This window comes from Peromyscus leucopus, chromosome 2 (assembly GCF_004664715.2).
Source record: "Peromyscus leucopus breed LL Stock chromosome 2, UCI_PerLeu_2.1, whole genome shotgun sequence".
Classification (NCBI taxonomy): Eukaryota; Metazoa; Chordata; class Mammalia; order Rodentia; family Cricetidae; genus Peromyscus; species Peromyscus leucopus.
This window is the reverse complement of record NC_051064.1, coordinates 120,160,334-120,232,422: the sequence shown is the minus strand read 5'-3', so window position 1 is coordinate 120,232,422 and position 72,089 is coordinate 120,160,334. Positions and strand designations below refer to the sequence as shown.

At 42.4% G+C, this 72,089-nt stretch overlaps 4 protein-coding genes across 4 annotated transcripts; 2 read left to right on the top strand and 2 right to left on the bottom strand.

Annotated features, from left to right (window-relative positions):
• Positions 1-25,271: 25,271 nt before the first annotated feature.
• LOC114709391 (olfactory receptor 2A12-like) lies at positions 25,272-26,228 on the top strand. The gene has a single exon (XM_028893230.2). The coding sequence runs from the start codon at positions 25,281-25,283 to the stop codon at positions 26,226-26,228; it is 948 nt and encodes a 315-aa protein (XP_028749063.1). The 5' UTR covers positions 25,272-25,280.
• A 16,331-nt stretch (positions 26,229-42,559) lies between these two features.
• LOC114709397 (olfactory receptor 2A12-like) lies at positions 42,560-43,553 on the top strand. Its single transcript, XM_028893237.1, is given in 2 exon segments — positions 42,560-42,580; positions 42,582-43,553. Coding segments are annotated over 2 exon segments (993 nt in total).
• Positions 43,554-51,231: 7,678 nt separating this feature from the next.
• LOC114709392 (putative olfactory receptor 2B3) lies at positions 51,232-52,179 on the bottom strand. The gene has a single exon (XM_028893231.1). The coding sequence runs from the start codon at positions 52,177-52,179 to the stop codon at positions 51,232-51,234; it is 948 nt and encodes a 315-aa protein (XP_028749064.1).
• A 10,350-nt stretch (positions 52,180-62,529) lies between these two features.
• LOC114709389 (olfactory receptor 2A5-like) lies at positions 62,530-63,535 on the bottom strand. The gene has a single exon (XM_028893228.2). It carries the CDS (start codon positions 63,533-63,535, stop codon positions 62,588-62,590), a length of 948 nt encoding a protein of 315 aa, XP_028749061.1. The 3' UTR covers positions 62,530-62,587.
• Between the last annotated feature and the right edge of the window lie 8,554 nt (positions 63,536-72,089).

Sequence of the window (72,089 nt, the reverse complement as noted above, 5' to 3'; positions counted from 1 at the left end):
TCCTTTCTACCCTTTCCTGGTGGTGGGTATGGATTGCCTCTCATTTTCAGAGTTGCTCTTACCTGACCAATAAGCAGATTCCTCTCTCATTTAGTACCTGAATTATTCTTTCCTAAGGGGACCTCAGGCCCTCCAGTTTTATTCTGGGGTCACATTTGTTTTGTAGTTTATCCTCATTACTATTGTTTATGTATATATGTATATATACATACACACATACATATATATATTTTTTTAGAATTCTCCCCTTTCCTAGGCTATCGAGGAACTTTTCATATTCCTGAAGACAGCCTTTAACTTTCAATCTTTCTTTATTCTCCTCTGCAGTGCTGTGATTACAGGATGGGACACCATACAGAAGAGAATTTTTGTTTCTTTAATGATGTCCTTTGTGTTATAAAAGTTTTTACTTTGATATAATACAATTCATATAATTTTTTAAAAAAAAATAAAGATGGATTTTACTTAGGTAGCCCAATCCCTTCTGGAACTTACTGCAGACCAGGCTGGCATCAAATGCAGCATCCTCCAATCTCTGACCTAGTAGTACTAGAATTAAACATATACTTCACACCACCTGACCAAGTACTTTTGTCTGTTGTCATTTTGAAGTAGAACTAAAAAATTATTTCTTGATCCAATATCATGAAAATTTACTACCATGGTGTTTTTTTAAGTTACTTGTAGATTTTGATCCTTTTTGAATGAATTATTTTGTATGATATATTGCAAGAGCCCATTTACATTAGTTTTTTATGTGGATACCTATGTATGTAGTCAGACTTCCTCTTCAGACTTTCTTGGACCGCCAGCCCTCAAACAATGACATGGAGCCTTATTATTGATTATGAAAGTTTGGCCTTTAGCTTAGGTTTGTTCCTAACTAGCTCTTATAGCTTAAATTAATTGATTCTATTATGTAAACTCTGCCATGTGAGTTTTTTACCTCTCTTGCATTTGGTATGTCAGACTTGCTCAGCATCTTGGTGGCATTAGCCTCATGAGCCTAGATTCATCCCAAGGTCCTCTCTTTCCCCATAAGTTCTGCCAATTCTCCCCTGACAAACTACTGGCCAATCAGCTCTTTATTAAGCCAATCAGAAGGCACCTTTTACAGGAGGCGATCAAATATCCCACATTTCCCCCTATTTGTCTAAATGAAAAGGAAAGGGTTAACTCTAACACAATAAAACTATACAATGGAACAATTGTTAAATGAAATTACATTTACAATGTCCAGTCCATTAGTATTTGGCAAATTCAGAGACATTATCTATCCTATCTTGACGAGTCCAAAGTCTTATACCTAAACTACTTTCTATCATAATGAATTACTTAAAAGTATCTTTTTAGAACTTAAACAATTTTCTTAGAAAAAAAACATGAGCTTTTTTAAGTCTCTCAACCTCATAAACTTTGTACCTCTTTGTAAGTTTCTGTTTGGAATATAGTAACAAAGAAAACATAGGTATAACTACCTAGTAATAAAAAGGTGTAACTATCTAGTCTTCAACCCTCATCAGAGATCCAAGGGAGATAAAAATTTTATCTGATAATCAGAAAATGAAGAGCAAACAATATCTAAAACTATAAAAATGACATGGACAACTGGCTGTCTGGACAGACACCCAAGGTTCCTCTGCAACCTTGGGGCATCCATTTTTGGCCTATAGGCCTAGACTATCTGACAAACTTTTCTGTGAAGCAGGAAGTTTTGAAGGACTGTCCTGCCTTGTCTTGGCAAAGTTTGGTAGTCACATTCTTTTGTGTCCTGTTTATCCAATTTGGACAGCATACTGTGAGCAGTTGAGGCAAGCAAAGTTTCTTGCTGAATGGCTAAATTTGCCACAATGAAAGCAAACTCCATATGGAGATTCTTCAATGCCCATTATCCTTTTTGAAGTAGATTGGTGCTGTCAGGAGCAGACATATCTCCTTGTTATAAAAAGCCTTATGCTATGAAAACATCTGACATGCCAAATTAAGTAGGTCTTTGAAGTGTTTGAAGACCACCTACCTATCTAAAATATATCTCTGTTTGACCCTGAAAACATACCTAACATGACTCCAAGTTTGATTGTTATAGATGACTAACCACTAACCTGTATTTAATTAGTATCTTAAATAGTTTGTAATAACTTTCAAGGACTAGAACTATACATTACATTTTTTAATGACCTGCATAGGTACAATACCTTCAACAATGGTAGAAACATACAGTATGTTAAAACATAATAACCTGAAATTTGTTTTAATATACAAAAATCTCTTAAACAAGAATAGAAACATATATGCAGTATGTTCTAACTTTAAAAATACAAAAATCCATACCAATGTAAAATATCTGTGATTAATCGTTGCTTTCTAGTTTAAAAGTAGATTCAGAAATCCACCGTTTTATTCTACCATTCCTATGTCCCCCTTTTTTATCTTTTTAGAAGGAGATCCCTGAATCTAATTGTGGTTTTTTAGTTTTTATCCTAACCATGACCAACAATAACTTGCAACCAACTCCCCTAAACAATGACTAACATCCACAACCCATCAAGTGACAAAAATTGTAGTTGGTTGTTTTTGCTCTTTTCTTTTGGATCTTTGTTTCTTGGTCTCTGAGGACCCTCTACCCAGCTTTCAAATAAATGCACAGAGTCTTGTTATTACTTATAAATGCCCAGTCTTAGCTTGGCTTATTTCTAGCCAACTTTTCTTAACTTAAATTATCTCATCTACCCTTTGGCTCTGGGCTTTTTCCTTTTCTTACTTCTGTATAACTTACTTTCACTCTTACTCCATAGCTGGCTGTGTGACTGGGTGGTTGGCCCCCAGGCTTCCTCTCTTCCTTTTCTCTCTCCTTCTTCTTATTCTCCCAGATTTCTCCTTCTATTTACCCTCTCTGTCTGCCAGCCCCATCTATTTCTCTCTCCTGCCTCACTATTGGCTATTCAGCTCCTTATTAGACCATCAGGTGTTTTAGACAGGCACAGTAACACAGTTTCACAGAGTTAAACAAATGCAACCTAAACAAAAGTAACAACCTTTCTTGCAGGCTGAAAGAATATATCATAGAGCTCCAGTTGTGTATCAAAGCAGAACTTTGACTGGCCAAGGGTCTGTCAAAAGGCAAAGCCATTTATTATGAATATTTGGTGTTACCCAGCCTTTAATATTTCAGCTGTCTTCTGCTATAAAATCCTTGTGTGCCCAGACCTATTGGTAAACAGTTCAGTTCCCCAGATCTGCTGAACCTACTAAGTTATTAACTGCCCTGCTGAGCTTAGAAGACAAGCTGGCAGGAGACAAACCCTGTGCTAATGAAGCTCAGATCATTCCCTCTCTTGAGGAGGCCTAGTGGTTCTCTAGAGCACTTTGACTGAAAATAAAAAAGGTTTTTATATATCAAGGTGAGAGGTCAAACAACATTCCTGAAGAGGCAGAGCAAGGTGCCCAGGGAAAGAAAAGGCAGGTATTTTCTGTAGACAGAGAGAGAAGAGCATGGGGAGAGAGAAGAGAGGATGACAGAGGTTCCACAGAGGGTAAGAAGATCATGAGTAGAGTTTTCTGAGTGCCAGGAGTAGAGAGTAGCAGAGATGGAGAAAGAAGATACAGAGGATGAAGATGAGGTTGAAAGCATAGGAGTTAGTAGATAGCTGGACTATGAGCTAGGGAACTAGAAAGAACTGTAGTTATGGAGATAAGATTTCATTCCAGAGAAATAAAGATATAGAACTTGTAATGTCTAGAGTTATTCCTGCCTCGAATGCCTGGTGGAACTATAGTTGAATTGATGTAATTTTGTCTTAGAGGAATAAAGTTAACAGACATAAGAATATAGTGTATGTAGATTGTTTTCCCTGATATCCCACGCTGGACATAGCAAAGCCCCCTTGGAACCTAGGTAATCAATAAACCTTAAAATAATATGTGTAGTGAATAGCCATTCCAGCTTTGATCTGGAAATTCCAACCCCCATTGAGGCTTCAGCAACTGTCACACCTACAAGGCAGGGCCAAGGGAGGTGCCAGGATACCCGAGATCTAGGTGGGCCAGTGCGATCTTTGTTCCTGGACCCTAGATGGTAGAGGCTGACTGAGCAAAGCTCCAGAGAACACCACTGGACTTCGATACACCTTCCCCAAACCCCACAACCTACCTTGTCCTTTTTTGTAAGTTACCCACTAAATAAATCTTCCTTTTAACTACGTGAGTGTCCATAGATATTTCACCCATATCAGCTCAGTTGGTAGAGCATGAGACTCTTAATCTCAGGGTCCTGTGTTCATCTCTAAAGATAAAAAAGTCATAAAACAAAGCATCCAGGAAATTTGAGACACCATGAAAAGACGAAACCTAAGAATAATAGGGATAGAAGGAGAAGAATACCAACTCAAAGGCACAGAAAATATATTCAACAAAATCATAGAAGAAAACTTTCCTAACCTAAAGAAAGAAATACCTATGAAGATACAAGAAGCTTACAGAACACCAAATAGGCTGGATCCAAAAAAAAAAAAAAAAAGTCCCCTCGCCACATAATAATCAAAACACTAAGCACACAGAACAAAGAAAAAATATTAAGAGCCACAAAGGAAAAAAAACCAAGTAACATATAAAGGCAGACCCATCAGAATAACACCAGACTTCTCAATAGAGACTATGAAAGCTAGAAGGTCCTGGACAAATCTTATGCAGACACTAAGAGACCACGGATGCCAACCCAGACTATTATACCCAGCAAAACTCTCAATCACCATAGGCAGAGTAAATAAAATATCCCAGGATAAAACCAGATTTAATCAATACCTGTCCACAAACCCAGGCCTACAGAAAGAAATAGAAGGGAAAATCCAAACAAAGAAGCTAAACACATTCATGAAAAATCAAGCAATAGATAATCCCACACCAACATACACCAAAAAAGGACAACACAACACAACCACAAAAAATAACAGGAATTAACAATCACTGGTCATTAATATCCGTCAATATCAATGGTCTCAACTCACCTATAAAAAGAGCTGTGAAAAGGCTTTCCAAGCAAATGGACCCAAGAAACAAGCTGGTGTATCTATCCTAATATCTAATGAAATAGACTTTAAACTAAAATCAATCAAAAGAGATCAGGATGGACATTACATATTTATCACAGGAAAAATCCACCAAGATGAAGTCTTGATTCTAAACATTTATGCTCCAAATACAAAAGATCTAGTGTTGGTGTGGCCCCAGAGTTTGGTTTATGTCTTTCCTCAGGACAATGAGGTTCCTCTTTGGATTCCTGAACACTGAATGCATCCTGTGGCTGCTGCTGAAGCCTCATATGACAGAGACCTAATGGGTCATCATGAAGAAATCTACCCTTCTGATGCCAATGGAGATTGAGAGCCCAATATGGCCAGCTTTGGCAAGCATTAAAAATGTAAGCCTAGGAACTGTAGCCATGAGATTGGATTCTCCAGAAGTGCTGTTAGCCAAAGTCATGCTCGGATCAAGAAAAATGGGCCTTGGCAGTTCATGTTCCAGGAGTTGTATCCATGCCAGTGGATGTCCACACAATCCAGAAGAGAATCTGACATAGCTGCTGCCACTGTTGCTGTTATAACAATGGTGCACACCGCTTCTACTGTTTCTGGGATTACCATTTCATAATTGCTCACTACAGCTAGCATAGTGGAGACCCTGGCAACAAAAGTAGCTACTGCAGTTAGTTAATCTTTCATTCTACTGGGCATGATAAATTTAATTCAGTAGTTATATACATCTTGATTGTCTTAGAGAATTATATATTTAGAAACTCAAGTTCCAGTTACTTTTGGGATACTATCCCTACTGGCTATGGGTGAGATAGGACCTCTGTTGGTCTTTTCTGTATCGAACACACTGATTGCAAGCCCATTGTCATGTTGAGATCTTTGGCAGCAATTAACCATGCGGTTCACACATGATTGAGCCGGTATGATAATGAGTATTCAGAGATGGGTAATGCCTGGGGTCACTCACCAACCTAAGACAGAGGACCTGTGTGGCCTGGGCAGGCATCTCCATGACGGGTAAGGTGACCTGCTGTCGTCCCACGCAACATAATTCAGAAGCTCATTTTTTAATAAAAGGGGGACCTGCAGGGTTCTGACCCCTGTTTTGGGTAACTGTTGCCTTGCTTACAGACCTTGACTTGATATCCTCCCAATGCTAATTCCCTGCCAGGATCCACCCTCCTGAATGCCTAAGGGAAGTTCCTTGTCTGTTTATCCTGAATAATGGTCGTTCACAGCTTAGATGCAAGATTGTAAAACATCAGTATCGAACTTCTACCCTCCGGGGTCCTCCCATTGTGCTGTAAGCTTGTAATTAAGACCTCCTATTCCTTCAAGAAATGACATTCAACATTTAAAATTATATATATATATATATTTGAATGAATACTGCGAATGTAATCTATGAATACCACAAATGTGATTAATATCATGAGTGTAATTTTAAAAATAAATTAAAAACAACAAGATATTTTAGTGGATGAAAATTCTTCTGTGTAAGTAGAGCTTTTCATTGGGACCAACGTTCAGCTCTGTCTACCAGCTGGCTCCCAAGTAACCACAGAGATTTATTATTAATTATAAATGATTGGCAAATAACTTAGGCTTGTTACTAAGTAGCTCTTACATATTATATTAACCCATGTTCTTATCTATGTTTTATCATGAGGCTCAGTAACTTATCCCAGCATGGATCTCCTGTTACCTCTTCATCTCCTTGAGACTCCTGAGACTCCTGGGACTCTTCTCTTTCTCTTCTTCGAATCCTCTCTCCCCCAAAATCCAGCCTAGGTTTTGGCCATCAGCTCTTTATTAGGCAATGAGATTAATAAATATTCATAGTATTAAAAAGATTGTTCCATAACTCCTCTGTTTCATTTTATCATTCTTTTTTCCCATCTGTACCCATACTTAACTGAGCACCCAATTACTGGGTCTCAAAGCTGACATAATCAAATGTCAGTGTGTACCCACAGATATCTCTAGTAGTCCACAAAGGCACAAGTAGCTTACACAAGCAAATGGCTCTTGTGGTTTACTGTGGCTACATCCTTTCCACAGCCTGAGTCTGTGGTCCCCAAGGGCAGTTCTCTAAGTTATATTGAGGAATAGGAACAAACTCATGCTCTGGTTGTGTGTACAGGGCTGTCAAACTTGAAAGTGGACAGCAGAGCACTGTCTGCTGTTTTTGGGATGTGCTGAAAACAGTGGTGAGGAGAAACCAATCCAGGGAAGAGAACACTGTGCAGGACATTTGGTTATCCTTTGGCTTAGAAGGAGAAATGTCTTCTAGTTAAGAGTCTATATTAGTGAGCCCATTGTTGCCCATGGGTTGGTTACCTGGTTGTGAACAGCCATGGAATAGAATTGTAAAATTGGAGAGAATAAGTGTGGAGAGATCTGTGAATAACCTTAGGAATTGGAAAAAATGTGAAGATGTTTTTGTCCCATATGAATTCTCATAAAAGCTGTTATCAAAAGGACAGGCTATTAAGAAGTCAGTGGATGGGATGGTCTCTGAAGACACCCTGTCAACCCTTTCCTGGCCATCCTCTCCCTGATTATCATGGTCATCTTTACTTCCTTCTCTGGATATAAAACCAGAAAACCATGTGAACTACTCATTTTACCAAATGATCCAGTTCTCACATGGTCCATTAATGAAGCACTGCCTATAGGGGGGCCAATTAAGGAGTCCCTGTATGTAAGAGCTGTGGATCTGCTTCTCCTTCCTCCAAACTTGCCATCTTCTCCTTTAGGCCTATGGGTTCATGTAGCTGGAGCTTTCCTGCCTGCCCACAGTCAGGACAAATCTTTGTTACCCACCAGTCCCACAGCCGCTCAGACCCAACCAAGTAAACACAGAGACTTATATTGCTTTCAAACTGTATGGCCGTGGCAGGCTTCTTGCTAACTGTGCTTATAGCTTAAATTAATCCATTTCCATAAATCTATACCTTGCCACGTGGCTGGTGGCATACCAGCATCTTCACATGCTGCTGGTCATGGTGGCGGCTGTAGTGTCTCTGGTCATGGCGGCGGCTGCTGTGTCTCTGGTCTTGGTGGCGGCTGCTGTGTCTCTGGTCATTGCGGTGGCTGCCGCGTCTCCTTCTGCCTTTCTGTCCTTTTATTTCTCCTCTCTGCTAGTCCCGCCTATCTTTCCTGCCTAGCCACGGCTGATCAGGTTTTATTTATTAACCAATCAGAGCAACTTGACATACAGACCATCCCCCAGCACAGCCAAGTGCAGACCATCTTAAACACCTGCACTCAGGCCCATGGTTCTAATCATCCTCTATACGGACCTGCTGGGTAACGCCACAAAGAACCCAAGAAGGGCTCCCATAGGACATACAAATCATCCCACAGCAGGTTCACCTGGTGTAGATGGAAACCTCTAAAGTTTGACTGTAGATGTAACCAACCGTCTTATTAAATAAGAAACACAGAACCAATGTAAAAGAGAAAGCCAAGAGGTCAGAGCTCAGAGCTAAAATCTCACCCTTCCTCCTGTGGTGGTCCTAGCTTCCCGAAAGAGGCCTATTTCCTGTATGTAAGTCTTTTCATAGTCTTTTGTTCTGCCTTCTCATTGGTTGTAAACCCAAACACGTGACTGCCTCGTCACTGTATGTATGTACAGCCCCCCAGGTCTTAAAGGCATATGTCTCCAACGCTGGCTGTATCCCTGAACACACAGAGATCTACCTAGCTCTTCTACCAAGTGCTGGGATTAAAGGCATGTGCCTCCACTGCCACACTCTTGATATCGCTCTAATAGCTCTGACCTCCGGGCAACTTTATTTATTAACGTACAATCAAAATCACATTTCAGTACAATTAGAATACCACCACATTTCCCCTTTTCTATTTTAATAAAAAGAAAAAAAGCAAAAGGTTATAACTAACATAAGAAAAACTATATATAAAAGTACAATAACTATATACAATATATACAAGTAATAAATACCTAAACAATGTCTAGTCAATTTGTATTGGACAAATCAGAGAAAATAATTCCATTATCTATCCTATTTTGGTAAATCCAAGATGTATCTAGTTCACTTTCTATCCTAATTAATTTTCAACTATAACTAACTAATCTTCAACTCCCTCAGAGATCCAAGAAGGAAATAATATTAGCTAACAAAAATAAAAACAGGAAGTGCATGCAAGCAACTTCCAAAAAATTTGTGAGTTGACAGAAACAGCCAACTGCCTGGACAGTCACCTGAGATTTCTCCGCAGTTTTGGTGCATCATCTTCAGCCTATAGGCTTATCGTATCTGACAGACTCATTTGTGAAGTAGGATGTACACAAGGTCAACAGTTCAACCTCACATTGGGTGAGAGCAGTCCACGTACCAGAAACACCTGAATTCCAATAGCGTCATGTCATGATTCAGGATTTTACATTGGTATAGATTTTAGTTTATGTTTAAAATGTTTTACATTGGTATAAATTTTAGTTTATTGATACAAACTTGAAGTTAATTTTGTTATACTATATATATATATATATATATATATTTATATTCTTGTTTGAGGTACTATGTTTATGTAACTCATTTAAAATTGCAATGGATAATTAAGAAATAGATTAATAATTAGTCATCTATGATAATCATATTTATTGCCATGTTAGTTAAGTCTTCTAGGTATACATAGATATATTTCAGATAGATAGGTAGTCTTTAAACACTTCAAAGACCTACAGAATATGGTATTTAAAATGTTTAAAAAATTTAAACATTCTGGACAGTGAGACATGTCTGCTCCTGACAGCACTGGATTTACTTCGGGGAGGAGGGTGGGCATCGAAGAAACTCCATATGGAGTTTATCTTCACCTTGGCAAAAATAGCCATTTGGGCAAGAAACAGTTCTTGCCTGAACTGCTTGATCAACTGGACATGCAGGACCCATAGGAAGGTAACCACTGAACTTTGCCTGATAAAATGGTCCTTCAGGTTCCTGCTTCACAGAGGAAACTGCCAGACATTCTACAGGACACAGAAAAAAGTAAATGAGAGACTCTAGGCCTGTGGGCTGAAGACAAATGCCCCAACTTTACAAGAGAACTTTGGATAACTGTCCAGGCTGTCAGCTGTCTCTTTCTACCCTGCAAGACTCCCGAAAGTTGCTTGCATCCTTCTCCCATTTCTCAGGTAGTAATATATCTTTCTGAGGTCTTTGATGTAGTTAAAGACAAGATACTTACAATTTTCCTTAGTTATGATAAAAGATAAGTTAGATATAAAACCTTAAACTCACAAATATAAGATAGATAGGATATCTTCTTTAATATTGTAACTGAAATTCTTGCTTGATAATTGTTTTGTTATATGTAATTTTACCATGTTAAAGTTAAAACCTTCCTTTAAAAAAAAAAGAAGAAGAAAGGGGAAGTGCTGTGGATATCGCTCTATATAAATAAAACACTGATGACCAGTGACCAGGCAGGAAGTATAGGCAGGACAAGGAGAGAGGAGAATTGGGGAAAAAGGAAGGGGAGGGAGACACTGCAGCCACCGCCAGGACAAGCAACATGTAAAGATGCCGGTAAGCCACAAGCAACGTGGCACGGTATAGATTTATAGAAATGGGTTAATTTAAGATGTAAGAACAGTTAGCAAGAAGCCTGCCACGGCCATACAGTTTATAAGTAATATAGGCGTCTGAGTGATTATTTTATACGTGGATTGTGGGACAGCGGGGCTTGGTGGAACCTGGAGAGAAGCCCTCCAGTAACATTTGACTTTCCCTTCATGTTGACCTCTGGGATGGTCCCATGACCACCATGGAGTAGGCCCAGCTCTGAAGAGCAGGAGTGGTTTTTTTTAGACCACAGGTACTCTCATTAGCTTGAACTCAAAAAATCAAGCATGTTACAGACATGGCAGATTCAGCCTCCCTCAAAAGGTTTGTGGCCAGGCCCTGGAGTTGGTTCTACCATTCACTAGATGAGTGGTCATTGCCAAATCACTAAGATTTTTTGGGTCATTGTACATTATCTAGGCAACGGACCCATAGGGCTATGTTTGAAAAACATCGTGGTACTGCAGTCTCTTAGGGCAGCAATGAGGCTCTGTTAAGTCTGTTTATCATTTTAGTCTTCACCTAAAAGGTGTAACATCCTCCCTGCCCCTAGGTTTTTTGTTTTTTGTTTTCACTTCTCTCTCTCTCTCTCTCTCTCTCTCTCTCTCTCTCTCTCTCTCTCTCTCTCTCTCTCTCCAGATATCAAATATGCTTTCTGTGGGACTTAGCCCTTTGGCCCCTGCCTTTTGCATGATGACACACTGGGCAGCTTGTGCCTTCTCATTTTCAGAACCAAGCATCCTTCAGGCCCCTGCTCTGTTTGGTGACTCACTTAGCAGCTTGTGCCTTCCCAGTCAGTCCTCCCTGAATTTCTGGGCTAGATTTCAGCCCTTGGATCTTACTTATCTACCTCACTCATGGAAAATGTGCCTAAACTTACCCACCTTTGCCCAATACCCCTTAGATATAAATGCAAATGGCTGCTTGCTGGCACACCTTACCCTAGTATTTCACAGAACTTTTGCAGCTCGTGTTAGTCATCTGTGTCCTGCTTACTCTCCTCTCCCAGCAGCCTGGGAGATCCATGGCTTGGGCTCTAGCCCACTGGATGCCTCCCTCATCTCATCTCCTGCTCCCTGCTTCTGTACCTGCTGGGATCTCATGCTTTCACTCAAAATGTCCTGTTCTTCTATTTGTTCTGTCTCTGTCTGCTGGTTCCCTCCTCCTGCTGCTGCTGCTGCTGCTGCTGCTACCTCCATGCTGCAGTCTGGGGTTCTCTCTTTCCTGCCTGGCTGCTCTGCTAAACTTCTCTACAGCACCTTCTCCACGCTCCCGTCATGAAGCATGAAAGGTTCCCAGGAAAAGTTTTGTCTGTCTTTCTGTTCAAAAGTCTATTTGATACGTGCACATGGACATGTCTGACTAATGTGGCTACATGATTGTGTTTCTGACTGATTTTTGAATGCTTGAGATTATGTGTTCCATATGTCTTGGGGAAAAATACCACATGACCATGTGGGCAAGCACCATCTTGACTACGGCCAAAGACATGTCATATGACTTCAACGCCATATTTGATGAGGGCAACCACATGAGCAGTTGCTTCTTGACCAATGTTTAGCAAAGTTAAAGACTTCTCTGTTCATTTTATCAGATAGATTCCTGTCTGACAATTCCTGTCCTGTCCTAAAAAAAAAAAAGTTATATAAGTGATGGGTTTTAAAACAATGCTGGTTTTGATAATTGATTTTTAGATGAACTAAATTGTTTACAATGTTAAAACTTGGTTTTGCCTCATTATATCTTAAGACCACAGCTAAACACCAGAGACTGATATATTCTATTTGATAATATCTATGCACTCTAATAAAGGGCCTCTCCTTATCTAAGGTCTATTCAGGCTAACTAAGACCAATTAGGAATATATGCCTAACCTTTTCACTTTTACAAATACTGGTAAGCTGTAACTAATTGGGAAAACTGTTTGTCCATTAACTTATGTATGCTCTCAATGTTAAGCCTAAATAACATTTGATTTTTCCCCCAATTTCATTGTGATGTAGACTGCCACATGCCTGGCAGCAATCTTTTACTAAAGTTTGTTAAGGTTAACGACTTCTGTCATTTTATCTCCTTCAATATTTGATTCAACTCTGGTCTATAGTATACTCTATATGACAGTAGAAATTTAAAGATATAAAGATCTACTCAGATTAACAAAAGCTAACTTAGAGATTCATACCTATGTCTTTGCCAAGTTGACACCAAGCTTCTAGAGAATGTAAATAAATGGTGGCATATGTTTGATAAATAAGGTATATATTTATAAACAAGATATATATTCTATAATGGAGTTTCTGGTCTCCTGAGAGGGTCCTTTTCTCAGAGTTGGGCCACACCCCAACTCACAAGCCCCCTTGTCTCCTGTTCCCATTTGGCCCTCATGATCTTTCCCATGTCACTTTCCTTGCCTTCTCAGGAGAAAGCTTTTCCAGTTTGGTACAAACTTGTTCTATTTTTACCAACTAAATGGCTAATTTGGTTTCTTTATTCAAAATCATATTTTTAAGGCTAACCCTGACAGAAATGGAATGTAAGTCTTAGTCTTATGACAGCTGCTAAAATATTGTAGACTGTTGGGGAACACAAGTTGATAGTCATTCATATCTAATAGACAGACAGTCCTCAGATGCTCAGAGATCTGCCCAATAAGGTATCTAAAATGTTTAATTAAAAAGCTTTTTGTGAGAGAGAGACATGCCAGCTCCTGGCAGCACCCTTTGCAGCCACTGAGCAAAACTGCCTTTTGTCTTGACTGCTGCCAGGGCCTTCTTCAGACCACAGACAACAGGACTCCAGGGAATCCATTGCCTCACTTTTGCCTAGACAAGGTAGGCTGGTCTGCCCCACAAGTTCCTACTCCACAACTGTTGGATCTTCTGAGGCCTGGCAGGCCTAGACTTGGCAGCCAAGGACAGATGTTGTTGTCCTGAGACTTGTACTCTCAGTGACCATAGAGGACCCTGGGGCAGCTGTCTAGTTAGCCAGCAAGTAAACTTTTGTGATCTTCAATTGCTAACTGAGGTAAAAATTATCCTTCTCAGGGCTCTGATGACATTTGATGATCAGACTTTGTCAGTTCAACAGCAGCAACCAAGGCTTCAGCTACTTTCTCAGTTCTCTATGTAAAATCCACAGGCCTTACTCTCTTAGAGCTAATACTAGGTCTAGACACAGTTCGCCTTGTTACCAGACTCAAAAGAGAGATGTGACTGCTCTCACTGGTCAGCCATCTGTATCTCCTGGTGAATTAGATAAAAAGAAGGCGCTTTAATGTTTGCTTATGTGAAGATAGGAAAGCTGACTCTCTTCTGCTCATTTACTTATCCTTCTCAGATCTGAAGATGTTTGGTGGCCAGAGTACTAACAGATTTGCCAGTGAACAGCTCTCCACCTCCCACATTAGAGAGGGTATGGAAGCCTCCCAGCTTTTTGCTATGACACCAAGATATAAATCTTTTCCAGCTGTTTTATAGACACATGCAAGTTCCTTCACAGGTCCATCCCTCCTGCCAGACTCATGCTAAGGCCAAACTCACAGGGGCCTCCAAATACACCAGCCCCTGTACCAGCTCTGAGGACACCAACTGGATGAACACTGACAGGTCGACTTCACCCACATGTCCAATCACAATAAGGCTCCCCATCTTCTTATCCTTACTGACACTTTACAGGATGGATGCACTCCTAACCTCCAGGGAAACAGAAGATGTGATGGCTCAGGTACTCCTGAAGAACACACCATCCCTCAGTTTGACATGCCATCTCCTGAAGATCCTGGGACTTCACTGCTGGTACCACCTCTCTAGACTCAAGCAGGGACCTACCCAGCAACTGAAAGCTGGTTTTCCAAGATGTCCCAATGCACAACTGTCTCTTCTGTACAACCGGGGAACTTCCCTGTTCCATTCTTTTTGGCTGTTATCACTCTTCCCATGGCTAGCCCCTCTCTCAGGGCTGATGATAACAATCTATTTTTTCTCCTAGCAACCAGCCTTCTCAGCTCCCTCAAGGAACAGATGCCTGAGGTCTTCAGGATGACAGCTAGCTGAATGCTTCTTCACTCACACCTTTTGCTGTGTGTGACCCCAACTTCCAACTTCTCCTCCCCACTTTGTCCCAAATGAACAGGAAGCCATCTTGAGATTTTGGAGACTCTCATTCTTGCCCCACTTGCCATCCATAGCTCACCATTTTCACAACGATCAAAAGGGAGGAATGTTAGCATTCAGACCTGCCCCTTGGGACCTGGCCACTATGCAGGCACTACCTTGGCCTGCTCAGGGTCCTGACAACATCATGTGCTCATTGGTCTCTCTGTGAATGCTTGAAGTCCCCTCATAAAAGGTGGGGCCCTGCCCACCTTCTCTCTCTTCTCTCTTCTCTGCTCAGGCCCCACCCACTCTCTTTCCCTCTCTCTTCCCATGAAGCAGCTCTGTGCTCCATTTCCCTCTCCCCTCTCCCTTCCCCCTTCACCACGAATAAAACTCTCAACCTGTGCAGTCTGCATGGCCTGTCTCTGTCTCTTATCCGCAATGGAGTAGCTTGGCTCCAAGCCACCAAGGTCACTCTCCCACTGTTTTACATAAGTTGCCCTTAATCAAGATGGCAGTGAAGCCATAAGATATCTTTCTTCTGCAACCCTAGTAAAGATGGCTGCCAACTATGTGACTGCCTAAGGCAGCAGGCCACATGTTGCTTATAAACCAAAATAGAATCATGTCCTGTGGTTCCTTTAAGACTGGGTTCTATGCCCAGACTTTTACCTATCTACTCTGTGTTAAGGTGGGGTGGGGGTGAGGGGTTCCCTAGAGCTATAGTGAAGAGCTGAGCTCCAGAATTTGGGGTGGAATGGCCTTTATTATCTTGGGGGGGGCTCCTAATGTTAATCCTGAGAGTCACAAGAGAAAACCTAGTTGCACAACCAAATTTGAAGCAATGTTTAATTAAATTAAATACTGACCAAGATGGACTTTGGTCAGGACCACTGTCTGGAATTTCCAGTGAATGGCTCCAACCACTTGTTGTAGGGGCTTTTAAAGACAAAAACCATCCAGCTACCATATTTTCCTATGTGGCTTGGTATTTTCCAAGAACTACAACTCTCAGCATTCCAGGAATTTACCTGGTCTTTGGATGTGTGGGGCTAACAGGTTAATATTGGGTCTTAAAGTATGTGGCAAGAGACCAGTTACATTCTTTTTCATGAGGATATCCATGTGTCTCACCCACATTTTAAGAAAATATTATCAAATGATCTTTATGTCTTTAACTGAAATTTTCAGTCAATACAGTTTAGTGTTTGGGTCTGAAGTGACAATCCTAGTCCATTAAATTCTATGTCAATCCCAGACAGGTGTCATTCTTCTATTGTTTTTAGTGGCTTTGTGGATGATTTCAAAAGTGGGAAATATGAGTTCTTGCATTTTGTTCTTCTTTTACAAGTTTGAAATTGTCTGAGGAGTCACCATGGCCACCACAACTCTTATAGAGGAAAGCATGTGTGTAGATGTAACTAACCGTCTTATTAAATAAGAAACACAGAAACAATGTAAAAGAGAAAGCCGAGAGGTCAGAGCTCAGAGCTAAAATCTCACCCTTCTGCCTGCAATGTCCCAGCTTCCCGAAAGAGAGCTACTTCCTGTCTGTACGTCTTTTTTATAGTATTATTGTTCTGCCTTCTGATTGGTTGTAAACCCAAACACGTGACTGCCTCGTCACTGTCTGAATGTACAGCCCCCTAGGTCTTAAAGGCATATGTCTCCAATGCTGGCTGTATCCCTGAACACACAGAGATCTATGGGATTAAATGCATGTGCCACCACTGCCACATTCTGTCTATGGCTCTAATAGCTCTGACCCCCGGGCGACTTTATTTATTAACATACAATCAAAATCACATTTCAGTACAATTAGAATACCACAACACATGTGATTGGCGGCTTGCTTACAGCTTCAGAGGTTTAGTCCATCATCATGGCAGGGGTATGGCAACACTCATGGAAATGGAGCAGTAGCTGAAAGCTACATCCTGATTCTCAGGCAGAGAGACACTGGACTAGGCATGAGATTTTGAAATCTCAAAGCCCACCTCCAGTGACACACTTCCTCCAAAAGATCTTGCCTCCTAATCCTTCTAATCCTTCGAAAGGGTTCCACTCCCTAGTGACTAAGCATTCAAATATAAGAGCCTATGAGACCATCCTTATTAAACCATCACAGGCCTCTTCCTAGTCCTTTGCACTTCCCACTGAACTTCAGGATCCATTTGGCAATTTCAAAAGAGGAACTATGCTAGGAATATGACAGAGGCTTGTTGAATCTGCGTATGTTTAATATATACTGACATCTTATTAATATGTTCTTCTGAAACATGAACCACATGTCTTCAAATAGTCATGTGAACCCAGTGCTTATATATGTATATATATATATATATATATATATATATATATATATATATATATATATAATCTACTAATATATATCTTGTATATTTTTATCCATTTAATGGATATTTTTAATCGATAAAAATGCTTTTTTGTTTCCTTTTATTATTCTGTTTTTTCACTGACGCTCATAATTACCTGGACACCCAGTGTGCTCTGTCAAATCTGTCATTATCAAATGTCAAAGTGCACACACAGATATCTCTAGCAGTTCATGAAGGCACAAGTAGGTTACATGAGAAAATGGCCAAGGTGGTCTACTCTGGCTACTCCCCTTTCACAGCCTGAGCCTGTGGTCCCCATAGGCAGTTCCCTAGGGTAGGTTGAGGAGGAAGAGCAAACTCGTGCTGATTACACATGGTTCTGTGTGACATGCTGTCAAACCTGAAAGTGGACAGCAGAGCACTGTGTTCTGTTTCAGGAAGTGCCTGAAGACAGTAGTTGGGAGAAACCCTTCCAGTGGATAAAACACTGTCCACACATTTATTGTCCCTTTGGTTTGGAAGGAGAAATGTCTTCCAGGTAACATTCTATATTGATGAGTGCATTGTGGCCCATTGTTACATGGTCATGATCATCCATGCAATATCCATGAATATCCATGTAAAATTGGATAGAATGAGTGTGGAGAGATCTGTGGTTAGCCTTCTTGGAAATGGGAAAAAATGTGAAGATGATTCTGTCTCATGTGAATGCTCATGAAAGGTGTCCTCAAGAGGACAAGATATGAAGAATTAAGTGGATCGGATGGCATTTTCTGAAGACACCTGTCAACCCTTTCCCTGGCCATCCTCTCACTGATTGTGATGTCATCTTCACTTCCATCTTCAGATTCAAAAACCACAAAACCTTTTGAACTACTCATTTTACCAAATGAGGCAATTCTCACATGGTCCATTAATAAGGCATTGTCAGCTGGGGCCCAATTAAGGAGTCCCTGGATGAGAGAGCTGTAGAATGGCTGAGTTTTCCTTTCTCCAAGCTCACTATCTTCTCCTTTAGGACTGTGAGTCCTTCTGATGGAGAATGACATCTCTAGAGATTGACTTTTCCTTCATGCTGACCTCTGGGGTGTTCCCATGGCCACTATGTAGTAGGTCCAGTTCTGAACAGCAGGAGTGTTTTTGTTAGAGCCCAGGTACACCCATTAGCTTGAACTCACACAATCAAGTATGTGATTGACATGGCAGATTCAGCCTCACCCCAGAGGCAAGTGGTTAGGCCCTGGAGCTGGTTCTGCCATTCACTAGTTGGATGACCTTTGCCAAATAGTAAGATTTTTGAGTCATTGTACATTATCTGTGCAATGGGCATGCAGGACCATTCTTGGCAATCTCCTGTAGCTGCAGTCATTTAAAAAAAAAGGGTATGCAGTCCCTTGTGTCAGCCATGAGGATTGGATATATCTGCCTTCCTTTTTATGTCCTCACTCAAAAAGGTGTAATATTCCCCCAACTCCATTGTACTTTTACTTTTGTGTCTTTTTCCTTTGACAGATCCCAAAGATGCCTCTGTGGGACTTTGGACTTTTTCACTTTTTCCAAGATTTGTCCCTATCATGTGACTATTTTCTGCCACGTTGCCAACATCTATGTCTAACTCAAATTGTGTGTGTGTGTGTGTGTGTGTGTGTGTGTCTCCTCTTGACCGCCCTTTCATGGATCTATAATAAAACCTCTATGACTAAAAACAACAGAGTCAGGGTGGCTGTGTTATTCTGCATGTGGCACTCAGTGGGTTCTGTCTGTCCCTCTCTGAACCTGTCTCCTTGTCTATCCTGGTGGAGAAGAACCTCTGCCTGGACTCCACTACCTCTGCAGAGCTGATGAGGACCAAGAGCAGGAGTGGGAAGAGTTGGGGTCAGAGCTGTGGGACAAGGCTCAGTAACAGCACTGCAGGGGTCAGGACTGGGTCAAGTGCTTCTGATTGGTGCTGATGGCCAATACTAAGGTGCAAGTCCACCCATCATGGCAGTGTCATGGTGGCAACACAGGCCTCTGAACAGCGGTTGAGATCACGTGTCATTGCTCATTGTTTCCAGCAGCAAAGGCGCCACAGTGAACAACTGCTGGAGCACAGGGCACAGGACAATGAGGTGCTCACCAGGCTGTGCAGAGTTCAGAGCCTGTGCTGCTTCACTTTTATTAGTGCCGTGACTCAAACTCTAGCCTCGAGCCTTCTATTTACTCGGGTGCTATACAGCTGAGCCACATTCCTAGACACTCTGCCCTTGCTTCCTGTACAATTTATTTAGTTGTCATTTTATAATGAACTGTTACTGTTGGCTGTGATTAAGGAGCAGCTCACAGGAATTCTAAACTCTTGTCAATCAATCACTCTCTGCAGGAAGACTTTATAGTTCAGGCTTCTCCTTCTGAATCCTTTGGAAAATAAGACATAGACAGAAAGGAGAGAGAGAGGGAGGGAGGGGCGGAGGGAAGGAGGGAGGGAGAGAGAGAGAGAGAGAGAGAGAGAGAGAGAGAGAGAGAGAGAGAGAAGGAGAGAGAGAGATTGATTCCAGGTCATGGTACACTGGCCAGAACATGTGGCAGGGTGCTGACATCATCACATTTATCCTCTAGCCAGCCTAGAAGGGAAGAGCTACTATTGGAATTCTACAGAAGAGGCAACTGAGGCAGAAAAACAGCAAGTTCAAGAGAGCACACCCAGAGCTTGATATTTGGACCCAAAGTCTAATATGTATCTAAGAGACCTGAGCCCCTCAGAGAGTTTTCTCACTCCACTGTCCTGGGATGTCACTGCTGACTTCCATGTTGGTATGTAATGCTTGACTCTTTTTGTTTGTTTGTTTTATGTGTATCAACATTTTACCTATACATCTATGTACAACACATGCATGCCTTGTCCCTGGGGAGGCCAGCAGTGGTCACCAGATCCTCTAGAACTGGAGATAGAGATGGTTGTGAGCTGCCATGGTAGGTGCTGGGAACCAAGCTGCGTGTTCTGCAAGAGCAGCAAACCCACTTTTCCTCACAGCCACCTCCCAGCCCCCATCGTTGTTGACTCTTCCTTAGCTCCAGAGTGTCTGGGTAACGGTTGCAACTCTTTCTCTGTCCTGCCAGCCAGCTCCCAAGTCACGGTCAGAGGCTCTTTATTAATGATGAAAGCTTGTCCAATACCTAGTCTTAGGCTTGTTTCTATCTAGCTCTTATACCTTAAATTAACCCATGTCTTTTCACCTACATGCTGCCAAGTGAGTCCTGGCTGTTACCTCCCCTCCCGCATGTTTTGTTTGTTCTCCACCCCTGGCATCTCCATCGTTCTCCTTCCTAACGCCCTCTCTGCCCTGAAAATCCTATCTAGCTATGGCCATTAGGCTTTTCATTACCTTAGTCTGAGTGACACATCTTCACAGTGTACAAAAAGATTACTCCATAAGACCTAACTTGTTCAGGCATTTCACAGTAAAGAAGGGAGAACTGTGATTTACCCCCAAGGTAGATGAGGAAGGAAGAGGAGTGTGAACTCAAACATGGTCTCATGAGTGTCAGGGCTCAGAGTTTGGGCTGTAAAGGAGGAATCAGAATGAGAAATTAAGTCCCTGACCTGTGTGTCTCAGGTGACCAGGTCTGTCCTCCCCTTCTCTGAGCTGCTCTAATTCCAAATTCTCCTGGGGAGGCTCAGAGAGGAGGCAGGGCCATAAAACCTCAGTCTTTGGTCCCACTGGGAAGATGTGAAGATGTCTGAGCTGGCCTTTGTTAAGCAGGGTTTTATAGGTGCCATCTTCTGGAGTCAGGGCTGGCCTACTTGCAGAAGAAACAAGATATTCAGTCACTCAAACTCTACAGCACCTTGGAATTTTTCTGGAGATTGAGCTGCCTAGATTCCCAAGTCCCTGGCCTCAATTGCTTCATGGGACTTCCTCATAATAGCCACTCAGTGACACAGTCCCTGATTTACAGGTAGGAAGATGGTCACTGGTGCTTGGCTTGTGGGTGAGGTTCATGCAAAAGGGTCTAGAGATAATAATTAGTCAAGTCCTCCATCTCAGGTCCTCTGTGTTTATCTCAAACTCCACAGACCTCTTCCCTCATCACCTGCTCTTTTTTCTTTTCTTCTCAGTTCCATTTGCCTTTCTCTATTTATTAAATTAATAAATATTTGCCGGGCGGTGGTATGCACGCCTTTAATGCCAGCACTCGGGAGGCAGAGGCAGGCGGATCTCTATGAGTTCGAGGCCAGCCTGGACTACCAAGTGAGTCCCAGGAAAGGCGCAAAGCTACACAGAGAAACCCTGTCTCGAAACCCCCCCCCCCCCCCGCAAAAAAAAAATATTTACGGAGAGTTTGTTTCTTTCTTAAATGTTTAAAAATAAAGGATATGGGGTCCTGAGCTGAAAAGTCTCAAGTGAAGCAAAATCCATATCCCTGAGAGAGCAGTTAATGTCTTTGAAGGAGTCTTCCCACCCAATGGAGACACAGTTTGATGCACTTCATGGGCAGAGCAATCATGGTTTTGTTTTTTATTTTTTCCTTTGGGGGGTATAAGTCTGTTGTAGCCTAGTTTGGCTTTAAACTCACTATATAGTTGAGTATTTCCTTGGACTCCTCATCCTCAACCTTCCAGATGCTGGCTTCCTAGGTTGGGACTCCCATGTGTAGCCTTTTCTGGCTTGGAACTCAATCCTGATGTCTTTGTTTGTGATTTTGGGCTCACAGACTTGGGCAAGCAGGCCTGGTGGGACACTATAAGCAAAGTCAGAGACCACTGGGCTGGGAGAAATGACAGGCTGTGGTGACTATATATTGTCCCAATGCTGTAGAAATCACCCCTCAAATCCTCTCTTCTTGTATCCTTCTACTTTCAGTACATCTCAGGGTCTCCCACATTCAGACAGGAGGGGAAATCTCACTAGGAGAGCTGGTCTGTGGCTAGTCATCCAGCTCTGTCCTAGGAGGGCTCTGGCCTGTGCTGAGTCTCAATAAGCTCAACTACATGGACAATGTGTAGACTTTGCCTTCCTCTCTTCCCCACATCAGAGCCTGTGTGCCAGAAGCAGAGAAGGTGACTGAGAGCCCGGGTCTGAGGACACACCTCTCAACCCCACTTCTCCCATGCTGATCTTGCAATCTGAAACAAACCTCCCTCTCCAGGCCTTAGGTGCTCACCTGTAACACACAGGTAAAAATACTTCCTTCAGTAAACTATTGTAATGTTAAGCTAAATTTAGGGAAAAATGGCTGGAATATACAAATGACTCAATAAATGTCAGTTGTTTTTGTTATTGCAAAATGTTAGGAAATCACACACATAGCCATATTCTGTCAGAGATAATGCTTTCTTGGTTCTGTGCAAATTCAGTTAACAGAAGAAAAAGAAAAAATTGCCTATGTTGTTTGGTGTCAAAATTGATATCAGACCCCTCTAGGATTCTTCAGATTATAACTGGCAATGAATAAGAAATTCAGGATGTATCCTCCCTTTGTTAGGTTGTAGCTTCCTGGCCAAGCTGAGTCCTGCTGCTGGCCACAGTGTGGGCAACACAATGCAGGTGGTAGTCCCTCCTCCATGGTGAGAAGCTAGGTGATTTCTTAAGGTGTGAGAGAGGCAGAGACCTGCAGGATAGCAGATGTGCTTGCATGGAGATTTGTGAATGGAGGGAGAGGAAATGGAAAAGACAGCTGTGTGCTGAGGCTGAGTCTCCACAGAGCAGGAGGTTTGGGAATGGCCTGTACACTCACCTCAAACGACAGGGCATGGGAACTTGTAAAAGGCTTCAACAGGGGCCAGACAGGCGTGGTATGAAAACTTTGAAAAACTATTTCAGCAGTCACATGAAGAACATGTCGATGCAGACCAATATCCAGTACTGAGAACGAGAAGTAGACAGATCTGCCCCTAAAGAAGAAGCGGTTTGCAGCTGATACCTGCTATGAAAGAGGAAATCAGTTTTCTCCAGTAGAATGTCACTGTATGTATGAGTTACCCTCCAGGGGAAGCCACATGCCAGGAGTAGTTGGCCAACAGGAAACTGACTCCACATTTTTTGTTTTGTTTTGTTTTAGTATTTCTATTTTGATTTTCTTTTTAAAAACTTTTGTTGTTTGTTTTGTCTTGAGAGAGAAGGAGGAGAAAGAACATGAAGTTGGGTGGGGAGGATCTGAGAGAAGTTGAAGGAGGGGAAGAACATGATCTATGTATATTGTATGAGAACAATACTTTAAAATTAACATAAATAAGGCTGTATTGAAGGAGGAAATTTTAGGGGCATAAGTGCATGGGGACTGTGATCAGGATGCCAGGAGAGATGATGGGCTCCTGACCTGGGCTGAAAGGAAGGACAGCTGTGAGAGTCATGAGCAGTGGACTAGTCAGGGGAGGGGATGGGGACAGGGGAAGAGAAGACCAAGGATGTCTTGAAGTCTCGTTTATATTTCCACTCCCACTAAAAGCAATTCCCACCTTAACCACTGTCTTGCTAATTAGCATGAGTGGTGCCTTAGTTCGGACTATTTTGAGCAGTGTTTGGAAATTTGCTTTACATGTCTTTCCTTAAATGTATGTGTCTATGTGCCTACATGTTTACACATTGTTTCAGAACTGTAGTTGACATTTGCATTGCTGAGCAATGCATTAAGTGTGTTCAATGTTAGGAAACACAGCCAGGCACACACTAAGGGGATCATTTTAATTACTCTCCCATCAGATCCAGTTACTCTCGTCAACACTAGATATCTGTTATTGTGGCCATGCTGGTAGGTGTGTGGGGATGTGAGATGGAGAACAGGCAGGTGGGCATTGGCACTGTGGTGTTCTCCTGCAATTTCCAGATGAGTAATGGTGCTGAGGACCTGAGCCTCATCAGTGCTCACTAGACAGCAGCCTCGTGAAATGCCCTTTAAATACTGTTCACTATTCCATTGGAGCATCTGTTGTTATGTTTGTGCCATTCTAATTCTTTCTATAAATATTTTGAGTGGTTCTTTTCACCTTATTCTAATTTACCATTACTTTTTTCCTCAATGGAGAGTGCTCCTTTGAAGAAATCTGACCTTTGTTTACCCAAGAGGATAAATATATTTATCAGGCTTGATGTTAAAAATTTGGTCGTATTCAGACAGTGGTGGCTCAAGTCTGTAATCCCAATTCTCGGGAAGCAGAAGCAGGTGGATCTCTGTGAGTTCAAGGCCAAGCTGGTCTACAAAATGAGTTCCGGGACAGCTGGAGCTGTTGCACAGAGAAATCCTGTCTCAAAAAACCAAAACAAAAAAAAAACGGTTGGTTTATATTTATCACTCAAACCTACAGTACACCCAGAATTGATTGTGTGCAGATGGAGATAGGATTTAAAAAGGAAGAAAGGATTTTCCTGCTCCCATATTTACAGGATCCATCAGCCTTCCCTGGGAAGACTCCAGTGTCTCCCGTGCACTGCACACGTGAACTTCTGTCATTACTCATGGAACTGTATGTGTGAGGGCCTGTGCATGAATGACATGTGGTCTGTCTTCATCCACTTGTTTACTCTCTCTTGCATATGTCTGCGGTGTGTGTGTGTGTGTGTGTGTGTGTGTGTGTGTGTGTGTGTGTGTGTGTTCAGAGACTAACACGGGATTCTTTCTCAAATGCTTTCTCTCACCTTATTCCTTGAGGCAGAGTCTCTCAGTTGAACCCAGTGCTCATCATTTCACCTAGTGTAGCTAGCCCTCTTATTCTGGGGATCCCCTATCTTTGCCTTCCCAGAAGTGTAATGAGACTTTGAGACTGCATACGACATGTCATGAATTACATGGTCTTTCTAGGAGTCCTGTGAGATGGATTAGACACTCATCATAGTCCTGAGACATGAATGTCATCAGCCTCATTTGATAGATGAAGAGACTGAGGCATTGGGAGGTTCAACAACTTGAGAAGTGTGCACAGAAACTGAACAGTGTGCTCAGAATTCACACCCCAGCCTTTCTTTTCTTAATTAAAAAGTATCATTTTTATTTTATGTGTATGAGTTTTTGCCTACATACATGTTTGTGCACCATGTGCATTTCTTGCCTGTAGAGGGGACAGGAGAGTCAGATCCCCTGGAACTGGAGGCACAGACTGCTCTGAACTAGCTGGTTCCCTGGATCAGCTGTCAGTGTTTCTAACCTCTGAGCCATGTCACCAGCCTGTATCTTCCCTTTCTCCCTCTATAGCTGCCATGTGTCAGGTGACACATAAATGAATGTGATTCTCTTACAGGCCCCACCATGTGGATGATTCCAGGGCAGAACCAAAGCTGGGTTTCTGAATTTATCCTGCTTGGCTTCTCCAGTGACTCCACGACCAACAGCATCCTCTTTGTTGTATTCCTTCTCATCTACCTATGCTCAGTCCTGGGCAATGGGCTCATCATCATGCTGATCTGCCTGGACACACAGCTGCACACTCCCATGTACTTCTTCCTCTGTATACTTGCCCTGTTGGATATGGGCTATGTCACCACCACCATGCCCCAGATGTTAGTGCATCTTCTTGCTCACTCTCAGACCATCTCTTTTGCTGGATGCTGGATGCAGATGTTTGTGTTTAGTGCCCTGGGTATAACTGAATGCACCTTGTTTGTTGTCATGGCTTATGACAGATATGTGGCCATTTGCTACCCACTGCGGTATACTGTCATCCTCAACTGGGGACTGTGCATACAGTTGGCAGCTGGGACTTGGGTCTGTGGTTTCCTCTCTGCTTTGTTACATACTTTCTTCACCATGAGTCTGCCATATTGTGGGCCCAACAGGGTCAACCACTACTTCTGTGAAGGTCCTTCAGTGCGTAGCCTAGCTTGCATGGATACCCACATCATTGAGATAGTGGACCTGGTCTTGAGTGTTTTTGTGGTTGTTACTCCCATTTCCCTCATTGTGGCCTCCTACATTCGTATTGCCAAGGCTATTCTCAAGATCAAGTCCACCCAAGCCCGCTGCAAGGCTTTCTCTACCTGTGCCTCCCACCTGACTGTGGTCACATTCTTCTATGGTCCAGCCTCGTACATCTACATGAGGCCCAACTCCAGCTACTCCCCTGAGCGAGACAAGCAGATCTCACTCTTTTACAATGCCTTCACAGCTTTGCTCAATCCCATAGTCTACAGTCTTCGGAATAAAGACATCAAGAGGGCATTTCTGAAGGTGATGGGGCATGCTAGGGTGGACTTCTGAACTAGGATTTAGGAGAAGCTGGAGTAGATTATTCACTATTTAAGAAAGGAACAGTGTCTTTATTTATGTAACTGGACTGTGCATTTGAACCAACATAGTACTTGGTAGATAGACAAACCACTGTGAAACCAAGTTATCTGTTTTAGTTAACGGGCTAAACTAAGATACAGCACCAAAAACCTCAATAATCTTTGTGGATTATAACTGCAAACATTCATGTTTTGCTCATGTTGTTTGTTAGCTGTAGGTTAGGAGTGACCTTCTGTTCTCTCACGTTCACCCTGAAGCATTAGCTGTTATGAGGACTACACCTTCTATAACAAAAGAAAGGAACATGCACAAAACTCATGATGACTCACTGCTTCTCAAAAGTGACATATTGTTTACATCCATTCCATTGATTTCCACAAGTTGTGTGGTGAACCCCAATGGCAAACCACTCAGTAATATTTTCTTCCCACCTAGAAGCAATTGGAATCACATGGAATGGTCTGGTACATGTAGTTTCTCTACCACAGGCAGGAAATAACAGAAATAATGGTACTTATGATTGTACCACAGAAACCAGTATCATCCATGACAACAATGAGAAACATTGACCATGTTTTGTGTAAGTGACATGGTAATGGAAACTGTTGAGTGTCAAGCAATATAAACAAAGTAGTATATATAAATAGTACATGTTGCCAACACTAAAATTAAGCCCACAGTGTGCCTAACTTGTGCCATTTAGAGATGTGACTTTATGCATGAATTCAATATGTTTTGTCAGTAAATTTAGGAACTATACATTGTATTATAAAAGACACAAGCCTTGACGTTAGTGGACCTGAGTTCTCCTCTCAACCTTGCTGACTTGGTTAGTACATGAATGACTTTGGTCTTCAATCTCACTTTATTAATCAATAAAATTAACACCTTGACTTTGTTTCCAAAGCATATTTGGACTCTGGCATTCTCTGTCTGTCTCTCTGCCCTCTCCCCCGTGGGAACACAGTACAAAGGTAACTATCAACAGCGAGGAAGAAGAAGAAGAGAACGCTCAGTAGATCCTGCTCATGCTGCCCCCTGACCTCTGAGGTCATTGGGTTGAGAGACACTGAGAAAATTTGTAAGCACATTTCTCAGTGTGCCTTTGTGGTGTTTCCACAGATGTTGGGCATGTGGATCAGTCAACCAAGGGGGAAGTTCTTTCCTGCGTATAGGTGGCACTTTTTATAGGCTGGGAGCCCAGATGGAACAAAAAGACAAAAGTCCAGCAGTAGGCAAGCTTGATTTTTCTTGAGTGAATGTGATCTTTGCTATTGCCATGCCCTGCAGACTCCAGACTTCAGCTGCTTTAGTCTTCAAAGTGGACTTACATGGGCACTTCTCCTTAACCTATTTTACTATAGATCTCTGAGCTGACAGATTTATAAAGTAAACCCAAGGTTAACATTGTTTCCACCAGCAACAAGAAATGAGCTGGAAACAGACATCAAATTAGGTGTTTAAAACTGGGGATGCAGTTTCCTAAGTGAACAGACAGGGTTCTTTGATGGAGAAAAATGGAGGACAGAAATGTGATTATGAAGAGTGAACAAGTAAGGTCTTGACTTTAAAGAACTGATATGTAGCTGATGCTCGTGGATAGAAGGAGCCAGCTATGGAAAGAACAGGAGAAGTAAGGATAAGCTTCAATTTATGAAATGACTTCCCCTTATTCAAAGAACTGAGGGCTGCTGGGAGTTGTGCTGTGCATCCCAGCACTATGGAGACAGAGACAGGCTGATCTCTAAGACTTTGAGGCCAACCTAGTCTGCATACAACATTCCAGGCCAGTCAGCCAGGGCTATACACTAAAACACACACCCCATCACTACCCCCCACTTCTCTCTCTCACACACACACTGGAGGAAGGTCCCTGTAGTCATGTACAGTATGCAGGAGAGGCAGAGATCAATTATAGGATAGGTCAGAGGCCATGTCCATAAGGATACTGAGATGCTGATTGGAGGAGTGCTGTTCTCTGAAGGACGATAACCTTCAATATAGGGGTGGCCTTAAGAAGGCATGACTGGGAAGAGGTGGGATCAAATGCTGGGACTTCCAGGGGACTCAGGTTGTGAATGTGAATTTTAAAAAAGACAGGCCCGGCAGTGGAGAGAAGCAGATGCAGGTAGGCCCGGGGCGGTGGCCCGCAGAGGTAGACGGGCCCGGCGACGGAGGCCAACAGGGTCATACAGGCCCGGAGGCAACCGGCAGAGACATACAGGCCCGGCGGTGGCCCGCAGAGATAGACAGGCCCAGCAGCAGTGACAAGCAGAGGTAGGTAGGCCAGCGGCGGCAGCTGGCAGAGACATACAGGCCCAGCAGCGGCCCGCAGGGGCAGACAGACCCAGCAATGGAGACAAGCAGACGCAGCTTGGAACAGTGACTCCTCTAACCCCAGCACCGGGGGAAGAGGCTATCTCCGTGGGACAGAACCAGAACAAATCTGAACACTCCAACTGAGGACAATCCAGGGCCCAGCTGCTGATCCTGCGAAACCCAACAACTTGGAGGTGTTGGTGAGACTACCCCGCTCAGCTGAAATCCATCTGGGAGAGGATTCAGATGCCTACAGTTTGAAGTCTGAAGAAACAAGATCAGCTGAGGAGTTGACGAATGAACAAAACATGACCTGGGAACACAGAAGGCCCTGCCTAGCCACCAAACCAGATCACCAGAATCATAAGTATATACTTCACCAACTGAGATCAGCTGCCCCTGAAGAAACAGCCCAATAGCGCCAATTTAACCAAGAACTCCTACTGAACCAAGACTAAAAATTAGAACAAGAGAGGTACTCTCAGACACAGACACCACCTGCACCGAGCAGAGGAAGAGATGAGTAGACGTCAGTGCAAAAATACAGGCAACAACATAAAGACCTATATGGCAACATCAGAATGTAGTGATTCTACACCTGCAAGACCTGAACATACCAAGACAGAAGAAACAGAAGAAATCAATCCTAAAAATGACTTTAAGAAGATGATAGAGTCCGTTAAAGAAGAAATAAAACTATTCCCTTAAAGAGGAAATAAAAAATTCCCTTAAAGAGGAAATGAAAAACTCCCTTAAAGAGGAAATAAAAACTTCCCTTAAAGAGGAAATGAAAAACTCCATTAAAGAGGAAATAAAAAACTCTCTTAAAGAAATGGAAGAAAAACCGAAAAAAATGGGAAGCAATCAAAGAAAGCCAAGAAAAAGCAATTAAACAGATGAAAGAAACATTCCAAGATCTGAAAAATGAATTTGAGACAATAAAGAAAACACATGCTGAGGGAATGCTGGAAATAGAAATCCTGACTAAAGGAACAGGAACTACGGAAACAAGCATAACCAACTGTTTGCAAGAGATGGAACAGAGAATCTCTGACACTGAAGACACAATAGAGAAAATAGATTCGTCAGTCAAAGAAAACACTAAAGACAAAAAAGTCATAACACAAAACGTCCAGGAAATTTGGGACACCATGAAAAAACCAAACCTAAGAGTAATAGGGATAGAAGAAGGAGAAGAATACTACTCAAGGCACAGAAAATATATTCAACAAAATCATAGAAGAAAACTTTCCTAACCTAAAGAAAGAAATACCTATGAGATACAAGAAGTTTACAGAACACCGAATAGGCTGGATCCAAAAAAAAAAAAAAAAAAAGTCCCCTCGCCATATAATAATCAAAACACTAAGCACACAGAACAAAGAAAAAATATTAAGAGCCACAAAGGAAAAAGACCAAGTAACATATAAAGGCAAACCCATCAGAATAACACCAGACTTCTCAATAGAGACTATGAAAGCTAGAAGGTCATGGACAAATCTTATGCAGACACTAAGAGACCACGGATGCCAACCCAGACTATTATACCCAGCAAAACTCTCAATTACCATAGGCGGAGTAAACAAAATATTCCAGGATAAAACCAGATTTAATCAATACCTGTCCACAAACCCAGCCCTACAGAAAGCACTAGAAGGGAATATCCAACCAAAGAAGCTAAACACATTCATGAAAAATCAAGCAATAGATAATCCCACACCAACATACACCAAAGAAGGACAACACAATACAACCACAAAAAATAACAGGAATTAACAATCACTGGTCATTAATATCCATCAATATCAATGGTCTCAACTCACCTATAAAAAGACACAGGCTAACAGAATGGATAAGAAAACAGGACCCACCCATCTGCTGCATACAAGAAACACACCTTAACTTCAAAGACAGACACTACCTCTGAGTAAAGGGCTGGGAAAAGGCTTTCCAAGCAAATGGACCTAAGAAACAAGCTGGTGTAGCTATCCTAATATCTAATGAAATAGACTTCAAACTAAAATTAATCAAAAGAGATCAGGATGGGCATTACATATTTATCATAGGAAAAATCCACCAAGATGAAGTCTCGATTCTAAACATTTATGCTCCAAATACAAAAGTACCCACATTCATAAAAGAAACACTACTAAAGTTTAAAATACACATCAAACCCCACACATTAGTAGTGGGAGATTTTAACACACCACTCTCACCAAAAGACAGATCTACCACACTGAAACTTAACAAAGAAATAAAGGCCCTAACAGATGTTATGACTCAAATGGACTTAATAGATATCTACAGAACATTCCATCCTAACATAAAAGAATATACCTTCTTCTCAGCACCCCATGGAACCTTCTCAAAAATTGACCACATGCTTGGACACAAAACAAATCTCAACAGATACAAAAAAATTGGAATAACCTCCTGTAACTTTTCAGACCACCATGCCTTAAAGTTAGACCTCAACAACAACAGAAAATATAGAAAACCCACAAACTCATGGAAACTGAATAATGCCCACCAGAAACATCAATGGGTCAAGGAAGAAATAAAGAAAGAAATTAAAGATTTCTTAGAATTCAATGAAATTGAAGTACAACATACCCAAACTTATGGGACACTATGAAAGCAGTGCTAAGAGGAAAATTCGTGGCTCTAAATGCATACATAAAGAAGATGGAGCAATCCCATACCATTGAATTAACGGCACAACTGAAAGCTCTAGAACAAAAAGAAACAAACTCACCCAGGAGAAATAGATGCCAGGAAATAATCAAATTGAGGGCTGAAATCAACAAAATAGAAAACAAGAGAATAATACAAAAAATCAAAGAAACAGAGTTGGTTCTTTGAAAAAAATCAACAAGATAAACAAACCCCTAGCCAAATTAACCAAAAGGCAAAGAGAGAGCACCCAAATTCACAAAATCAGAAATGAAAAGGGAGACATAACAACAGACAACAAGGAAAATCCAGAGAATCAACAGATCTACTTCAAAAACCTGTACTCCACAAAAATGGAAAACCAGGAAGAAATGGACAATTTTCTGGATAAATCAAAGGGATACAAATTGGCAAGGAAGAAGTCAAACTTTCACTATTTGCAGATGATATGATAGTATAACTAAGTGACCCCAAAAACCTCTACCAGGGAACTCCTACAGCTGGTAAACTCCTTCAGTAAAGTGGCAGGATACAAGATCAACTCAAAAAAATCAGTAGCCCTCCTATACATAAATGATAAAAGGGCTGAGAAAGAAGTCAGAGAAACATCACCCTTTATAATAGCCACAAATAATATAAAATACCTTGGGATAACACTAACTAAACAAGTGAAGGACTTTTTTGATAAGAACTTTAAATCTCTTTAAATCTCTAAAGAAAAAAATTGAAGAAGATATCAGAAAATGGAAGGCTCGCCCATGCTCATGGATAGGTAGGATTAACATAATAAAAATGGCAATCTTACCAAAAGCAATCTACAGATTCAATGCAATCCCCATCAAAATCCCAACACAATTCTTCACAGACTTGGAAAGAAAAATACTCAACTTCATATGGAAAAACAAAAGACCCAGGATAGCTAAAAGAATCCTATACGATAAAGCAACCTTTGGAGGCATCACCATCCCTGAACTCAAACTCTACTATAGAGCTATAGTAATAAAAACAGCTTGCTACTGGTATAAATACCAATATACGGACCAATGTTATCGAATTGAAGACCCTGACTTTAATCCATGCACATATGAACACCTGGTTCTTGACAAAGGAGCCAAAACTATACAATGGAAAAAAGAAAGTATCTTCAACAAATGGTGCTAGCATAACTGGATGTCAATATGTAAAAGATTACAAATAGATCCATATCTGTCACCATGCACAAAACTCAAGTCCAAGTGGATCAAAGACCTGAACATAAATCCAGTTACACTAAACTTAACAGAAAAGAAAGTAGGAAGCACTCTTGAATGCATTGGCACCGGAGACCATTTCCTAAATAAAACACCAACAGCACAGACCCTGAGCACAACAATTAAGAAATTGGACCTCTCAAAATTGAGAAGCTTTTGCAGGGCAAAAGACACAGTCAATAATACAAAAAGACAGCCAACAGAATGGGAAAAGATCTTCACCAACCCCACATCTGACAGAGGATTGATCTCCACAGTATATAAAGAACACAAGAAACTAGACATCAAAATATTGAACAGTCCAATTAAAAAATGGGCTAAAGAGCTAAACAGAGAATTCACAAAACAAGAACTACAAATGGCTGAAAGACATTTAAAGAAATGCTCAACATCCTTAATCATCAGAGAAATGCAAATCAAAACAACTCTGAGATATACCACCTTACACCTGTCAGAATGGCTACGATCAAAAACACCAATGACAGTCAATGTTGGAGAGGATGTGGAGCAAAGGGAACACTCCTCCACTGTTGGTGGGAATGTAAACTTGTACGTATATTTTATACACATTGTAAACTATGAGATCTGAATCTGTCTTATTGTGAATCTATTGCTTTAAACTGCAGCATTTGTAAGACTGAAAAGGTGCTATGGCTGCTGCCTAGCCCACCTCAGCTTCCCAACATGGTGGTGGTAGTTTACCGCCAGCTCTGAGAGCTATCATGGGTCTATGCTTTTATCCAAGCATCGTGTAACCCAGAAACCTCTTTTTTTTGTTTTGTACTAGCAAAGGCTAAATCCACCATGCAGCTTAATGTGCCACTTGCAGAGGCCTCATTCCCGCCATACTACAGGTCGAGCATGCACACCAGGAACCCACAAGTAGCTCAAACCAGCAAGCTGCCGCTCATTTGAGAGAGACAATTAGGAAGCTATTTTTAGCTCCGTTTTAGAATCTTTTCTCAGGTTTTAAGGGAAACTCTTGCCAACTCGTTGGGCACCGTTTGTTGCTAGACTTTTCCTGCCTTGCCCACAGTCAGGACAAATCTTTGTCACCTGCCAGTTCCACAGCCACTCAAACCCAACAAAGTAAACACAGAGACTTATACTGCTTAAAACCTGTATGACTGTGGCCAATTGCATTCTTTTTCACGAGGATATCCATGTGTCTCATTCACATTTTTAGAAAATATTATCAAATGATCTTTATGTCTTTAACTGAAATTTTCAGTCAATACAGTTTAGTGTTTGGGTCTGGAGTGACAATCCTAGTCCATTAAATTCTATGTCAATCCCAGACGGGTGTCATTCTTCTTTTGTTTTCAGTGGCTGTGTGGATGATTTCAAAAGTGGGAAATATGAGTTCTTGCATTTTGTTCTTCTTTTACAACATTGTTTGAACTTGTCTGAGGAGTCACCATGGCCACCACAACTCTTATAGAGGAAAGCATGTGATTGGCAGCTTGCTTACAGCTTCAGAGGTTTAGTCCATCATCATGGCAGGGGTATGGCAACACTCATGGAAATGGAGCAGTAGCTGAAAGCTACATCCTGATTCTCAGGCAGAGAGACACTGGACTAGGCATGAGATTTTGAAATCTCAAAGCCCACCTCCAGTGACACACTTCCTCCAAAAAGGTCTTGCCTCCTAATCCTTCTAATCCTTCCAAAGGGTTCCACTCCCTAGTGACTAAGCATTCAAATATAAGAGCCTATGAGACCATCCTTATTAAACCATCACAGGCCTCTTCCTAGTCCTTTGCACTTCCCACTGAACTTTAGGATCCATTTGGCAATTTCAAAAGAGTAACTATGCTAGGAATATGATAGAGGCTTGTTGAATCTGTGTATCTGTTTAATATGTACTGACATCTTATTAATATGTTCTTCTGAAACATGAACCACATGTCTTCAAATAACCATGTGAACCCAGTGCTTATATATGTATATATATAATCTATTGATATATATTTTATATATTTATCCATTTAATGGATATATTTAATGGATAAAATGCTTTTGTTTTCTTATATCATTCTGTTTTTTCACTGATGCTCATAATTACCTGGATACCCAGTGTGCTGTGTCAAATCTGTCATTATCAAATGTCAAAGTGCACACACAGATATCTCTAGCAGTTCATGAAGGCACAAGTAGGTTACATGAGGAAATGGCCAAGGTGGTCTACTCTGGCTACTCCCCTTTCACAGCCTGAGCCTGTGGTCCCCATAGGCAGTTCCCTACGGTGGGTTGAGGAGGAACAGCAAACTCGTGCTGATTACACATGGTTCTGTGTGACATACTGTCAAACCTGAAAGTGGACAGCAGAGCACTGTGTTCTGTTTCAGGACGTGCCTGAAGACAGTGGTCGGGAGAAACCCTTCCAGAGGATAAAACACTGTCCACACATTTATTGTTCCTTTGGTTTGGAAGGAGAAATGTCTTCCAGGTAACATTCGATATTGATGAGTGCATTGTGGCCCATGGTTACATGGTCATGAACATCCATGGAATATAATTGTAAAATTGGATAGAATGAGTGTGGAAAGATCTGTGGGTAGCCTTCTTGGAAATGAGAAAAAATGTGAAGATGATTCTGTCTCATGTGAATTCTCATGAAAGGTGTCCTCAAGAGGACAAGATATGAAGAATTAAGTGGATTGTATGGCATTCTCTGAAGACACCTGTCAACCCTTTCCCTGGCCATCCTCTCACTGATTGTCATGGTCATCTTCACTTCCTTTTCAGATACAAAAACAACAAAACCTTTTGAACTACTCATTTTACCAAATGAGGCAATTCTCACATGGTCCATTAATAAGGCATTGTCAGCTGGGGCCCAATTAAGGAGTCCCTGGATGAGAGAGCTGTAGAATGGCTGAGTTTTCCTTTCTCCAAGCTCACTATCTTCTCCTTTAGGACTGTGAGTCCTTCTGATGTAGAATGACATCTCTAGAGATTGACTTTTTCTTCATGCTGACCTCTGGGGTGTTCCCATGACCACTATGGTGTAGGTCCAGTTCTGAACAGCAGGAGTGTTTTTGTTAGAGCCCAGGTACACCCATTAGCTTGAACTCACACAATCAAGTATGTGATAGACATGGCAGATTCAGCCTCACCCCAGAGGCAAGTGGTTAGGCCCTGGAGCTGGTTCTGCCATTCACTAGTTGGATGACCTTTGCCAAATAGTAAGATTTTCTGAGTCATTGCACATTATCTGTGCAATGGGCATGCAGGACCATTCTTGGCAATCTCCTGTAGCTGCAGTCATTTTAAAAAAACAGGGTATGCAGTCCCTTGTGTCAGCCATGAGGATTGGATATGTCTGCCTTCCTTTTTATGTCCTCACTCAAAAAGGTGTAATATTCCCCCAACTCCATTGTACTTTTACTTCTGTGTCTTTTTCCTTTGAAAGATCGCAAAGATGCCTTCTGTGGGACTTTGGACTTTTTCCAAGATTTGTCCCTATCATGTGACTATTTTCTGCCATGTTGCCAACATCTATGTCTAACTCAAATTGTGTGTGTGTGTGTGTGTGTGTGTGTGTGTGTGTGTGCATGTGTGTCCCCTCTTGACCGCTCTTCCATGGATCTATAATAAAATCTCTATGACTAAAAACAACAGAGTCAGGGTGGCTGTGTTATTCTGCATGTGGCACTCAGTGGGTTCTGTCTGCTCCTCTCTGAACCTGTCTAATTATCTTATCTATCCTGGTGGAGAAGAACCTCTGCCTGGACTCCACTGCCTCTCCAGAGCTGATGAGGACCAAGAGCAGGAGTGGGAAGAGTTGGGGTCAGAGCTGTGGGACAAGGCTGAGTAACAGCACTGCAGGGGTCAGGGCTGTGTCAAGTGCTTCTGATTGGTGCTGATGGCCAATTACTAAGGTGCAAGTCCACCCATCATGGCAGTGTCATGGTGGCACACAGGCCTCTGAACAGCGGTTGAGATCACTGTCATTGCTCATTGTTTCCAGCAGCGAAGGCGCCACAGTGAACAACTGCTGGAGCACAGGGCACAGGACAATGAGGTGCTCACCAGGCTGTGCAGAGTTCAGAGCCTGTGCTGCTTCACTTTTATTAGTGCCGTAACTCAAACTCTAGCCTTGAGCCTTCTATTTACTCGGGTGCTATACAGCTGAGCCACATTCCTAGACACTCTGCCCTTGTTTCCTGTACAATTTATTTAATAGTCATTTTGAAATTAATTGTTACTGTTGGCTGTGTTGAAGGAGCAGCTCACAGAAATTCTAAATTCTTGGCAAGGCAATCAATCACTCTCTGCAGGAAGACTTTATAGTTCAGTCTTCTCCTTCTGAATCCTTTGGAAAATAAGACATAGACAGAAAGGAGAGAGAGATAGAGATAGAGATAGAGATAGAGATAGAGAGAGAGAGAGAGAGAGAGAGAGAGAGAGAGAGAGAGAGAGAGAGAGAGAGAGAGAGATATTCCAGGTCGTGGAACACTGGTCAGAACATGTGGCAGGGTGCTGACATCATCACATTTTTCCTCTAGCCAGCCTAGAAGGGAAGAGATTCCTATTGGATTTTACAGAAGAGGCTACTGAGGCAGAAAAACAGCAAGTTCAAGAGAGCACACCCAGAGCTTGATATTTGAACCCTAAGTCTGATATGTATCTAAGAGACATGAGCCCCTCAGAGAGTTTTCTCACTCTACTGTCATGGGATGTCACTGCTGACTTCCATGTTGGTATGTAATGCTTGACTCTTTTTGTCTGTTTTTTATGTGTATCAATATTTTGCCTATACATATATATCTATGTACAACACATGCATGCTTTGTCCCTGGGGAGGCCACCAGAGGTCACCAGATCCTCTAGAACTGGAGATAGAGATGGTTGTGAGCTGCCATGGTAGGTGCTGGGAACCAAGTTGGGCGATCCACAAGAGCAGCAAACCCGCTTTTGCTCACAGCCACCTCCCAGCCTCCATCATTGTTGACTCTTCCTTAGCTCCAGAGTGTCTGGGTAACGGTTGCAACTCTTTCTCTGTCCTGCCAGCCAGCTACCACGTCACGGCTTGGAGGCTGGTTATTAATGATGAAAACTTGGCCAATACCTATGGCTTAGGCTTGTTTCTACCTAGCTCTTATACCTTAAATTAACCCATGTCTTTTCACCTACATGCTGCCAAGTGAGTCCTGGCTGTTACCTCCCCTCCCGCACGTTTTGCTTGTTCTCCACCTCTTGGCATCTCCATCCTTTTCCTTCCTAGTGCCCTCTCTGCCCTGAAAATCCTATCTACCTCTGGCCATTCAGCTTTTCATTACCTCAGTCTGAGTGACACATCTTCACAGTGTACAAAAAGATTACTCCACAAGAGCTAATGTGTTCAGGTGCTACACTGTAGTGAAGAGAGGACTGTGATCTACCCCAAGGTAGTTGAGGAAGGAAGAGGAGTGTGACTCAAACGTGGTCTCATGAGTGTCAGGGCTCAGAGTTTGGGCTGTAAAGGAGGAATCAGAATGAGAACTTAAGTCCCTGACCTGTGTCTCAGGTGACTATGTCTGTCCTCCTCTTCTCTGAGCTGCTCTAATTCCCAATTTGTCTAGAGAAGGCAACAAGTCACCATTCCTCCTGAGAGTTGTTTCCTCCTGCTCTGCCCCCAAGGGTCTCACTGAAGTGCTCTTGTTGACATCATCCAGGGATCATCTTAGCATCCCTACTGTGAACAGAAATGGTCTTTTCCCAGCTCTCCTGGGGAGGCTCAGAGAGGAGGCAGGGCCATAAAACCTCAGTCTTTGGTCCCAATGGGAAGATGTGAAGTTTTCTGAGCTTGCCTTTGTTAAGCAGGGTTTTATAGGTGCCATCTTCAGGAGTCAGGGCTGGCCTACTTGCAGAAGAAACAAGATATTCCATCGCTCAAACTCTACAGCACCTTGGAATATTTCTGGAGATTGAGCTGCCTAGAAACCCAACTCCCTGGACTCAATTGCTTTATGGGACTTACTCATAATAGCCACTCAGTGACACAGTCCCTGATTTACAGGTAGGAAGATGGTCACTGGTGCTTGGCTTGTGGGTGAGGTTCATACAAAAGGGTCTAGAGGTAATAATTAGTCAAGTCCTCCATCTCAGGTCCTCTGTGCTTCATCTCAAACTCCACAGACCTCTTCCCTCATCAACTGCTCATTTTTCTTTTCTTCTCAACTCCTTTTTGTTTCTCTATTTATTAATTTAATAAAAATTTACAGAGAGTTTGTTTCTTTCTAATCATGCTTAAAAATAAAGGATTTGGAGTCCTGAGCTGAAAAGTCTCAAGTGAAGCAAAAATCCATATCCCTGAGAGAGCAGTTAATGTCTTTGAAGGAGGCTTCCCACCCCACGGAGACACAGCTTGATGCATTTTCTGGGCAGAGCAATCAAGGATTTGTTTTTGATTTTTTCCTTTGGAGGGTGTAAGTCTGTTGTAGCCTAGTTTGGCCTTAAACTCACTATATAGTTGAGTATTTCCTTGGACTCCTCATCCTCAACCTTCCAGATGCTGGCTTCCTAGGTTGGGACTCCCATGTGTAGCCTTTTCTGGCTTGGAACTCAATCCTGATGTCTTTGTTTGTGATGTTGAGCTTACAGACTTGGGCAAGCAGGCCTGGTGGGACACTGTAAGCAAAGTCAGAGACCACTGGGCTGGGAGAAATGACAGGCTGTGGTGATTAAATGGTGTCCCAATGCCGTAGAAATCACCCCTCAAATCCTTTCTCCTTGGATCCCTCTACTTTCCGTACATCTCAGGGTCTCCCACATTCAGACAGGAGGGGAAATCTCACTAGGAGAGCTGGTCTGTGGATAGTCATTCAGCTCTGTCCTAGGAGGGCTCTGGTCTGTGCTGAGTCTCAATAATCTCAACTAGATGGACAATGTGTAGACTTTGCCTTCCTCTCCTCCCCACTTCAGAGCCTGTGTGCCAGAAGCAGAGAAGGTGAGTGAGAGCCAGGCTCTGAGGACACACCTCTAAACCCACACTTCTCCCATGCCCTGTAATCTGAAACAAACCTCCCTCTCTAGGGCTTAGATGTTCACCTACAACACACAGTTAAGAATATTTCCCTCAGTGAACTGTTGCAATGTTAAGTAAAATTTAGGAGAACAATGGCTGGAATATACAAATGACTCAATAAATACCAGTTGTTTTCGTTATTCCAAATGTTAGAATATCACCCACACAGCCATGCTCTGTCAGAGAGAATGCTTTCTTAGTTCTGTGGGAATTCAGTTAACAGAAGAAAAAGACAAATTTGTCTATGTTGTTTGGTTTCAAAATTGATATCAGACCCCTCTAGGATTCTTCAGATTATAACTGGCAATGAATAAGAAATTCAGGATGTATCCTCCCTTTGTTAGGTTGTAGCTTCCTGGCCAAGCTGAGTCCTGCTGCTGGCCACAGTGTGGGCAACACAATGCAGGTGGTAGTCCCTCCTCCATGGTGAGAAGCTAGGTGATTTCTTAAGGTGTGAGAGAGGCAGAGACCTGCAGGATAGCAGATGTGCTTGCATGGAGATTTGTGAATGAAGGGAGAAGAGATGGAGGAGACAGCTGTGTGCTGAGGCTGAGTCTCCACAGAGCAGGAGGTTTAGGAATGGCCTGTGCACCCGCCTCAAACGTCAGGGCATGGGAACTTGTAAAAGGCTTCAACAGGGGCCAGACAGGAGTGGTATGAAAACTTTGAAAAACTATTTCAGCAGTCACATGAAGAACATGTCGATGCAGACCAATGTCCAGTACTGAGAACAAGAAGTGGACAGATCTGCCCCTAAAGAAGAAGCGGTTTGCAGCTGATACCTGCTATGAAAGAGGAAATCAGTTTTCTCCAATAGAATGTCACTGTATGTATGAGTTACCCTCCAGGGGAAGCCACATGCCAGGAGTAGTTGGCCAACAGGAAACTGACTCCACATTTTTTGTTTTGTTTTGTTTTAGTATTTCTATTTTGATTTTCTTTTTAAAAACTTTTGTTGTTTGTTTTGTCTTGAGAGAGAAGGAGGAGAAAGAACATGAAGTTGGGTGGGGAGGATCTGAGAGAAGTTGAAGGAGGGGAAGAACATGATCTATGTATATTGTATGAGAACAATACTTTAAAATTAACATAAATAAGGCTGTATTGAAGGAGGAAATTTTAGGGGCATAAGTGCATGGGGACTGTGATCAGGATGCCAGGAGAGATGATGGGCTCCTGAACTGGGCTGAAAGGAAGGACAGCTGTGAGAGTCATGAGCAGTGGACTAGTCAGGGGAGGGGATGGGGACAGGGGAAGAGAAGACCAAGGATGTCTTGAAGTCTCGTTTATATTTCCACTCCCACTAAAAGCAATTCCCCCCTTAACCACTGTCTTACTAATTAGCATGAGTGGTGCCTTAGTTCGGACTATTTTGAGCAGTGTTTGGAATATGCTTTACATGTCTTTCCTTAAGTGTATGTGTCTATGTGCCTACATGTTTACACATTGTTTCAGAATTGTAGTTGACATTTGCATTGCTGAGAAATGCATTAAGTGTGTTCAATGTTAGGGAACACAGCCAGGCATACACTAAGGGGATCATTTTAATTTACTCTCCCATCAGATCCAGTTACTCTCGTCAACACTAGATATCTGTTACTGTAGCCATGCTGGTAGGTGTGTGGTGATGTGAGATGGAAAACAGGCAGGTGGCCGTTGGCACTGTGATGTTCTCCTGCAATATCCAGATGAGTAATGGTGCTGAGGACCTGAGCCTCATCAGTGCTCGCTAGACAGCTGCCTTGTGAAATGCCCTTTAAATATTGTTCGCTGTTCCATCGGAGCATCTGTTGTTATGTTTGTGCTTTTCTGATTCTTTCTATAAATATTTTGAGTGGTTCTTTTTTTCCCCTTATTCTAGCTTACCATTACTTTTTCCTCCATGGAGAGTGCTCCTTTGAAGAAATCTTACCTTTGTTAACATAAGAGAATAAATATATTCATCAGGCTTGATGTTAAAAATTTGGTCGTAACCAGACAATGGTGGCACAAGCCTGTAATCCCAGCTCTTGGGAAGCAGAGGCAGATGGATCTCTTTGAGTTTGAGGCCAGTCTGGTCTACAAAATGAATTCCAGGACAGCTGGAGCTGTTACACAGAGAAATCCTATCTCGAAAAACCAAATTAAAAAAAATGGGTTGGTTTAGATATACCACTTAAAGCTACAGGACACCCAGAATTGATTGTGTGCTAGGGAGACAGGAGAAAAAAGGAAGAAATGCCTTCCTGCTCCCATGTCCACATGATCCATCAGCCTTCCCTGGAAGACTCCAATGTCTCCAGTGCTTTGCACACATGAACTTCTGTCATTACTCATGAGACTGTATGTGTGAGAGCCTGTGTTTGAATGACATGTGTTCCCTCTTCTTCATCTACTGTTTACTCTCTTATGTGTCTGTGGTGTGTGTGTGTGTGTGTGTGTGTGTGTGTGTGTGTGTGTGTGTGTTTTCAAAGACTCCCCAGGGATCCTTCCTCAATTGCTCTCTGCTCTCACCTTATTCATTGAGGCAGGGTTTCTCAGTTGACCACAGTGCTCATCATTTCAGTTGGTGTAGCTACAAGACTTCTTACTGTGAGGATCCCCTGTCTCTGCCTTGCCAGGGATGGAATGAAACTGTGAGACTGTACATGGCATGGCATGTATTACATGTTGTTTCCAGGAGTTCTGTGAGATGCTTTAGATATTCATCATAATCCTGAGACAGGAGTGTCATCAACCTCCTTTGATAGATGAAGAGACTGAGGCATTGGGATGTTCAACAACTTGAGAAATGTGCACAGAAACTGAACAGTGTGCTCAAACCCAGACCCCAGCCTTTCTTTTTTAAATTAAAAAGTATTATTTTTATTTTATGTATATGTGTTTTTGCCTGCATACATGTTTGTGAACCAGGTGTATCTCTTGCCTGTGGAGGTAAGAGAGTCAGATCCCCTGGAACTGGAGACACAGACAGCTCTGAACTAGCTGGTTCCCTGGAACAGCAGTCAGTGTTCATAACCTCTGAGCCATGTCACCAGCCTGTATCTTCTTTTTCTTCCTCTATAGCTGACATGTGTCAGGTGACACATAAATGAACGTGATTCCCTTATAGGCCCCACCATGTGGATGATTCCAGGGCAGAACCAAAGCTGGGTTTCTGAGTTTATCCTGCTTGGCTTCTCTAGTGACCCCACGATCAACAGCATCCTCTTCATTGTGTTCCTTCTCATCTACCTATGCTCAGTCCTGGGCAATGGGCTCATCATCATGCTGATCTGCCTGGACACACAGCTGCACACTCCCATGTACTTCTTCCTCTGTATACTTGCCCTGTTGGATATGTGCTATGTCACCACCACCATGCCCCAGATGCTGGTGCATCTTGTTGCTCACTCTCAGACCATCTCCTTTGCTGGCTGCTGGATGCAGATGTATGTGTTTGGTGCTCTGGGTATAACTGAGTGCATCTTCTTTGTTGTCATGGCTTATGACAGATATGTGGCCATTTGCTACCCACTGCGTTATACTGTCATCCTCAACTGGGGACTGTGCGTACAGCTGGCAGCTGGGACATGGGTCTGTGGTTTTCTCTCTGCTTTGTTACATACTTTCTTCACCATGAGTCTGCCATATTGTGGGCCCAACAAGGTCAACCACTACTTCTGTGAAGGTCCTTCAGTGCGTAGCCTAGCTTGCATGGATACCCACATCATTGAGATAGTGGACCTGGTCTTGAGTGTTTTTGTGGTTGTTACTCCCATTTCCCTCATTGTGGCCTCCTATGTTCATATTTCCATGGCAATTCTCAAGATTAAGTCTGCCCAAGCCCGCTGCAAGGCTTTCTCTACCTGTGTCTCCCACCTGACTGTGGTCACATTCTTCTATGGTCCAGCGACTTACATCTACATGAGGCCCAACTCCAGCTACTCCCCTGAGCAAGACAAGCAGATCTCACTCTTTTACAATGCCTTCACAGCCTTGCTCAACCCCTTGGTCTACAGTCTGAGAAACAAAGACATCAAGAGGGCATTTCTCAAGGTGACAGGGCATGGTAGGGTGGACTGATGAACCAGGCTTCAGGAGAAGCTGGCGTAGAGTATTCACTATTTAAGAAAGAAATTGTGCCTTTATTGTATATAACTCATCTGTGCATTTGAACCAACATAGTACTTGGTAGATAGACAAACCCCTGTGAAACCAAGTTGTCTGTTTTGGCTAACATGGTATACTAAGATAGAGGACCAAAAACATGAATAATCTTTAGGATTATAACTGCAAACATTCATTTTTCACTCATGTTGTTTGTAGCTGTAGGTTGGGACCTTCTGCTCTCTCATATCCACCCTGAAGCATTAGCTGTTATGAGGACTACACCTACTATAACAGAAGAAAGGAACACCCACAAAACTCATGATGTTCCACTGCTTCTCAAAAGTGACATATTGTTTCCATCCATCCCATTGATTACCACATGTTGTGTGGTCAACCCTTGTGGCAAACCACTCAGGGATATTTTCTCCCTACCTGGAAGCAATTGGGATCATGTCGAATGGTCTGGTACATATTGTTTCTCTACCATGGACAGCAAAGAACAGAGATAATGGAGTTTATCATTGTACCACAGGAACTAGTATCATCCATGACAACAATGAGAAACATTGACTGACCATGTTTTGTGTAAGTGACGTGTTAATGGAAACTGTTGAGTGTCAAGCAATATAATCAAAGTATATACATATAAACAATACATGTTGCCAACACTAAAATTAAGCCCATGGTGTGCCTAACTTGTGCCATTTAGAGATGTGACTTTGTGCATGAATTCAATATGGTTTGTCAGTAAATTTGGAACTATACATTTTATTATCAAAGACATAAGCCTTGATGTTAGTGGACCTGGGTTCTCCTCTCAACCTTGCTGACTTGGTTAGTACATGAATGACTTTGGTCTTCAATCTCACTTTTATTAATCAATAAAATTACACCTTGGCTTTGTTTCCAAAGCATATTTGGACTCTGGCATTCTCTGTCTGTCTCTCTGCCCTCTCCCCCATGGGAATACAGTACAAAGGTAACTATCAACAGCTAGGAAGAAGAAGAGAATGCTCAGAGGATGCTGTTCATGCTGCCCCCTGACCTCTGAGGTCATTGGGTTGAGAGACACCTAGAAAATTTGTAAGCACATTTCTCAGTGTGCCTTTGTGGTGTTTCCACAGATGTTGGGCATTTGGATCAGTCAACCGAGGTAGAAGATCTTCCATGTGTATAGGTGGCACTCTCTCATAGACTGGGAGCCCAGATGTAACAAAAAGACAAAAGTCCAGCAGTAGGCGAGCTTGATTTTTCTTGAGTGAATGTGATCTTTGCTATTGCCATGCCCTGCAGACTCCAGACTTCAGCTGCTTTAGTCTTCAAAGTGGACTTACATGGGCACTTCTCCTTAACCTATTTTACTACAGATCTCTGGGATGGCAGATTTATAAAGTAAACCCAAGGTTAACATTGTTTCCACCAGCAACAAGAAATGAGCTGGAAACAGACATTAAATTGGGTGTTTAGAAATGAGGATGCAGTTTCTTAAGTGAACAGACAGGGTTCTTTGATGGAGAAAAATGGAGGACAGAAATGTGATTATGAAGAGTGAACAAGTAAGGTCTTGACTTTAAAGAACTGATATTTAGCTGATGCTCGTGGATAGAAGGAGCCAGCTATGGAAAGAACAGGAGAAGTAAGGATAAGCTTCAATTTATGAAATGACTTCCCCTTATTCAAAGAGCTGAGGGCTGCTGGGAGTTGTGCTGTGCATCCCAGCACTATGGAGACAGAGACAGGCTGATCTCTAAGACTTTGAGGTCAACCTAGTCTGCATACAGCATTCCAGGCCAGTCATCCAGGGCTACACACTAAAACACACACACACACACACACACACACACACACACACACCACCCACCCCTGCCTGCCTGTCTGTCTCTCTCTCTCTCTCTCTCTCTCTCTCTCTCTCTCTCTCTCTCTCTCTCTCACACACACACACACACACACACACACACACACACAGACACACACACACTGGAGGAAGGTCCCTGTAGTAATGTACAGTATGCAGGAGAGGCAGAGATGAATTATAGGATAGGTCAGAGGCCGGGTCTATATGGATACTGGGTTGCTGATTGAGCTACCCACTGTGAAGGCCTCTGCTCCTGGTGGTAGCCAGTTTCGTGTCATTGCTAACCATGTGCTCCCTTACCCACACTTTGGGAGTGGGTGTAAGTTTGCATACCAGACCCAGAATGGCCTTGCCTGGCTAATTACCAAATTTCTTTGTCAACCAGAGCCTGAGCCACACAGCTATGAGGGACTTTTAATTAATTGGATCATTGCGATAGGAAGATCCACCTTAAACCAGGACTACCTTAAGTGTAGGCACATCTTCTCTTGGCAGCCTGTATAAAGAACACAAAAGAAAGAAGTTTTTGATCTTTGTCTGCTTGCCCTTGCTCTTCACTGGTATTACAGCCTACTTCTTCAGGATTCTGACATATATTGAAGACCAGCTCAGACATCCAGCCTTTTGAACTGAAACAACTACTGGATTCTTAGACTTTCCACTGGGAGACAGCCATTGGTGGACTAGCTGGACCACAGCTTATACTGCATGCTGCCCCAGCCCTCTAGGCTACTCCCATTCTGGCTATATGGTAACTGTGTCTTCAAGAGGCCATTCCATCATTCTATCAGACCAGCTGCTTCAGGGTGGTGGGGAACATGGTAAGACCCGTAGATCCCATGAGTATGAATCCACTGTTGCACTTCTATGGCTGTTAACTGTGCTTCTTTTATTTGAATCAATGCTGTGTAGAATACCATGATGGTGGGACAAGGCATTCTGTAAGTCCACAGATGGTGGTTTTCGCAGAAGCATTATGTGTTAGAAAGGTAAATCCATAACCAGAATAAGTATTTCAGTAAGGACAAAGCGTTTTCCTACCCATGAAAGAAGTGTTCCAATGTAAACAACCTGCCACCAGGTAACTGGATGGTCATCCTAGAGAATGGTACCATATTGTAACAACCCCCCACAACTGACTCCATGATAGAAGTACCATTCAGTCTGTAAAACTCAGCACTTAGCCCCACCAGCCAAAAATGAAAGCAAAGACCTAATTCAACAAATTCCATAGTTCTGGGAAAGTCTCTATATGTACTAATCTTGGTTTTTTTTTTTTTTTTTTTGGCTTTTATAATTCCATTTCTGGATAATCATAATCCTTCTTGATAACTGAAGTATGTCAAACCAAAATATGTTTTTTGTACTTAAAAGCTCACCCTGAGAAAGGCTTGGTGCTACACTGGGATTCTGGCTACTAAAACCTTTCTATTGGCTTAAACCCATGTCCGAGGTGTTCTCTGGTGGATGCCCCACAATAATATCTGGGACTCAGGTTGATCTGTGCTGTTGTCACTCAGCAGCAACTGTAGCCAGGTCAGCCTTGGTGAGCGGAAGTGCGCGTTGTTGTACCCTCCCCTCCAGACGTCTGTCCTTCTAGTTCCAGGTCCTCGATATCATTTATAATAAATAATTTATTCAAGGCTGACCTTAAACCCGTGAGTCCTCCTGCCTCTATCTCCCAAGTTCTGGGATTGTAAGCATGCACCACCAATGCCCAAATGTTAAAATATCTAAATACTTACATCTATCTATCTATCTATCTATCTATCTATCTATCTATCTATCTATCTTTCTTTCTTTCTTTCTTTCTTTCTTTCTATCTTTCTATCTATCTATCTATCTATCTATCTATCTATCTATCTATCTATCTATCTAACTATCCATCTATCTATCTCTAATATCAATGGGTTGGACAGTCTCTTCTTCCTGATTGGGACAGAAAGATAGTTTCTCTAACATTTGAAAACAAAACCTTCATTTCACTGAAGGGAAACTTGAAGCTTATTAAACTAGTTCTCAGAGAGGCTAGGGGTCTCTAGACAAAGCCCTGCAGCTGGTAAGCAAAGGAGATGGGATTTGAACTCTGTGTGCACCATTTCTTGCCATTACCATCCAAAATGTTCACCAACAGAGCATCCATCACCCCATGTATTCACTCTCAGGCTGACCTTAGTCTTGGTCGAAACTCTACTTCTCAAAGCTTCTATTTGAAATCCCTTTCCCTAAAATTAAGGTCAATTCCAAATGTCTTCACTTCACTTTGCTGGGGGAAAACCCTGTACACACTCTAACCTCACCAGGTAGACTGACTGAAATCATTAATTCTGGAGATCACACAGCTGAGCATCACATTGTTAGCTTCCCACTAATTTTGCAGTAGGTGTCATCTCTGCTGTGGGGGTTAAGATAACATCTGCCTAGGCTAATTTGCAGGGTCATGGAAGCTACTGCTGTTGCCCTGCTGATGTGCAATGGGTAGCTGAAATGAGATAAAAATATTGGGCATATTTGTCTTCATGTTGTGCCTATCTCCTTTGTTTTGAGACCCTACTCAGCTCTGTGTGTGCACATGTTGAGTATTTGGGAACTATTCTGTCCTGAACCAAACTAGAGGATTGCCTTTGTCGAGGTGTATCTTGTTCCCCCACCCACCTCTCCACCCCCATTTAAAGGCTAAGAACTCTTACTAGCTGCCATGTACTCAAAGCCCAGATCAGGAAAGCAGTTTTATGAGGTGAAACTCAAGCTCCTGGAAGATCTCTAGCTAGTCCTTGACAAAGGCCATTCCTGCTTCCTTCACTCAGCATTCCTGTGTATCTGTAACTCAGAGTGGACAAGCTCATTTGTGAGCAAATAGCCCACTTGTCTCTTTTTTAGTACTATGGACCAGACTGAGCGCCTGATGCATGCTGGGCAAGCGCTTTGCCACCGAGCTGCATCTCAGGACCCCTTCTCCATCCTTCAGCCAGCAAATGAAAAGTCTTTGTTTTTGAAGTCTTAGTCCTCATATCTTGGGCATTGGTGTTTTGCTTTGCTTTTTTGTTTTGAAACATGGTCCAGTAAAAAAAAAAAAAAAAGAATGCTCCCTGATCTCTTTACCAAAGCACTTTTTGGTGGGTGCTTTTGTAAATAGGACATTTCCTTCCCTGAGATCTGAATCTCCTCTCGCCCACTCTGTTCCAGCAACCCCCTGGTTCCGCCCCATCCTTATTCTGAGTATTTCTGTCCTCTGGACTAATTAAACCCCTTTGCTCTCCCAATGCATCATCCTTATCTGGGCAACACAATCAACTCCTCTAATATTTCTACTACTTTTCTCCATCCTTGCAATGTGTGTGTGTGTGTGTGTGTGTCTTTCTATACGGTTCCTGCCAACTCTCTCTCCCATTGTCCCAGCATCTCTCTTCAAGCTCACTTCTTTCCTGATTTCCAAAACACATCCAGCAAGTGCTCTCCTGTCACTGTCCTTCCTGAATTCAAACCGTCTTCACCGTGTCTGGTTGGACAGAATCAGTATTACCTTTACTGAAGTCTTCACTATTTTATGTAATACTGTTGATTGATGGAGATTCAATGATTCTGACTTGATAGTGTCTCACTGAGGTATTTATTGAAATAACCTGTTATGCTCTGATACTTTGGTATCTCAAAAGCCACAGCTGAATTTGGGGCAGGAAAAGTCTGGATTGCTTGTAAGGACTGTGAGATGCCAAAGATTAACAAATTCGGAGAACGCCTTCCTCCTCCCTGCTGGTGGTGGGAAGACTTGAAGGGGAAAATGTGTATCTTGTAAAGACGGGTAAAATCTGCTGGTGGTGGTGGCACACACCTTAAATCCCAACACTCAGGAGGCAGAGGCAGGTGGATCACTGTGAGTTAGAGTTCAGCCTGGTCTCTAGAGTGAGTTCCAGGACAGCCAGGACTACACAGAAAAACCCTGTCTCAAAAAACAAAAAACAAAACAAAACAAAACAAAAGATAGGTAAAGTCTCCTGAAAAACCTTCTTCAAATCCAGCCTGTCTCCCTGAGTGTGACAGACTCTGGGAAGTCAACAGAGTTTCCCAAGACTCACAAACTTGTCTATGCCTCCTTTAAGGGGTTTTATGGGACCATAAGCTGGGCTTTTGTACTGCTAGAAAATATATCCAGCTGGGCTTTTGTACTGCTAGAAAATATATCCAGCAATCTTCCTGCCCCAGTCTTCTCAGTGCTGGGATTACAGGCATGCACAGCAACTTTTAAAATCAAATACTTAAATAACACCACTGCTGCCCAGTTCAGACTTGAGCAAAGGTTTATTAAAAGCTCTATCACGTGGAATATTAATGACAAAACCTCTGAGCAGTACCAGTTGGCTGTCATTAGTGTCTTCAGGCAACATCTTGAGGGACTGTCATATTATCTTCAGAGTTTTATTGACTCGAGTTGATGAGTTTCTCCCTAAATCCACAGCAGAATGGAACACAAACAAACACTAAGCTTGTCATTGGCTATTCCTTTCTAAAGAGCAGAGTGGCTGCTCTCCCATAAGGTGGTTGTTTGCTATAATTATTACCATCATCCCAATTTTACAGACAAGGCATCAGTCTAAAAGGTACAAGCTTGTAATCCTGATTATCTAAGTCAGATGATGTGTCAACTGTGAACTGAGAGGGTGTCTGCTGAAGGTATATCATATATCCTGAGGCTCAGGAGAGTGATGCACTGATATGAACAATCCCTATATCCTATTCCTTTTTTAAAATTTATTTATTTTGATTTTTATGTACATTGGTGTTTTGCCATGATTGTTGGGTCCTCTGGAATTGGGATTACAGACCATTGTGAACTGCTATGTGCTTGCTGGGACTTGAACCCAGGTCCTCTGGAAGAACAGTCAGTGCTCTTGACCACTGAGCCATATCTCCAGTCCCCCTATATCCTATTCCTAATGTGATAGTAAATATTGTCAACTTGATGGGATCTGGAATCCCCTAGGAGACAATCTCTGAGTGTGCTGTGAGGGTTTATCTGGATTAGGTTAGCCTCTGGCGATGCCTGTGAGGGCTTATCATCTACATTAGGTTGATCTCTAGGCAAGCCTGTGAGGGCTTATCTAGGTTAGGTTAGCTGAGGTGGGAAGACCCACCCTAACCGTAGGTAACACCATTCTGTAGACCAAGGTCTTGTGCTGAATAAAAGGAAGATATCAGGCTGAGCATGAACATTCATTTTCCTCTGCTTCCTGACTGTGCCTACAATGTGAGCAGCTGCCTCAGTCTCCTGTCAACCTCATCTTCCCATCATAACGGATCATATTCTAGAACTGCAAGCCAATATGAACTTTTCCCTCCTTTAGCTGTTCCATTTTACCACCATGAATGGAGAAGTGAGGTCACTTTCCATCTTCTGAAGACTGTTCTTGCTCCTGGTTGAAGTAACATGAAGTTATTGATTCGGGGTCAATCCCTTGTATTGGCATCCTGAGATGATTTACTATTCCCCATTATCAGGCACTGTCACTCGACAGTGGATGCTAATGATTCTTCACTTGTGTCACAGCCTCTGCTGGCCCTGGAACAGAAATGAAGCAGATACTTGGCCCTCTGTCTCCGGGTGGGTCCCTTGATGCTTAAGAATAGCCCACCTTCTAGAACATGAGCAGGTCATACAGGAATCTACATTTGCACATCATCTCTCTTAACCATCAGTGAAAGATTCTTGCTCACCCCCTGTGTGATGAGGAGCAATAGGGTTTAAGGGCCACAGACTGTTTTGGGGGGTCCAGTTGTGGCCTTCTGTTTTTGGTGGTCTCACTCAGTGGCCCCTCCCCAGCCTGTTACTTTGAGGAAAGCCCTCTTCACGTCTTTGTTTCTAAGGCTGTAGATTATAGGGTTGAGAAAGGCAGAGATGACATTGTAGAACAGGGCCAGTTTCTTGTCCCTCTCTGGGGAGGCATTGGCCCCAGGGTTCATGTACATAAACATGGCAGGGCCACAGAACATGGTGACCACAGTGATGTGGGAGGCACAGGTGGAAAAGGCTTTCAGCCGACCTTGGGCTGAGCGGATTCTCAGAATGGTAGCAAAGATGCAGACATACGAGGCCAGGATGAAGGAAAGAGGTACCAGGAGAAGGATGAAACCCAGAATAAAATCGACTTGGTCATTGAGGGATGTGTCTGCACAGGCAAGCTTCAGAACAGCAGGGACCTCACAGAAGAAGTGATTGATCTCATTGGGGCCACAGTAGGGCAGCCTCATAGTGAAGACAGTGTAGACTAGAGAACAGCTGACACCCCACAGTCCACAGAAGACCACCATTGCTCCACACAGCCAAGGTCTCATGATAACCTTGTATCTGAGTGGGTGGCAAATGGCTACATATCTATCATAGGCCATGACAGAGAACAACCAACCCTCAGTGATGCCTAACACCAGAAAGATGTACATCTGGGCCACACACCCAGAATAGGAGATAGTTTTCTTTTGGCAGACAAGATGCACCAGCATCTGGGGCACTGTGGTGGTGACATAGCTCATATCCAGCATGGACAGGACACTGAGGAAGAAGTACATGGGTGTGTGGAGGCGGGAGTCCAGGTGGATCAAGGTGACAATGAGTCCATTGCCCACGAGTGTAGAGAGGTAGAGGAAGAAGAAGACATTGAAGAGGATTACATTAACTTGGAAATCCCTGGAGAAGCCCAGAAGGATGAACTCTGACACAGAGCTGTGATTCTCCCAGGAGAAGCCTTGCATTCTTTTTTTACTGCAGAAAGAAAAGGGCCAAACAAGACAGCTTAGAATGCACATGTAGGTGCATCGCCCATTCTAAGACCTCAATCTTCCATGGGGTTGATGCCAGTTCAGAGACTGAAGTCTAAATTTGGAATACTTAGCTTCTCAGGCCAGAGCCCCCAGCACATTGTTGCCTTGCCTTGCCTTGCCTTGCCTTCCATCGTCTCCCCAAATGCCACCTGCTTTCCTCTCTCTTGGGACCCACCCTTACACATTACACTGCTTCTCATCTCCCTGGTGTAGGCTACAGAGTAGGGATGAGGATGAAACACTCCCCCTCCTGTCTGAAGGCCTGTCTCCTGTCCAGAGCCCTGTCTTTGGTGACTCAAACATCTGAGAGAGTCGGGGATGTAGGGAGGACCACAACTTCATAAACAAGGGAAGATTTTAGTAAATTTTACCTGTAACTGTGTTTAGCCTCTAGAAGATTTTGACACTTTCTTTTAGATGAGTTACTCAACAGTTCTGCCTCTTCCTCTCCTTACTCACCCCCAAAGCAAGAGTCTTCCTGCTGGACTCTATAAAGTTGACTTTGACTTAAGACAGAACAGTAGCTACCTTCCATGCTTTGAGGAGGAAGTCAGACCTCTCTGGATTCTGATGGGGGGACTAGGCTGCAAATGAGTGAGATGAGATGTCAGGATCAAGACCTGAATTTGGGAGAGTTTTAGCAAAGGTGGAAAAAGAGGTCAGAGCTTGTGTACCCCAAAAGATGAGATAACAAAATGAGAGAGAAGTGATGTAGCAAGAACTATGAGGAAAAACAAGCTTCATGAGTGGCAGGTCCAGCAGGATAGGAATGAAGGGACAGAGGTAAGGATGAGGTGGATGCAGATGCATGAGACTGTGATTGTCAGAAAACTCAAGTCTACATTCCCACAGACCAGACTCGGGGACTCTTTCTTCATGGCAGCTTGTGTACAAAGTGAGGAACATTTGACCCAGGGGTTGAAAATCAAATGCTTTGCCTCAACTAGATAAAACCCCTGGCTGATGCCAACAATAAAGATGTTACAGAACAAGTGTAAAATCTCCCTACCTCACTTGACTGAAACATCCAACCATAGCCAGCCATGGTGGCACACACTTCTGATCCCAACACTCAGAAGCCTGAGACAAGATGTTGAGGCTAACCTGAGTTACATAGAGAATTCAAGGGCTTCCTGAGCTACATAGTGAGCCCCTGTCTCAAAGAAAAGAATAATCCAAGTATAGAAAGCCCAGGTGAGACAGCAGGTTACTGGGAAATACCAAGTCAGCATGAGGCTACATCATTGAGAAAGGATCCTGGTAGATCAGAGCTGGTGACACAGTCTGTGTCTGCCATAGCCAGATCATATGCTGAACAGCATTCTCGTTCCTGGACTATACCTTAAGGGGGCTGTGGACAAATCAAAACAAGCCAGAAAGAAGGATCTGGGGGTAATATTGTGTGGGAAGAGTTGAAACAAAGAGGGACATTTCTCCTATAGAACTGAAAAGTTAAGAGCATTCCAGAACCAGGGAACAGAGTTCTCACTCTGTACGTCTACAACTCTACAAGTCACGTGGAGACACAGATGAACTTTTTTATGTGGGTTTAGATAAGTCTTACCCTTAGAGGTTCCAAGAGATGAAGCTGGGAGTCATCAAGAAGGAAGGTTTTAATGTAATAAGATGTTACTGGGGGCAGCTCTAAGATGCACTCAGCTGTCCTTGGATTCTGGATGCCATTAAAAATCAACAAAAACTAAACAGCCACCTGCAAGAATGCACTGTGGCCAGTCCTGCTCATGATGGGGTAGGAGAGTCTCCAGCATGCTCCAGAGGGAAGGAAAGAGGACTTTGCCACATTTGTCTCTTTCCTTGTCCTCCAGCTTCCCCTAAACCCGGTGCCCGAGCTACAGCAGAAACTCCTAATAGGCATCTCATTGTCAGTCCCTACTTTAAAAAAAACTAACCAGACTATGATGCAGAATGGAGAAAGTGAGAAGGATGGTACAGAAGGGAGATCAGTAGAAGAACCAGGGATAGGTAAAGGAATCAGCCCAATTACAATTGCCTAAGCCAGAGGCGACCCAGAGGGAATGGTTAGAATGCCAGGCTCCACTCTGCTGCTTCTCTGTCCTTCTCCAACAAGACTGCATGCTTCTCCCTAGTTCCAGGGTCTGCCTTCAGCTTCCTGACTCTCACAAAGCCTCAAATAAGCTTTTTTTTTAAGCCATCACTGCAATTTCTCATCTCCATCTTTACCGTCACTACCAGTCCCCTCGTCCTGTATCTCAATCTAAGGACCCAAATCCTAGAATGTTGAGGGGAGACTACTGCTTCGTCTCCACAGACACAGCCTCCTCCTCCTTCCGCTTTTCTCTGTTGTAACTGAATAACATAACAACAAATAAAGAGATGCAAAGAAACAGAGAGAGCCACACAGAGACATCAGTGACCAGAGCAGCACAGAGATCAGTGAGAACAGAAGCCAGGGCTGAAATTCTTGGTGTGAGCGAAAGGGAGTTGGAAGCAGGCAGTTGTAGTGCAAACAGATGGGGTTGGGGTTGGGGATGGAAGATGGGGCAGGGGTGATGGGGACACATGGAGCACATCAGGTAGGACTGTGTGGACTGTGTATCTCAGGCAACTACCTCTGCCTCTCCCTTCCTTACCTGACGCGAGCTCTGTGTGAAGGTTGAGCCAGGGGTGGGCTAGGTTTTCCTTTAACATTCTGCTCCCAGTCCTCAGGGAAGACGAAGCTGTAGCTTCTTAATGAGCCTTCAGGGCCTTTGGGTCCTCTGGGTCTGACTGAAGCCCTCCCAGACCCAGAGCACACATTTCACCATTTCCCTTCACACAGAAGGCCCCATAGCCAACATCCTGATCCTCCCAACCCCAAGTGCCCTGTTCCTGAGTCCTTCCCTTTTCCTTCTTCGCTGTCCAGTGGAGATGGATGTGTGAAGATCAAGTGGAGTAAATACAAGGCCAGGGCCTATGGAGGGGGCTTAGCTGGTAAATGACTTGTGGCCCACACATGAGGAGCTGAGTTTAATGCCTAGAACCCGTCTATGTAAAAGTCATACACGGTGATGTGTACTTGGATTCACACAGACGAGGAAGCAGAGACTGTGGGATCTTTAGCGTTTACTCTCCAGCTAGCCTACCCTAATTGGTGAGCTCCAGGCCAACAAGAGACTCTGTCTCCAAATAAGGTAGACAGCACCTGGGTAGCAAACTAAGGTTAACATCCAGACCTATGTCACATGCATCTGCATATACATGTGAATATGCACACATACCCAGGGAAGACTTGTAAGAATGACGGCTGAACATACCTGTTGGGGAAGCTTTCCATGGATCATTAAAAAATATGAACGTGTTTCCCAGGGCCTGTGGGGGTCAATCACTAGAGCTCTTACCCTCAGCCTCTGAAATGTCTCATTCTCTATCATGCTCTGCTGGGTACTGGGCTATTTTGTGCCCTGAAATTTTGTAGCCCTGAAATACTTTGTCTTTCTGGAGGGAAAGTGATATGACTTAAGCAACAGAAGGTTCCTTCATGAAGCCTGGGTAATGGAGAAATACTCTAATGAGAGCAAAAAAATCCAAGAAGACCAGAATCAAATCCTGGTTATACCACTTAATAATATGGTAATAGTTGACAAGACGCTAACCCTCTGTACCTCAGTTTCCACAACACCAAAATGAAACAATAATAGTATAGGGCAGTTATAGGGTTAACTATGAGCACATACGAAGTAAATGTGATAAAATATGCATATAATTTAGGCTGGATGTGATGTTTCCATTGACTTATTCCAACCAATGCTCATAAATCTGTCCCCACTGGATTTCAAGATAGAATATGAAGATGCAATGGGTTCCAAAGGACCTTGGATTGAGAAAGTCAATGGTCTTTGGTGTGAGGACCTTGGGTGCCAGGATAAGGTGATGAAAAATGCGCTCAGGGCTTAGAAAGGCTGTGATGGGACCTGGAATATGCCATGGCACAGAAGGTATATAAAACATAAGACTAGGGGCTGGGGAGATGGCTTATTTGTTGAAATGTCTGCTGAGCAAGCTTGAGGACCTGAGTTTGAATTCCAGGAATCCAGGTAAAATCTGGGTATCACATCTGTAACCCTTGGTAGTTGGGGGCAGAGACAAACAGATCCTTGGCCACTCAGCCTTGCCAATTGGAAAGCTTCAACTTTAGTGAGAGATCCTATTAAAAAATAAGACAGGGAGCCCTATCGTTGAGTTATCAGGGATGAAGCTTCCCTGTCAATGCTGAGACAATCACATAGCAATTTTCTAGTCCTCTGGTTCTTACAATCTTTCCACCCCCTCTCCTGTGTTTGCTGAATCTTAGGTGTAGAGTTTGTGTTGCAGATGTGTTAACTTGGGATGGACCACCCACAGTCAGTTGCTCTATGCATTTTGACCAGCTGTGTTTTTCTGTAATGGTCTCTGTCTGCTGCAGAGGAGCTTCTGTGATGAAAGGTGGAAACCACAATTATCTGTGGATAAATCACAAGTGCTGTGATTTAGGTCTGACTAATGACCTTCACATGCCCTTTATATGACCTTGGAGAAGTTTTCTTGACAATATTTATTACATTATTAGATAAAATTATTTTGCATGCTCTTGAGAGCTTTTGGTGAATGTTTACAAGAGATGTCAATTTCTAGTTGTCTTTTCTCGTGATGTCTTGGTTTTGGTGAGGGATGTGTTGGAAAGTTCTACTTTCTCTTTTGTCTCTGTTGAGGTTTGGAAGGATTGGTGTTGAGCTTTATAGGTTGGGCAGAGTTGTCAGTGAACCCCCTAGTCCTTGAGCTCTTCTTTGGGAAGTGGATAAATTACTAATTAAATCAGCTAGTGTGCTGTATTTTAACTTTCTATTCCTTTTTGAAGCAGTTCTACTACTTTCTATCTTCCTAAATGTGACACACCTTAAGGCTACTTGACTTGCTGGAGTGCATTAGTAGTAGTATTCCCCTATAATCTTTGTGTGAGCCCCTTAGTAACGTTCCCTCTTTCACTGCAGGTTTTAATAATTGATCTCCTCTCTCTTCTTTTCCTTTGGCCAGTCTCACTTTTGTCAATTACATTGATCTGTTGAAGAAACCATTCTTTATTCCATTCATTTTCTCTGATTTTTTTCCACCCCCCATTCTACTACTGCTTGAATCTTTGCTTTTCTCGATAGTTGGCTTCCTGCTTGTCCTCTTTTGTGTTTGGTTGATGGTATAAGATCTCACACTGTATCCTGGACCAGCCTCAGACTCTCAGCAATCCTACGTCATGATCCTAAGTGCTGAAGTCTCAGACATGAACCATCACACCTTGGTGGTTTTCTTTTATATACTCTTTCTTAAGGTTAGTGAGTTGGAATCCTCCTCCTCCTCCTCAATATAGAATTTTATAGCTTAAAATTTCCCTGTAAGCATCATTTTTGCTGAAATGGGTATTATTTGTGTCTGCAACATTTTGCCAAATTTGTTAGTTAGTTCTAGGAGATCTTTTCTTTAATCAAAAAAAATGTGTATTTTATGTAAATGGATGTTTTGTCTACATGTACAGATGAACACCAAATAGGACATTGGGTTCTGTGGGACTATAGCAATAGACAGTGGTAATATGCCACAGGGTACTGGTAATTGAAGAACAGTCAGTGCTCCTAACCACTGAGCTATTTCTCCAGCACCAATGAAAACTTTGGCTTTCTTTTTTCTTTTCATTTCTTTGTTTTTCTAGATGGAGTCTCTGTACATAACTCTGACTATCCTGGAACTCACTATGTAACCAGACTGGGACTAAAGGCATGCTCCACAATGCTGGATGAAGTTTTTTTTTTTTGCGGGGGGGGGGGGGGAGTTGTTGTTTGTTTGTTGGTTTGGATTAAAAATGTGGAGTGTGTGTGTGTGTGTGAGTGTGTGTGTGTGTGTGTGTGTGTGTGTGTGTTTGGGTAAATGTCTGCATATATATGTGAACTGTTTGTGTGACTGATGCCCATGGAGGGCAGAAGGTGTCAGATGCCCTAGAGCTGAAGTTATAGGTTTCTGTGAGCCACATGGATGGGTGCTAGGAACTAAACTCCCATCCTCTGCAAGAGCAGCAAGCACTCATCTCTCCAGCCCCCCCCCCCCCGTTTTAGACAAAGGTCTTATGTACCTCAGCATCTTTGTGTGTGAAGTTACATGGGGGTTTTTGTAGATGTCTTTTATTGGAGCAAGGAAGTCCCTTTCTAGTCTCAATTTTGAGTGGGTTATGATTTTTTTTTATTTTGTTTTACCATGAACTGGAGAAAAGACACCCAAGCCATTTGCATTTGAGATAACTTTATGAAAATGTATTTGATACATCTTAGCAACTCTTTCTGTTCAAGGGATTCAAGGCCAAGATGCAGGCCGTACTCTGTAAGATTTCTTCTGTTCTTCCTTTTTTTAAAAATTTTATTGGAAATAGATTCTTCTCTCATATAATACATCCCAATCACAGTTTCCCCTCTCTTCACTCCTCCCAGCCCCCCAAATCCCAGCTTTCCTCTCCCCAGATCCACTCCCCCTCCATTTCCTCTTCAGAAAAGAGCAGGCCTCCAGGAGACAACAGCCAAACAGGACCAAACAAGATACAATAAGACAAGGCAAAAGCCCTCATATCGAGGCTGGACAAGCCAACCCAGTAGGAGGAAGAGTCCCAAGAGCAAGTAAAAAGAGGCAGAAGTACACCAGCTCCCACTGTTAGGAGATCCCACAAAAAACGCCATGCTAACAATTATAACATTCACACAGAGTATCTGCTGCAGATCCACACAGGTCCCATGCTCGGTGCTTGAGTCTCTGTGAGCCCACGTGAACCCTGCTCAGTTGATTCTGTGGGACATATTCTCCTGTCCTCCATCTCCTCTGACTCCTACAACCTTCCCTCCCCCTATTCTGCATGGTTCTCTGAGCTCTGAGGGGAGGGACCCAATGGAGAACTCCAATTTAGACTCTCTCTCCCCATGTCTGGCTGTGGGTCTCTGCATCTGCTCCCATCTGCTGCCAGAGAAAGCCTCTCTGATGATGAGTGGTCAAGGCATTGATATATGATTATAGAAGAACATCATTAGGAATCATTTCATTGACTTTTTTTTTCCCCCGGTCATGTTTGGTTCTATGCTAAACAAGTCTCCATTGTACAGGTTGATGTCCTTTTTGCCTCTAAGACCAGAGTTGAATGCTTAGTCCATGGTATTAAGAGTTCTTAAACTTTTAAGATCTGGAAACAAATAGGAAACTTCCTGAAGAAACCCACAAGGCATTTTTATAAACAGGCAAAAAGACATCAGCAAAGTGTGGCGTGTGGGTATCTATTGGACCCGCCTATGCAGACGCCTGAGAGGTCGGTGGGTAGCCCAAACACAGGGGTCATGTTGGGAGGTGGGGAAATTGGGTTTTCAGTGCTTTGAGAACTCCGAGGAGAAAGCCCCTTTCGACTCCACAGATGCCTCTCACATGCCCCCTCTAATGACCCCAGAGCATTTTTCTTAATAAGTCCCCAAGAAACACAATGAGCATGCGTTGCTGACAACTATTTCTATCTGTAGAAAACCCAGGGCTGTCTCCCTTGGAGGCTGAGTCCTTCAGGCCGTAAACCCGCCCTGGAGACTCCCTCTGCAGTCCCACATCACCCCAGAGCCCTGTTCTTTAGTGCTTGGGGGCTATTAGCAGAAGTGTAAGTCACAGTTGCTTTCTTTTCTGGAGAAAACAGCTAAGGAGCAAAGCACACTTAGCATTTATTGGTCTTTTGTAACATTTCAGCCATTCTTGGTCTACAGACAATGTTTTTTAGTTTTTCCTATTTTTTATTTTTAAAAAATTATACAATCTATTTTGATGCTATTCTTTCATGTCATCCAACTCCTACCCATCGAACTTCATGTTATTTCTCTCTCAAAAAAGTCAAAACAAGCCGGGCGGTGGTGGCGCACACCTTTAATCCCAGCACTCAGGAGGCAGAGCCAGGCAGATCTTTGTGAGTTCGAGGCCAGCCTGGTCTACAAAGCAAAATTCAGGAAAGGCACAAAGCTACACAGAGAAATCCTGTCTCAAAAAACAAAAAACAAACAAACAAACAAAAAAAACCAACAAAAAAGTCAAAACAAACAAATAAAATCAAATAAGACAGAACAAAAACCAAAAACAATAAAAAGCACACAAAAAACAAAACTTCTTTCAAAGCAGTTGTGATGTTTTTAATTTGATCTTGTGTTTATGTGAAGAATGCTTGATTTAAAAGATTTGCTTGTATTACTTTTTGCTAAGTACTTTAATAATTTGCCTTAAACTAGAATGATAGAAAAAAATCCAATACAGAAAAGATTTATTAATTTTATTTCATATGTATGAATGTTTTGCTCTCATGCATATTTGTGCACTACATGCCTACTTGGTGTCCTCAGTGGCCAGGAGAGGGCATCAGATCCCCTGAAACTGGAGTTACAGATAGTTGTGAGCCACCATGTGGGTGCTGGGAATTGAACCTGGGTCCTCTGCAAGAGCAGCAAATGTTCTAGATCACTGAGTCATCTCTCCAGCTATTAACAGAAATTTGACTTGATTTGAAATGCCAGAAGTGGTTTGGTTCCTAATTAATATGGCAGCTAATGTCATGAGTGTGTCCCATTAAACTCTCGCCCCCCCTTCTCTCTCTCTCTCCCCGCCCCCCTCTCTGAAGCATGACTCTGTATGTACATTCAATTGCTACCATTACTGTTCCCATAACACCTAACTGGACAATGAATCTGTTCTTCACATCCAAGGTTGGGAAACCCAAGCTTCTGTTGATAGTTGAATGGCTCTGGAGTGGTCATGCATATCATTATTTAAATGCAAAGTCCTCTTCCCATTTGAGGTCTAAAACAATTTTCTAGTTTTAGACAGCTGATAGAACGTGTCACCATCCCCCTTTGAGTCAGAAGAGGACTGGATTCTAGAGAGTGTGACTGGTTTTTCTTTAGATCTCAATAAATTAAGCCAAGGTCAAAGCCCAGGGTCCTTCCCATTGTCTTTGGCAGCAGAGAAAATTGAAGGGGAAATCACTTGTTGAATCTGAATTTACTTCCTTTGTAAGTAAAAGTCTGTGTGCCTGGAAGCTACAACTGGAGCAGACACGATGAAATGGGAGAGAGGCCCATAAAAGGGAAGGTCTGAGAGCAGAGCTGATCAACTCAAAACAACGAGGAGGATGGACATAGGAGGAACGCATCCCACCAAGAAACATGGATTGAGACGTTGCTATTGCACTGTTAGCTCATGCTGCAGAACTCTGGTGAGGAAGGGTTGATTTCTCAGTGTAGCTCTAGACTCCATGATCTGCCCTGGTGTTATGACATGAGAATAAGAATCTTTTTCTTTTTTTGAGACAAAGTCTCATCATATAACTCTGGCTGTCCTAGAGCTCTCTGTGTAGACAAGGCTGTCCTCAAACTCACAGAGATCCACCTACCTCTGCCTCTAGAGTAGCACTCTGGATTAAAGGTGTGCACCACCATGCCCAGCTAGATAGAGTAATATTCTTAAGTCTTTTTATCTTGCCTCAGTCATAGCCATTCATTGTCTCAGCTAAGCCTCAGATTTTCTCTCGGATGTTTCAGAGTTACATCGTGTAATACATAAGAACCTGGGCCTTGGAACTAGTCCCCAGGTTCAAACCAGCCATGTCACTTTCTAGCTTGATTATTTATTAGTCAATTATTATTGATTAATATTCCCAGAAAATTATTTAGTGTTTTTGTGTTTTAGTGTCTTTATTTGTATGAAGGAGATAGAACACACCTCTAGAGTTAACATGTGAATTAAAATAATAAATACTTATCAGTCAGGCAGGGGGAACACATCTGTATTTCCAGACATCCAGGAATCTAATTACTTAAGCATATGAATTCAAAACCAGCCTAGGCAATGTAGTGAGACCCCACCTCAAGAAAAAGAGGATGAAGAGGAGGAGGAGAAAGGGGAGAAGGAAAAGGAGGAGGAAATAAAAACCACCACAAAAAAGAAAAAGAAAAAAAATAAAGCAACTAGTGACTGTTACACAAATGTAATGTTAGTATCATTTGGACATAATGCATATTATCAAACACACTTGACAACTGAAAATTAAATCCCAAAAAAATGAGGTGACTGTTCCAAACCCATGTGACTTTTCCAAAGCCATAGAAGGTCAATGATATGGCTAAATCTTGGGCACAATTCTTTGAGTCTTTTCCTAATGTATCCATTAGCAAATTGATGTGAAAAGTTTTTTCTTGTGTTTCCCTCATCCTCTCTCATTTACTCCAAGAACTTCAGCAAAACTGTGGGTGGCAAACACAAGGGACCAGAGGCGTTGCAGACAGCCTTGTTCCATGGCCTATTGAGTGTCCTCACCCCTTCCAATTAACTTGAGAAAAGCCCTCTTCACATCCTTGTTCCGGAGGCTGTAAATAATGGGGTTAAGAAAGGCAGAAATGACATTATAGAACAAGGCCAACTTCTTGTCATCTTCTGGGGAGGCTTCAGAACCAGGTCTCATGTACATGATCATGCATGGAATACAGAACATGGTAACCACAGTGATGTGTGAAGCACAGGTGGAGAAGGCCTTCATCCGCCCTTGAGTGGAACGGATCTTTAGAATGGCTATGAAGATACGAATGTATGAGGCTAGGATGAGTGATAATGGTATCAAAAGCAAGATGAAACCCAGGATGAAGTCCACTTGGTCATTGAGGGATGTGTCTGCACAGGCCAACTTCAAGACAGCGGGGATTTCACAAAAGAAGTGGTTGATCTCATTGGGGCCACAGTAGGGAAGATTCATTGCAAAGACTGTGTAGACAAGGGCACAGATGAGACCACAAAGGGCAGAGCTGGCCACCAGCATTATGCATAGGGTTTGGCTCATCTTGACTCCATAATGGAGTGGATAACATATAGCAACATATCTGTCATAGGCCATAGCTGCGAAAATCCAGGTCTCAGTGATGCCTAGTGTCAAGAAAATGTACATCTGGATTACACACCCAGTGTAAGAGATGGTCTTATTCTTGCTTACTAGAATTGCCAACATCTGGGGCACTGTTGTGGTAGCATAGCTGAGGTCCAGCAGGGAGAGGACACTGAGGAAGAAGTACATAGGTGTGTGTAGACGAGCATCTATCCTAATCAGGGTAACAATGAGCCCATTGCCCAGGACTGTAAATAAGTAGAGGAAGAGGAAGAGGAAGAAAAGGATCCAGTTGGTTCTGGGGTTTCTGGAGAAGCCCAAGAGGATAAACTCAGTTACAGAGCTGTGATTTCTCCAGTCTCGACTGTGCATGGCCTTCCTTCTGAGGAGAGAAGAGGATATATAACTGAGTCCTTTGCAATCTCCATGACAGAATGCTATGTGAAATCCACAGATGGGGAGTTGAAGGTAAAATGCCCTCCTCCTCATGTCTGGAGAGTTGTCTATCCAAATTGGCCTTGCCTAGCTCTAGTTACTTAGTAGAAATTCCACTAAAGACTTTTCAGGTTGTCCAATTAAGTATCCCTGATAAAAACCAAGGTTCCTATGAGAAGCTGTATAGAACAGAAGTCTTACTTAGAAGAAAACACACACACACACATACACACACACACACACACACACACACACACACACACGCATGCACGCACGCACATGCACATGCACACACACCATAAAGCAGTCAAACTGAGGAGGCTAGACATGCCTGTTGTTCCCTAATGCAATTATTTCAAGACTTCAAGAGGCAATGTTTTTAAACAGGTTTAAAAAAAATAAAAGCCTAGGAAAGTAAGAAAAAGGAAAAATCACGACCACAGCACTCAGCTTATCCCTCTCCCTTCTTCCTCTCTGATTTTGTACAGAACCCACATGTCATACATTTTCAAGACAAAACACTGTGGCCTCCTTGAGAACCCTTGAGTGTGGCCCTCTGTCAAGAGTGGCATTATATTTAGTTCTGATCTGCATTCCTTGTCAATTTGCTTTTGAATAAAGTTTCCCTGATACTTTACAAATGAAACAAAACAAAACAAACAATCCTCACTTTTGTTCCTTTAGAAGCTCTGCCCCCTCATCCTACCTTCCCAACCCTTCCTGCAGGGGTACAACTGTGCAGAATAAATTAACACACAATGATAACCACTGGGACTCTAATTTTGAAAGCCAGAGAAGAGTTCTGTCTTCTAACATTTCCCAAAAAGACAAAAGACACGGACTTGGAAATGGAATCACTGTGAGTCTGGACACTGTTCTTAATCAGCAGTGAGGAACCCTTCACAGCTCTGTCTCTCACAGGAGATGTGAGGGGCGGGTGCAGGTGGATCTTCACTTTAACATGGACTCAATCCTCAATCTGAGTTTGGCAAGCTAGCGACAGAGGATATTCCTGACCAGTCTTTTTATCTGTATCCCCTTACTGGTTCTTAAATGCCTGCTACAGAATGCCACCACTTGGGGATTCCAAATTCTTTTCTAGATCCTGAAAAGGGAGATGGCCATTTATCAAGAATTACTGTAAAAATAAACGTTTCACTTGATGTTATCTGATTTCTACCACAACTCACTGAGGTCAGAACCACTTTTTTCCTTTACAAAGAATTAGAGAGTTGAAACCTGGGATGTGGTAGAGCCAGGAACCAAACTCCAAGTCCTATGTTTTCACCATGTGAAGTTCAAGTTTGTCTCCCACATCATCCATTTTCACAAAGAGTTTAGCAAAGGTTCCAAATACAATTCACATCCACTTTAGATGTCATTGTGTGGGAAACCTGACCTGCCTAGTCAATAATAGAGGACAGAAAGCATATATTTCACATTGGAAAATGAAGGTTTTTTTTTTTCATATAAAATGTTCAAACTTTGGATCAGGATTACAGTATCTGAGATTCTGCACAGAAAGTAAACAGCAGATTATTTTTAACCTAGGTTAAAATCACATTCCATAAAACCACGGGCAGAATTCAGTCTAAATGGAGGTGAAGATGATTGCAGTGTTTGTGTTAGAGGCCAGATATTATAGAACAGGGGACAGTGGGGTCTGGATTTGAATCCGCACTCAACTGCTAACAACACAGACTTTTGATGCCTATCAATCTAAAATGTAGATCCATCTAGATCCGTTGATCCAGCTGGTTTCTACTACCTATCTCCCCTGGGATGGGCAAGCTGTATCTGACATTTTCTAACCCAGACTCCCAGTCCCCTCTGCAGAACAGTTCTTACCATCTTCTCCACTCGGTGAGTGGTGATTTCATCCCTGGAGGGGACTAAAGTGAAAAAAGAGCCCCAAGATCTTTCAAACATTCTCTTTTTCACACACTTCATATGTAATACATCAGAAAATATTGTTAGTTGCCTTTTCAAATATGAGAAAGAAAAGATCACTTTTCACCATATCCACCATATCCACCATATCTACCATTACCTAAGCTATCTCTTCTTTCCAGGAATTTTGCAGCATCCTCTGAATACTCCCATGTTTCCTCCTCTTTCCCCACAGTCCTCTCCATCCAGCTATTTAGAATGAGCATTTTAAACAGATCATGTAAATCCTCTATTAAAATACTCCAGTGAAGCTGGTTGGGGTGACACACACCTGCAGACCCAGCACTCGGGAGGCGGAAGCAGGAGTTCAGGACCAACCTGGGCTGTAGAATGAGATGCCGACTTAAAGTAACAACCACCACCACTATGGTGGATTCTTTTAAAAAGTATTACTCACTCTCCCTTCCTCTGTCTCTCTGTCTCTCTGTCTCCCTGTCTCTGTCTCTCTGTCTGTGTGTGTGTGTGTGTGTGTGTGTGTGTGTGTGTGTGTGTGCACATTTATGTGTGGTCACATATGCACCACAGTATACCTGTGAAGATCAGAGGAAAACTTACAGGAGTTAGCTTTTTCTTTCTACAAAGTGGGTCAGGGGATCAAACTTGAGTAGGCAGCTTAGCAGCAAGCTCCTTTACCCACTGAGCCATTTTGCTGGCCCTGTAGTGGCTTCTTGGGTCCCTGGGAAAGGCCAAAGTCCTTTGAAGGCTTCAAGATCACTCAACACTTCCCAGTCCCCACTTCCTACCTCTCACTACCCCACCTGCTCCAGCCACACACCCCTTTGCTGTTCCTCACTCAAAGAATACTGCTGTTTCTGCACTTTTTTAGAATTCTGTGTCCTCTACTAGTGGTTATCTTTCTGTGGGTCACACTCTCACTTCCTACAAGTGTTTGCTCAAGTGTGGTCTTCTCAGAGAATGTCTACTTCCTTCCTGACCACCCTGTTCAAAATGGAGCATCTCATCCTCTATTCCTACCTCCTATTTGCCTCTCTTCATAGTGCTTTCTAATGTAATACATAATTTAAGTGGGTTTTTTTTTTTTTCAATTTCCCTTGCAAGAATACAGGAGCTTTCTTCTCTTGATGTCTCATGTATCACATTGAGTGTTAGCAGATTCTACAACAATGCCTGGCACTTAGTAGGAATTTGTATGTTGAACAGGCTGGCCACCAGCCTTGTGAGGGGTGGCAGCGCTGTCCTTGGTTCTGAAGTTCAATTCCTATAGGGCTAGATAGAAGGCTGACCTTCAGGGGCTTTCTCTTGCATTTCTACAGCTCTAGGGATGCGGGGGGTGGGGTCCAAGTGTAGTCTGGTTCTGACCACTTAGTCCAATCTCCATATCACCCCACTAAATCACCAAGTCTACCTACTATTACACAATCTTAAAACTAAGGAAACAGGTCCATCATGTAAGCGACACCCACTGGTTTCCCAGAACATTCTCCAATTCATGCACCTGCAATTTAACACAGGGAAGGTTTTCTGGCTGCCACTCAAGACAGACCTTCTCGTGTGCTGACCTCTCAACTGGGCCTACTTCACAAAGCTGTGGTGCAGTATATATCAAGAAGGCAGGAGAGGCTTTGAAGTAAAAGAAAATCATATTTGAGTTAAAGTCTACCATTTGTCAACCACACAAACTAGAGAACGCCATTAGGCCCTGTCTCAGCACTCACAAAACTAGGATAATAGTACATACTTTGAAGGGTTCATGAATACTTACTGAGTTTTTGGGTATATGTGACACTATGGCGTTGAACATCAGTTATTATTACTGCTATTATTTGGTTACTCATCATGTTGAATGAGTAACTCTTTCCTGTTTCTTTCTCTTGGTAAAATTCTAATCATGGAAGTCTTTCATGATTCCCACCCTGTTCTTCCTCTGTCGTCTGGTTGGTCATTTGAAGGCACTTCCATTACTGCTCATAGCCATGCTGACACACACTGAACTGTAGAGTTCCTTAAATATGAAAATTCTCACCTCTCCCATCTGTCTCTAATTCTTAGCATGTAGCATGGACAGCGGTAATAAGTCTTAGACAGATGACTATGAAATTATGCCCGTGCTAAAATAATGAGTTGTCTACAATGATGGACATCTTGTACAGTGGTTGCTCCATCACCTGGATGTTGTTAACTATCAACACAACCAGAGTTCTCTCCTTGGCTCTTGAAGAAATTTATCATAAACATGATGAGAGTTTTTAATCTTTCTCAGATGAGCTTCTCCTTCAGTATTAGTGAGATGGAATTAAGGTGATGAATAGACAAGGATAGAAGCAACTTTCCCTGAGCATGACCTGGTTACCTTACATCAAAGACAGGATATTATTAACAGCATGGACAGTAGAACAAGCTTGGGTGCTAGTGCTGATTGATAATTAGCAGAATAGCCTGGGGTTAAGTATCTAAATTCCTTGTGTTTCCATCCTCATATAGAAGTCAGAACTCATCTCAAAGGGTGTTGATAATAATTAACTAAAGCACTACCTGGAAACTGGCTCAATGTGGTGACTGCAACAGACCATCTAAAATAGTATTTATCACTATTATGTTAGTTTATCATTACAAGTTCTTTTTATTCTGAAGGTTTAGAAAAGGGGAATGAGGCAGAGAGTAACTTGCCTGATGGTGCACAGCTACTGAGAGACAAAATCCACCTCTGCCATCACCAAAGACCTTTCTTTAATGGACTTTGCTATTCCAGTGCCATCCTGATGCATCACAGTGTTGGAGCAATGGCTTGTAGTGAACTAGCGGGAATTGCCTTCTCAGGGGCTTATCTTATCCCTCAAGCTCCTTACCTATCTTCCCCTCCTGATTCCAGGTGCAGTGTACACCCCTGCTTCATACCCATGTCTTGCAACTACCTTAGACAGTTCCAGAATCCAAGTATTGGGCTGGAAGAGGTCCCTACTTCAGCCACTCTCCAAAGCTACTGAGTCTCAGCGGCTCCCTTGAAGATACCTGACTGTTGTATTAATGAGGCTCATGGGTATCAGGAATCAAAGAGTTTCTATGGCTGCAGCCAAGTTGAATCCCAGTATTATCTCAAGGGCCTTCCAGTCCTGAGGGATCCCATTACTCAGAAGATTCCAAATAGGTACAATCATCATGCAGAGAAAGGATACATGCATCCCAAAGGAAACTCAAGGCTGGAGGTGAGACCAGAACTCCTGGAAGGATGTAGGGACTGGTCCTTGTACTCACATCTCCATTTTGGCACCTGGAGGTAAAGACAGCAAGGGAGCTACACCAGGACCCAATTTTCAGTTACTCTTTTGGCATATTTAGGCCCTCCACAAAAAAAGAATATTGGAACTAAATATTGATTCCCCAAATCATACCTTAGAGGTGGGGAAACTGAGGATCAGATTCCAGAAATAATTACAGAAGCACAATGCAAGCAGAATGAGACACAGGCACCATGAATCCTGATATTGTGATGTAATGTTTCTCACTTCTCCCATTATTGATGTGCCTTACTGTGGACTGAGATGGTCTCAAGCTTACCTCTGTCTCTTCCCATTTACATAGGTTAATTTGGGGGTGGGTTAGTTTTTTTATTTTCTGGCACTTTGAGATGTATTATTAGGCTATTTATTTGAAATCTGTTTGCTTGAAGTAGGTGCTTATTGCCATAAACTTTCTTAACACTGCTCTTGTTGCAACACAAAAGTTTCTGTATGTTGTGTTTCCATTTTCATTTATAACAAGGAATTTTTTAGAAAATCCCTTCTGACTTCCATAATGTCCACTGTTCATCCAAAAGTATGTTGTACAATCTCTATGAATTATATAATTTCTAGAGTATCTCTTACAACCATGGACTTCTGATTTCATGAATTCTACTGTGATTATAAAATAGAGAGAAGAGTATTTTTTTTAGTTTGTTAAGGCTTGCTTTGTGGTCTAGGATTTTATCTATTCTGGAAAAAGTTCAATGTACATTTTACAGCCTTTGGAAAGACAATTTTGTCAATGTTCTTTAAGTCCATTTGATCTACAGTGTAGTTTAACTCTGTTACCTTGTTATTTTTTTCATTCTGGTGATGTATCCATTTATAAGAATAGAAAACTGAAATCTTCTAGTGTCAGGGTACCATAACCTACCTCTATTTTTAGCTGTGATTTTATTTGTTTTATAAAATTAAGTGTTCAAAACTTAGGTTTATCCTTCTAGATGAACTCATCTCTTGGTCATTATATAAACTGTTAAAAGATGAATATTAAATGTCTCCCATAGATTCATGTGCTGAATGCTTGTTTCCTAGATGGTGGTACTGTTTTAAGAGGTTATGGGAACTTTAGAAGGTGAGGCGTAGAAGGAGGCAGTGAACCACAGGGGAAATGTCTTAAAGGCTACACCTATTCTAGATTCCTACTTCTTTCCCTGCTTCCTGTCTTCTGCAAAGTGAAGACCCTTTCCTGTTACACACTCCCACTGCCACAATGTTCTGCCCATGCTCATGGGACCAAACAAGCCTGACCACACCCTCCAAAAATAGGGGACAAAATAAATCTTTATTTTTTTTCACTTGTTGTCTCAGGCATTTGGTCATAACTTTGCAAAAGGCAGTATAAAGCTAACTTTTTGGGGTCAAGCTGGACATGGTGGCACATGCCTTTTATCCTAGGCAAAGGTAGGCAGGCCTCTGTGAGTTCAAGGCCAGCCTGGTTTACATAGTGAGTTCCAGGACAGCCAGGGCTACAGCAAGACTCTGTCTTAAAAAAAAAAAAAAAAAAAGTGAGGTCTCATTTCTGTGACCAAACCCGACTTGTAGTTTACATGTCCTTGAAACTAGTTTATGACAGAACTTGGAAGCTTATGCTCTAAAGAAATACTACAATAGTGAAGAAAAACCTTGTGTGTGTTTCTGGCAGTATTTCAGAGGACCAGAATTTCAACAAGAATGGGGACAGTGAGAGCAAGGGTCACAAAGATTCAGATGGGAAGAACTGTGTTGAAAATTGGATTAGGGGCCATGAATACCACATTCTGACCATGAAATTATCTGTTTTATCTCTTTCTTGAGCTTTTGTATAAAGCTGAACTTAAAAGTAACAGGCAGTCTGGTAAAGATAATATTGAGGGCAGCTTAGCAGCCATCTGTGGCATGGCTGTTTCTAGAATATTTTAGCTAGATTTACAATGAGAATTTGGAGCAAAAAGCAGAACAGACAAACTTGAAAACTTACCATAGGATTAAAAAAGTTTGGGCTAACAGCAAACATCAAATTAAACGGAGAGAAACTCAAAGCAATACCACTAAATTCAGGAACAAGACAAGGCTGTCCACTCTCCCCATATTTATTCAATATAGTACTAGCAGTTCTAGCTAGAGCAATAAGACAACAAAAGGAGATCAAAGGGATACAAATTGGCAAGGAAGAAGTCAAACTTTCACTATTTGCAGATGATATGATAGTATAGATAAGCGACCCCAAAACCTCTACCAGGGAACTCCCACAGCTGATAAACTCCTTCAGTAAAGTGGCAGGATACAAGATCAACTCAAAAAAATCAGTAGTCCTCCTATACACAAATGATAAAAAGGCTGAGAAAGAAGTCAGAGAAACATCACCCTTTACAATAGCCACAAATAATATAAAATACCTTGGGATAACACTAACTAAACAAGTGAAGGACCTTTTTGATAAGAACTTTAAATCTATAAAGAAAGAAATTGACTAAGATATCAGAAAATGGAAGGATCTCCCATGCTCATGGATAGGTAGGATTAACATAGTAAAAATGGCAATCTTACCAAAAGCAATCTACAGATTCAATGCAATCCCCATCAAAATTCCAACACAATTCTTCACAGACTTGGAAAGAAAAATACTCAACTTCATATGGAAAAACAAAAGACCCAGGATAGCTAAAAGAATCCTATACGATAAAGCAACCTTTGGAGGCATCACCATCCCTGAACTCAAACTCTACTATAGAGCTATAGTAATAAAAACAGCTTGGTACTGGTATAAAAACCGACATACGGACCAATGGAATCGAATTGAAGACCCTGACATTAATCCATGCACATATGAACACCTGGTTCTTGACAAAGGAGCCAAAACTATACAATGGAAAAAAGAAAGTATCTTCAACAAATGGTGCTGGCATAACTGGATCTCAATATGTAAAAGATTACAAATAGATCCATATCTGTCACCATGCACAAAACTCAAGTCCAAGTGGATCAAAGACCTGAACATAAATCCAGTTACACTAAACTTAATAGAAAAGAAAGTAAGAAGCACTCTTGAACGCATTGGCACCGAAGACCATTTCCTAAATAAAACACCAACAGCACAGACCCTGAGCACAACAATTAATAAATGGGACCTCTCAAAATTGAGAAGCTTTTGCAGGGCAAAAGACACAGTCAATAAGACAAAAAGACAGCCAACAGAATGGGAAAAGATCTTCACCAACTCCACATCTGACAGAGGATTGATCTCCACAGTATATAAAGAACTCAAGAAACTAGACATCAAAATACTGAACAGTCCAATTAAAAAATGGGCTAAAGAG

Bases quoted from the DNA above. Each gene is read 5' to 3' on its own strand.
- LOC114709391 (XM_028893230.2), top strand. From the start codon at position 25,281: ATGTGGATGATTCCAGGGCAGAACCAAAGCTGGGTTTCTGAATTTATC.
- LOC114709392 (XM_028893231.1), bottom strand. From the start codon at position 52,179: ATGCAAGGCTTCTCCTGGGAGAATCACAGCTCTGTGTCAGAGTTCATC.
- LOC114709389 (XM_028893228.2), bottom strand. From the start codon at position 63,535: ATGCACAGTCGAGACTGGAGAAATCACAGCTCTGTAACTGAGTTTATC.